Raw genomic sequence first — 72,089 nt, 5'->3', positions numbered from 1 at the left:
CTTGATAGAATGTGTAGCGGAAGAAGGGAGAGAGTGAGAGAGAAAGATGGAGAGGAAACACAGGTGAGAACCTGCTCTTAATATCATCACCAAAAGGAATACATGTCCTGAGCAAGAGGGGAGAACCTCGTAAGTGAGGGACTGCAACTAGACAAGCTAGGCAAGCAATGAAATATGAGGGAGGCATGCCGGCTATATACACCTCTACATGAAGGTAGCCAACTGGTGATAAACATCTCCACGACTGGGAAAAATACCCAGGACCATAAATGGGGAATAAATATGGGTAAAATACATGTTAGGGGTGACCAGCCCCTCAGACTAACATGGTCAGCCCTAGAGGCTAAAATAGGACACCAAATAGGAAGCCAGCAAGTAGGGGATGATACCTAACACCCCTCCTCAGCACCCGAATGCTGAGCAAACTCCAAGAAGCCAGAGACACCGTCCTCAATCAAAGATGAAAGACTGTAGAAACAAGTACCAAGAAAGCTCCACAAGCAATCTCCTCAGTAACTCAGCTACAAAAGCAACAGAACAAGCTGCCAGGTACACCGCTCCTCTGGAAGAAAACAACCATGTAGGTTGCGATGTGCTACTCCAAATAATGGTTCCAAACCCAAGTGTAAGAACACTCCCAAAGTCGAATGTCGTGTATCTAGCCTGGAGAAGGTATGAAAAACCTCATAACCAACCAAGATCAGAGCCTGTAAATAATCAATCCTGGGAGAAGCAAACTGCTCTTCACTGGAACCCTCAAAAGAAATAGAGTCAATCTGCTCCAACTATGTACCAAGAGTAGCCAAATGCTGTATAAAATCATCCTCTGAAAAGGTTGGCATCGCAAGATGGAAAGACTCTGTAGAAAAGATGGGGTCCATCTGCTCAAACTCCATAACATGAGTTGCCCAATGCTATACATAAGTACATGCCACTGAGGTGGGCATCGCAAGATGAAAGGACTCCACATCCCCCTCTAAAAAAAGATATCGTCGGACTGATGTAAGTCCAACCTGATTCTAATCCAAATCCAAAAAGCTCTAGAAGTACCACTATGCCCAAGGCACAATTAGCAACCACAGATCCAAAGCATCCCATCGAGTCCAAAAAACCATCCTCCAAAATAACAAGCCAGTAAAAATTGGCAAGGGGAGGGGCATCCTTAGAAGCATCACAAAGAGATGAAGAGATAGCCTCCTCATAGTGAGGAAAGGAAGCAGGAATATAAACTATAGTGGCAATAAACTCCTCAAAAGCTTCACAGATAGTAGAAGACTGTTCCAAAAGTAGAACCACATCCCAAGAATCAGCAAAACAGATAAAAGATCCATGTGAAAGGATCACACCGCAAAAGGGAAAAACATCCTCCTTGTTCTGCAAATACTGCAAAGAACACAAGCTCGGACAAAATAAACTCTGCTCATGATCTCTAAAAAGATCATTGCTCTCCTCCAAATAATTGTAAACTCCTGTCAAAGAAGAAAGTCCACAGATATAACACAGCTCCCGAAACTAATCCTCAAGTGAAGTAGCTGGAGAAGGGCCCCCTTTGAGTGTAGGAAACTCCTGTGGTGGGAAGCAAAACGCAGCCAAAACACTGTTATCTAGCAAAAAAAGACTCCACCGCCAACAAAAGGCAAGGAACATGTAGAAACCGGGAAACCGTGTAGGCTAGGAACAAAACACAGGTAGAGATGCTCTAAAATTAGCAAAACGCTGACTAAAATCGAAAATTCAGAATCCTCCTCAAGTACCAAACTGGCTCCAAAGCCACAATCCAAACAAGAAACCCCCTCTGCAAGTGATATGTGTCCACTGGAGAAGAAAACACAGCCAAACAAGGGCTACAAACCTAAAAATTCAGGCCAACCAATGTCCACACCTCCTATGAGGAAAAACGCTGAAGAGAAGGTACCTTTGGGTCCAACAGATGAAGCCCAAGTGAAGGTAGAGCTACCAGTAAAATCGGTTCAGAAAAACGTAGCAACCATGGTCGCAAATTTGAAAACGTAGAGGTATAAGGGGCTGAATATGGAAACGTTGAAGCCTCAGATCAAGAACTGCTGCAGAGAACAATCAGGGGGTGGGAGGGACAGTTAAGAATAAGTATCCTATTGCCATAATTGATGAGCTTCTGGACAGCTAAATGGAGCCCAGATCTTCACAAAGATAGATCTCAAATCAAGGTATTACCAGATCAGGATTAATGATCAAGATATCCCAAAGACAGCCATCAATACTCGCTATGGGCACTATGAATTTACTGTCATGCCGTTTAGATTGACAAATGCCCCAGCTACATTCAATCGCCTAATGTAGGACATTCTCAAAGAATACTTGGATGATTTTGTTCTTGTTTTCTTTGATGATATTCTAATTTACTCAAAGAATGCAGCTGACCATGAAGCTCACTTCCGTAAAGTTCTTGAGATTCTAAGGAAGCACCAACTCTTGGCAAAGAAGAGAAAATGCACTTTCTCTGTCGATCATGTTGAATACTTGGGCTTTCTGCTATCTAAAGACGAAATTTCTCCAGATTTCGTAAAATTCCAAGCAGTCATAGATTGGCTTGAACCAAAGACAGTGAAAGAAGTCAGGGGATTCTTGGGATTAACTGGTTGGTATATAATTTTTATACCTAAGTATGCTCTCATAGCTTCCCCCCTGACTAATCTTCTCAAGAAGAATACCCCGCTTCAATGGTTTGCCAGGTGTCAGAGTGCTTTTGATAAGCTGAAGACCGCCTTGGTAACCAATCCCGTTCTGAAGTTGCCAAATTTCTCTCTACCCTTTGAGGTAGTAAACTGATGTCAGTGCTTTTGCCCTGGGAGGTGCGCTCATGCAAGAAGGTCATGCAGTGGTCTATGCATCCCGAAAACTCAGAATGCATGAGAGAAATTATGTTGTCCATGACCTGGAGCTACTTTCAGTAGTCTATGCCCTAAAGTTGTGGAGACATTACCTACTGGGTCAAAGATTCACTTTGATGTGACAGATCATTAGAGCTTAAAGTGGATCTTCACTCAGAAGGATCTCAACATGCGCCAAAGAAGGTGGATGCAGACCCTGCAGGAATTTGATTTTGAAATCAAGTACCGCCCAAGCAAAGAAAATGTGGTAGCAGATGCCCTCAGCAAAAAAACCTCCTTGCTTGCAATCACAGTGGTGTCAAATCCATTGATTAATGAAGCAAGAGAGAAGATCATGTAGGATAGATTCTTTGGCCCTATTGCTACCCTACTTATGTAGGAAAGCAAAACTTCTCAAGAGTTGAACCGAGTTCAAGGTACAGCCTGGATGAAGGAATTATGTATTATAATAGCAAGCTATGCATTCCCAATGATGAGGGAACTAAGGGTCAGATTCTGAATGAAGCCCATGATAGCCTTATAGCAAGACATCCAGGTTTCATTAAGACCTACATGTCTATAAAGAAAAGCTTCTTTTTTAGCCTAGCCTAAAAAAGGATGTACTTAATCATGTACGTCAATGCCTGATATGTCAAAAAGTCAAAGCCGAGAGAGTAAAAATGCTTGGGAAGTTACATCCATTAGACATCCCCCAGATGAAGTGGGAATGTATCAATATGGATTTTATTACTGGACTACCTTTAGTGCAATCAGGTTACAACTCCATCTTCGTGGTAGTTGACAGACTAACCAAAGTTGCCCATCTGATTCCAATAAAAGAAACCTACATTGCAGTGGATGTGGCCAGAGTGTTCCTCAAGGAAATCTTCAGATTGCATGGTCTACCCTAGGAGAATAGTAAGTGATCGGAGATCCCAAATTCACGTCAAGATTCTAGACTGCATTCTTCGAAGCAGTAGGAACTTTCTTGGATCTGCCGAGACTGATGGTCAAGCAGAAAGGATGAACTAAGTAATCGAAGATATACTTCGCTCATGCTATGGCAGGGAACCCAAGAAGTGGCTAAGCTATCTGCACCTCTAGTCGAATTCGCCTACAATGCTTCTTATCACCGAAGTATTGAGATGAGCCCTTTCAAAGCCCTGTATGGACAAGACTGCCTAACACCATTAACTTGGTCCGACCCATTGATGATTAGGGTCGAGATGTCCAGACAGATGCTTGACGACATGGAGCAGCAGCTGCAGTCAATCCGCAAGGATATAAAAGCTACCGAGGATAGACAGAAGCAGTATGCAGATAAGAAGAGGTCAGACAGAAAATTCGAAGAAGCAGATATGGTCTTTATTCAAGTACACCCCAAAAGAAGTTCTCTATCTCTTGGAAAGTACAAGAAGTTATCCCCTAGACACTGTGGGCCATATCTGATTACAAAGAAAGTAGGTGACTTAGCCTATGAACTTCTTTTGCCTCCTCATCTCAAAGTACATAATGTATTTCATGTCAGCCTACTTAAGAAGTATGTACCGAGCACGAATCATGTAGTTAAATGATGATGAACTCTTAACTTCTTCAACCCAAGGGCGGATGAAACTCCAATCTGAAGGAATCCTTGATGTTCGAGAGAAGGTTCTCAGGAACAGAATTCTGAGATAATTATTAGTCAAATGGAAGTTCTATCCTTTTTGAAGACGCCACCTGGGAGAAAGAAGCCGAACTGATGCGGGATTACCCCCAGTTATGAGGACATCTCACGTTTTTCAAGTGGGAGAGAATGTAAGATTCCTCCCCAGCCCCTCAAGATGTCCTGTTTCTTCCCCTATAATCAATCCCCTTTTCAGAATAATAAAAGATCTTGTTTCTACCTGTTTTGGCCTAGAGAGAGAAAATATTCTAGAGAGAGATAATCCAATTTTTAGATATCTTTGGATGGAAAAATATCCCTTCTTATTAAAATAAATTCTCCCGAAGCAGAAGTTTAAAAAGAAATTCCTAAGGTGCATTAGAAATAAATTATAATGTGCACAAAAGACCTTAGCCTAAGGGTCAAGATTTTCTAAAAGTTTTGGATTAAGGTTCCTATGGACCAATAAGATTAATCCAAATGTAGGGAGGAGATAAATTGAAGAATAAAAGAAAAACCCCCAAAAAATGAGTAAATGCTCACATAAGATGAAGAGTGGACTAAGGATCAAAGAAAACAATTAAAAAACTGAATTTTGACACCTGAGAGTGGGGATCTCCCCTCATGAAGTAGGCGCCTTTTTTCTCATCATTGTCCCCAATTTTTATTCAATAAAATAAGATATTTTTATCTCTCCTCTCTCCTGTTTCAAAACTAGATCCAAAAAGTAAGCTGAACTAACCCAAAAATGGTCAAAAATTGACCAAATTGATCTAGAAAATTCTAGAATTAGTTTGCTTGGTTTGAGGCTCACTTTTTCCTATAAATAGAAACCTCCCCCTTTGTAAAAGCTTAATGGTGTTTATGCACTATTACTCTAATCCTGTCCTGAGCCATCTACATTGAATCTTTTAATAATTCAATTGTTTTTGGCCTAATTCTCTCCAAAGTGAATTGGTGGCCACTCTTGCTTCAAACAAGAGTAGAACCCTCAATCCCTCAAGCCAAAGGAGAGCTTACAAGCTCCATGTAAGCTAATTTTCTTACTTGTTTAATGAAAAATCTATGGTTTTCTTAAATTTTATGTTTTGTAAATGTTTGAATTAAATTCAAATGCTATGCCTTTGATAAAAAGGCCACCCCCTTCTCTTCATTACATTCCAATCTTTCTCAATCCTAGAAAGATTAACTAAGGGATTAATCAAACTCTTCTTATTGTTTACTCTCTTGAATTTAGAAAATTGTGTAGATTAGAGTTCTATAAACTAATTTGGGTTAATTTAAGTTAAATAAAGAATGATAAAAATGAGAAATGGTCAGCCGTACAAAGGAGGTTATGGCAAAATTTTCCAAAATTTTGTGGAAAAGAAAGTTTGTTTTTATGTTATTCCAAAAGAGTAATTCCCACCATTTTTGCATCTAAAAGAAATATTTTAATTATTCCATGTACATATTCACCTATGAATATGCATGGATATCACTGAAATTAGAATTCTCTTAAATTCTATGTTTAAATTCTATGAGTAATTGAAAATGAATAATTAAATACTCTAAGAGAGAAATTTCTATCGTTTTATATTCACACGGATTGTAAAAAGAAAATTCAGGAAATCTATCGAGATCAAAATATTCAAATAAATGATTAATTTATTCCTCATTGAAATTCGTAACTAATTTAGAAATCAATTAAGTGAATATTCAAAGAAAGAAATTCAGTAAAATAGTAACTGAATTATCAAACCCTTTCGAGAAAGATAGTTCAGGAAAAATCTTATCCGACACTCGAACCTTGAATCAGACTATGACCAAGATAAAACTCTTTCGTCAATTTTCGAGGAAAGAAGGTGTGACTAGTTTAGAATTCCGATCAAGAAGTTTTGGGGATATGATTCAAGAAATACTCCTTGTATTCAAAAGAAAATCAAACTGAAAACTTGCATAGAAACCTTGTTTTCTTAAAGAACTGTCTTTAGCCAAAATGCTGGAGAGAGCATTTGGTATATGTTTTTCTAAGGGAAGTTTGGTTTGCAAACAACTGGAGGGGGAGTGTTCTAAGGACAGCCCACGCGGCAAAGCATGCCCAGGCCTTGACCAGCCTCGGTATGGTTGAAAAATGGTGTGCTTCCGATACGATGGATGAGGGCCGACGAAGTGGTCCCTGAGTGAAGTGCCAGGACACCTAAGGAGGATCCTGGAGGGTTCTGACCAGGCGATGCACGGGCTCGCGGTGCCTAGGACACCCATGCATATGTCATGGAAGATATGTATGATGGACGAAATGATTATTGTAATCTGTTAATTGGATCTCGTTCTACTGACCAGTTGGTCTCAACGGAGAGTCCAGAGTGATACTGTTTTTTGAGAAACAAGAGTTTGGAGGGAATTTTTGAGTTATGACATCGTAACAAATAACTGTTTGTCAATGGATTATTTTATATGTTAAAGTTTTAAAGAGGAGTGTGTGCGTATCTGTATTCGAAAGCAAAAATTAAGAAAGGCATTCAATTATGGGTGGGTGAGTAATTGTCTAGTTCTATTGATTCCAGTGGTTAGGTGGTGGCTAATCCATGGGCCGGCTGGGGTTAGGCTAGAATCAATGGAGTTTTAATAATTAAATTGAAATAATAAGAATATGCTTAGAACTCGAGTAGTTAAATAAAAACCTGAAGAAGGCGGCTGTGCTTGATTTCGGTTAGGAAAAAAGTGTTGATTTCTTCAAGCTAAGTCAGTGATAGTTTTCCTTCTATCTGGTTTAATCAGGTAAAGGATAGTCTAATCTCTTAAAACCGTTAGAGAAAATTCATTAAAAAAATCAAAAAAGTGGAATCGTCCCTGTTTTTCGGGCAAAGAAAATTTTCCCGATTTCGGTTTGAGAATGACCACCAGATTAGTCTCGTGTTCGGACATTCGAGGGCGAGGCCCCGAGTGGGAAACCCTGCTCCGCGCATGAGGAAGCTACTTTCGCTGCTAGCAACCAAGAATCCCGATGCACGGAGGGGGCAGAGGGGTTACACACCGACTCTCATCCTGACATTCATAGCCTTAGAGTTTCACACCCATTCCCATCTGTAGACCACTCACACATCACGTTCACCTCACATGTATGACACACGAGCCTCCACCTAGACATCCAGATCCACAGCCATACCTCGAGATTCACTTTGACCATTCTCTGGACGATCTTTACAACCTCCATTTATCTCAGCTCATCACCACCAACCACCTCGATTCCCTACACTCCACACAGGAGAGATGGGATTTCGTCCAAGAGTCCGTGCTCACAGCAGCCCACGATTCCTTCCCAGTCACCACCCACTCTTCCCGTCCCTCGCCTAGAGGCAAGGTCCCATGCAATAGTTGGTACGACGACGAATGTAGGGCCATGCGTCAGCACCTACATTTTGAGGAGAAGACCTTTGCACCTTGCCTAGCACAGACCAAGCAGGACTACAAGCGATACACGAGACGCAAGAAACGTGTTAAATTTGCAGCAATGTGATGAGCTATGGTGGATCAAATTCTAGAATCAACATCATTATTAAAGAGATTAGATGATAATTAAGATGTGATTAGTGAGCAATTAACTGATAGCTTAATGTAGGCATAGATAATCAAAAACCAGCAAATTCTCATTAGGTCGATGCCTCAAATTATAGAGTTTACATCCAAGCATCCAATCCCACTGATTTCTCCTTGATTCACTCCAGCTCTTTTGCTTGATTCTCTCCACCTCTTCCCAGAATATCTCCACACCTCCTAAATCTCCTCATGCCACCCTTTACTCTCCTAGTAGATACTTCTCACCTTTTCACAGGTTCTCTCACATTTACAGATTCTCTTTTTACAGCCTCTTGCTAAGGGCTTATTCCCACACACACCCTATTCACTTGTATATTTCAACACCTCCCCTCAAGTGAATACTCCTAGCACACTTGGACCCTATATCAAGTTTCCCTCTTACTTGATAGTCCGCGATCAGTGCCTCAAGTCCCTAAACTCATAGTCCTTGACACTCTCTCTCTCCATGTGTCCAAGGCTACTACAAGTGCCCGTGACCTTGACTAAAGTGCTCACGCATACATCTACCACATGGCCTACATCATCAGTGGCTCAGAGGTGGTTTTACTCTGTTGGGGCAGGTTACATTGGGTTGTGGGGTTTCTCTCTCTCTCTCTCTCTCTCTCTCTCTCTCTCTCTCTCTCTCTCTCTCTCTCTCTCTCTCTCTCTCAGAGAAAAGATGATCTGACTCCACTTCCTTTAGGAGCCTCCATGAAGTTTGCTGATGTCGTTCCTTCTGCACTAGGTTTGTTGTAGTAGTCTCTTGCCATGTGTCCTGGCTTTCCACAGTTGTGGCAAGTGAAGGTCCTTCCTCCTACTGTGCCTCTTCCTCGTCCTCATCCTCGAGAGAATCCTCCTCGGGTGAAGAATGCTTTTTCTTCTTTTGTTGTTAAGTCTAGCCATTTCGTCTCTTTGTCTCTGGTCTCTTGCTCTAGTAGAGCTCCTTCTATCTCATGTATAGCTTCAATTCAGGTACATTCTTTAGTGTTGCTACAATGTTTTCATATTCACCTTTGTCCACACTCTTCAGAAGCACTACTAGTGCCTCATCATCTTCTACCTTTTTGCCAATAACTGCCAGTTGTTGCTTAATGCTTTTATATCTATTCAAGTGTGTGATTAAAGGTTCACTTTCCTTCATATCCAATTTATAGAATTGCATTAACAGATTTATCTTTGAATTTTTAGCTTGCGTGCCAAATAATTTATTGAGTTCATCCCATGCATCTTTTGCCCATTGTATCCCTGTGATGTGATGAATGATTTCATCATTTAAACTGATTGCGATAAGTCCCAATGCTTTTTCATTCCTGCTCTTCCACTCATTTTTCCCTCTCACCTCTGGGCATTCATCTCTTCCCTCAACTAGCCCCCACAGATTTTTCCTCATGAGCAGATACATGGTTTTTGTCTGCCATGTGTAAAACTGCTCCCCATTAAATTTGGTTATCTCTCGTGCCGTACTCATGATGATATGAAGGGGGTCTTATCTCTTGATCCAATTTCAAGATTCAAGGACAGTGTCTACCCTTTTACAACTCAATTTGGTGTTTAGGTGATGATTACAACAGATTTATTAACATAATTTTACCAAAAATTACATTAAACCAAAGGTAACAAATCTGTACAGAATGGTTGGAGTATCAAACCATCTCCGAATTACAATCTGAAGTTATAGGGATCTGTATCAGATACCTAATGGTTAATTTGAACCCTCAATTGCACCAAAATATAGTGATTAGTAATGATTAATCATTGATTAGAAAATTAATCCTCTATTTTGTGTGCAGAAAACAGAGTATGCGGGGAGTCCAGATCTAAGGCCTTAGAGTTCAAATGAGCTCAAATCCTTTCAAGGCCATCAATAGCAATTAGTCTAGTAGAGGATTAAGCTAAGAAACACAAGATTTGACCAAACATTGAATGTTTAATCTCTGTTTTACCAACGTTGCCTGCAGATTTGATGAAGAGCTTGGATCTCACTGTAGACTTGATCAAATCAAAAACTATCTTGACCAGCTTGTAGAGCACCCTTGAAAACCCCTAGGGCCACGAGGAATTAGAGCCATTGCATTTGATGAAGCAGAAATCTCATTTTTCCCTCAGAAAAATGGCACTGCAAAATTAGCAAAAATCGGGAGCTTGCGCTGGCGGTTTGAGGTATTTCTTGAATGGCAATGGGTATGGCTAGCTATGGCTGAAAGCTTTTGAGCTAATGTTGAGCCTAGAGGGAGAGGGAGCTCCTCCACCAACTGGGGGTGCAGAGGTTAGTTGAAAATAGACTTAAAAATGTATTAACTCCTAATTATAATTAGTAGAGTAATTAGCAAGGTAATTAGGCTCAAAAAACAAATGAATCCTAAGCTTGTTATGTTGTCTCTCAGTTAAAGAACGGGAGAGCTAAGGACCATGATGGGTTACAAGCGGAGTTTGTAACCCATGGGATTGATGCCTTAGCCCCAACCCTCTCCCGCCTCTTTAACGAGTCAGTCTGTACAATCCACATGGCTCACTAACACTATAGTACCCATACACAAGTCAGAGGACCCCATGAACACAGCAAACTACAAGACCCCATGGACACAGCAAACTACAAGACCATTATGATTGGCCACGTCATGGCCAAGATTTTTGCATCCATTCTAGAGATCTAGATGAATGAGCAGGCAGAAGGGACAGGACTTAGAGCACGGGGACAAGTAGGATTCCGTAGGGACTACTGCACACTGGATCACATTTTTACTCTCAGGGCCATGGTGGAGGAGGCGAGATCATGGAGCCAACGGCTCTACTGCTGCTTCGTAGACTTCAAGAGAGCATTTGATACTGTTCCTAGACACCGTCTCTTGCACCGGATCTAGCAATTGGGATACAGCACGCAGATTCATTGGGCTATAGTAGCACTATATGAGCATGTCACAGGAAGAGTCAGGACTAGGACCAGCTCTCCGATGAGATCCATAGCACGATAGGGGTGAAATAGGGATGTTCTCTTTCACCTACACTATTCGGGTTATACATCGACGAGCTAGAGACTTTCCTGCAGACCTTGGGGGGGAGGGATCATTGTCGGCAGGAGCTCTTATTCCAATTCTTCTTTATGCCGATGACATGGTCTTGATCTCATCCACTACACAAGGACTTCAGATGCACCTGGATGCTCGTCATAGGTTCTACCAGGAGAGGGAGTTGAATGTGAACCTTGGGAAGACCAAGGTAATGATCTTCAACATCTCTTATTCAGCATTCCAGAGACATGAGGGATTCGTGTTTGGAGGAGAGCAGGTGGAGCTGGTGTCAGATGTTACACGTACCTGGGGGTGGTCTTCACAGGGCCTTCCTTCACTATGATACCAGCGGCTCGAGACAGGATGCGGAGAGGATATGCTTCACTGGCGCATCTCGAGAGATAGTGTCATCAGTATCATTTCCAGCACCCAGACACGAAGTCCCTCTTGTTTGACACATTAGTGTGACCTGCCACCATGTATGGGAGTCCTTTTTGGGCTTGCGACCTCAGATTGGATGACTGGAGAGCAATCGAGAGGGTATAGGTTTTACTATTTTCCAGGCTCATCAGAGCCAAGCCTTCGGTACCCCACCACATTTTATTGGCAGAGTTTGGAGCCTCACCATTGTTCCTCGATGCAGCCTTCCAAACTATCATATACCTCCAACGGATCTTGAGATTTGGAGACACAGTAGAGGGTCGCACCCGGCTTCTATGGCTTGCTTTGACTTCATCCCAGGCTCTGGCAGATGCAGGTACTCAGAGATGCTGGTGCCATAGACTCCATACATGGTTTCAATCGCTTGGCCTAGATCTAGATAGGCTTCCACCATTCAAATACAGTCTCGATGCTCCTCACTTATACTTATCACTAAACCAGATCAGTCAGGTCATTCGTGCGGACCTGCTCCAGCTCTACACATTTTGTACATGGATCCTCCCCACGTTTGCCTATGAAGATGGCTGCATACCACAATCATTTTCTCAGGATCTCGGACGAGGGTTTCATTGAGCCTCCAGGGTACATGGGGATACATCTCTCGCATGCACTCAGGATCTCTCTTGGACAGCTTAGAGTTTCATCCCACAGATTAGAGATTGAGGCAGGTAGGATGAGATGGACGAGGAGAGGCAGGAGAGTCAGTAGACAGGACTGGACATGCTCCACATGTGACATGGGCAAGTTTGAGATAGAGGAGCACTTCTTATGCAGATGCCTAACGTACTATGAGATTCGGGGGAGGTTTCACTATCTCTTTAGAGATGGCTTTGGCCCTATTTCCAGGGTCATTGACTATGAGGATCAGAGATTCCTAGCTCTATTCCTCGGAGAGGCTTTCACTTTCAGAGACAAGAGACTTAGACAGATGCACGGCCACCAGACTCATGATGCATGAGAGACCTAGGAGCCGGATAGCCCACCAGACCACCACACTGAGACTCACAGGGAGGATCCACAGATTCCGCACTCGACATGGTTGCAGAGACCACTGTTGTACCCACGAGGATGCACATATGAGATGATTGAGCAGAGACGCATAGAGCACCTACATAGAGGTCAATATAGGAGACTGGTCTCACGATGCTAGAGGACATTATGGGCATTCAGATAGAGACACCTCGGGGGGGACCCTCCATTGTCGCCTATGGATCGTGGACTCTCGAGGGACCAGATTATCCACTTGATCCAGGGAGGAGAGGTGGAGGGGCACAACTTCTTCTACTATTATGGTGCACCTGACGAGGGGGCCCAGCCCTCATGAGTACCTATATGGCATGACATGCTTCTCATGATGTACACTTATAGCATGCTGCATAGCTTTTTGATTTTCATTTCAGTTTCAATTCTAGTTTCACACATTTTAGTTTCATTATGCTTTCCGATGAGGCTCCCGAGCGCATCAACTTATGTATTCATGTATGTTCGACATGTGTCTCATGGACCCGTTATTATGGTCCTTCAAAGACAATAATAAAATTTCATTTCATTTCATTTCTCCAAACTCCAATATGGAGCTTCAACCTCCTTAGGGTAGCAGAGCAGTGACCCTTCCAAGGTGTACATCCAAAGGTCTCATGCTTTGATAATAGCCACTGTATAAGTGGAGAGGAATGTGTACCCTATATATACTCTATCTCACTAAAGATGAAACATGAATTGAGCATTCAATCTCCAACTCCACATGGCCGAAGATGTGAAAAATGAAAAAAAAAATCTTCCAAGGCTCAGTGTAAATAAGGAAGCCTCTAACTATACTGATGAAAAACAGGTAGAGGGAGAGGAGACACACACACAGGAGCAAACCCTAATGTATTAAGCGAACCCTAACCATAGAGGGAAGCCATATCCCTTCTCTCATAATGCATAAAGCCATAGTCCATAATCTACAACACACTACTTGTGTTGTGTCCACACAGATAACCCTAGCTAATGTCCACACACTATGACCAGTTGGACGCGGTCATTTATGTCTCACACATGTTACTACCTAACATGCCGGCACATAGTGCAACTGGCACAAGCTGACATCGAGCTTGAATCTCAACAGCCCCTCTCAAGCTCATGATGTACTACCATAGATGAAGATGTAGATGAGCTTGGGCTATCAAAGCTCTCAACACTCCCCCTCAAGCTCATCCCATGTACTCCCAACATAGTACGGAAGTACTCAAACTTCTCCCTGCTAAGTGGCTTTGTAAAGATGTCGACCACCTGCTCTTCAGTGTTCACATACTACAAATCCATTGTACCATCCAACACTTTCTCTCTGACAAAATGATAGTGGACCTCTATATGTTTGGTCTGCGCATGAAAAACTAGATTCTTGGCCAACTGTATGCTGCTCATGTTGTCACAATGAATGACAACCTTGCCATCAATAGGCTCACCCAAATCAGCCAAGAGACTCTTTAACCATACTCCTTCACATGTAGCAATGGTGGCTACACCCCTGTATTCAGCCTCTGTACTAGATAAAGCAATAGTAGGTTGCTTCTTACTGCTCCAACTCACCACTGCACTGCCAATTGTAAAGGCATAACCACTAGTAGACCTCCTGTCATACGAGCTACCTGCCCAATCTGTGTCTGTGTAGCCGTGTACATCCAAGCCTTTTACCATGATCATAAAGAAGACCATAATGTGCAGTGGTCTTTACATAGCGCATAATGCATCTCACTGCATCCAAATGAGGTTTTCTGGGGCTTTGCATAAATTGGCTTACTAGCCCCACAGCATAACTGAGATACGATCATGTGATAGTCATGTAAATAAGACTGCCAACCTCTTTCTATACATAGATGGATCATCCAACTATTTACTAAAATCAGCCCGCAGCTTCACATTCTGCTCTAAACGTATACTCATTGGCTTACACCCTGTCATCCCATATTTTGCCAACATATCCAATGCATATTTGTGTTGCACTAACCATGTCCCTGCATGGTCTTTGATCACTTCAATCCCAAGAAAATATCTCAATTCACCCAAGTCTTTCATATCAAACTGCCCACTCAATGCCTTCTTGACATGCATAACATCTGTAGCATGATCTCCTGTGACAATCAAGTCATCTACATAGATGACAAGCAAGACAATCCCATGATCTGTTTTCTTCACATAGAGTGAAGAATCTGCTGAAGAAACTTGAAATCCAAGGGAGATAAGATATCGGCTTATCTTATCACTCCAAGCACGAGGTGCTTGCTTCAAACCATATAATGCATTCTTTAATCTGCATACATGAGTGGGGTACCTTAGGTGTATATATCCTTCTGTGCCATATAAACTTCCTCTTGTAAATCACCATTTAGAAATGCATTTTTCACATCCATTTGATGCATCTCCCAACCATTTGCTGCAGCCATAGCAATGACTGCTCTCACTGTTCCCCATCTTTGCAACTGGACTAAATGTTTCGTCATCTTCTTTCTTGCCTTTGGCAATGACTCTACGTCCATTTTTAAAATCCTCAACAAAGCAACTGTTGAGATATCGAGCTCATCTAGTGAGGCAGTGGACACTGATGACCCGCCTGGGGGATAGGCCCCACACTTATACCACTAGCATGGTTGGTGAGATCATGGGTGATATGCGGCCAGTGGGATGACAGGCTGTGTGTGACAGCCATTCTAGAGACTGGAATAGTTATAGCGCTAGCTCATTTAGTTAGGTTCACACTATAGAGAACCCCAGTATGTATTTGGTTGAGTACCTTTTCATATGGTGTGTACTCTTATCTTTGTATATGGTGTGTTGAGTGTTGTGTGAAGAAGAAGAAGATTTTCAGCCTCTCACCTTGTGTGTTCTCTTTTAGGGTTTTGTGAGTGTGTGTGTGCTTGCAAGAGCTCAAGCTCTCTTCTCCCCTGCATCTTTTCATGGTATCAGAGCTTGGTTCATGCTAAGGGCTAAGCTGCAAGCAAGAGAAGCATAGGAAGCGGTATGAGGGTAAGAGCTTCAACTACTCTTCCCTATTTGTGTTGACGATTACACCCTTGTCGGGAGCTTTACGGGAGGCATCGGCAAACGATCTCTGATTGAGGAGCTTTCTTCGCGGGAGTAAAACTATAGGGCAACTATGTTGGCCTATCAGACAATATTTTTGGTGCCGAAAACGTGTTTCAGACGTGTTAGGACCTCTGTTTTTCAGAAAGCAAGCGATTTTGAGCACTGCGGGTAAGTCATTGATTCTATGCAGAACTCTGTTTTAAGAACTATAGGAAGACAGATTGGTTGTGCAGACATTGTGTGTGCTGCAAGGAGGTCAAAAGTTGCCATTGGGTGTATGTATGCACATTGAGGTCACTGGTTGTGACATTTGAGTGTAGTACAGTACCGCTGCAGAAAAGCCAAAACAGGGTAAAACATGATCTTTCTTTTATTTCAGAGAGGGGAATAATTATGAGATCAGAAGGGGAGGTTCTTACACCTGCACACCTCAAAAGCCGGAGGGAGGAATCTTATATCCTACCCCACTTAAAAAATGCGAGATGTCCTCATCTCGCAAAATTAGAGGAGAACTCTTTTCCTTAGATCCAACTGATTCTGGGGTTCCTTATAGTCTGGTGAACCCAACAAAATCCTGGGATAAAGATCCCTTATATAAAACTCATCATCAGATAATAATTCACTCAGATCGTAACATTCAATTCTTATCACAATAATGGTCCATTAGATCGAAATTTCTATCTGAACAGTCCGTCATGGAAATTTTCAATTATATAGATTTTTAATTTGACATCCCTTAACTTGATCCACTGGGTCGTGTTAACAACAGCAATCTGCCAGCACAATCCACTAATCTCATAGTGATTTGCTAAAGTCATTAATGTCATTCCAGCTACGAACATTATCACAGGGACTCGTCCCATTCATCCTCATTGTGGTTTTGCTTAGTTTATTACATTTCAACCAAAATTCAGGAATCTTCATTTTTCAATCAGAATCCAAATCAACTCATCAGTTCTCAATCAGAATTTAAAATCATATCAACCACATTCAATGCTTATAATTTCAAGTCTTAGATTTACTCGTATATACTGCCAGTAAAGAGCTGCAGTTATACCCTCGGTATATACGGGTAGTCACGGTCCTTGAAGCTGCAGTTATACCCTCGGTATATACGGGTAGTCACGGTCCTTGGAACTATAAGGTAAATACCATCATGTCTAGGCCTCAAGCACGTCAGGGATTCCATACAATTGCGGTACTTCCATCTGAAGACCCAATTACCAATTTACGAATTTCAATTTGAATATCAATTTGTATGAATTTTATCACACAATTACAATCTTTTACTGCTTCTTCATAAATTTTTGACATTTTATTTGTATGAATTTTATCACACAATTACAACCTTTTACTGCTTCTTCATAAATTTTTGACATTTTTGGCTTCTCGGTTGGTCCACTATAGCCAATTTGCTCTAATACCAGCTGTAAGATCCCTAACCCCATTGCGCAACGAATTTGGGGGTGCTAGCAACGAAAGTAGCACTTCTTGTGCGGGGCTCTTGCGCGGGGCAGGGTCCCATACTCGGGGCCTCACCCACCATAGATATCCAGACAAGAGACTAATCCATCGATTCTTCCAAAACCAAACTCAGAAAAACTTCCCTTGCCTGGAAAGCACGGGCGATTCCTCCAGGATAACTTTTCTCTAACGTAGTCAAAATCTTGAACTAACTAAACTGATCTCACCGAACCCGTAAGTCCCATAGTCAGATCAGGAAAAAGATTGTACGTGGATCATAGAGACTACCGCTTTTTTCCTCATTGAGAGGCACAGCCGTTGATTCTTTTCCATAGAACAATTTTTATCCAGGATTTACCTCGTCTATCGTACTATACAGAAATTGAGTCTCGTTTTACGGATCCATCAGTCCAGCCTAACCCCATCCAGTCCCATAGGTTAGCCAACTGCCCAACCACTGTAGTGATGGGATCCAATTAGAAATTTGGTTGGGTTTTTCTTGGGTACCAGGGAAAAGGGGTCCCAGGCCCCCTAACCGGATATTCATGCAAACATAAAACTAGTCACACCACTTACACACCCAATATGAACTTGTCTTTTTCACATATTCAACAATCATTTAATGAAACCATAGTGTTACTGATCATAATCTTCTAATTATCTAGTTGAATCCTAATTTCCAATTTATTCCTTCATTGGTGTACTTAGGGCATCATTGGCAACCAGAACGCTCACCACCTGTTCACTCAGGGACCTTTTCAATAGTTCCTAGCTCATAGTACCCAGCAATATGATCACATAAAAATATCCATATCATTGAAGATCAGCAAGATCAACCAACAAATCCATATAAAAGAGCCATAGACTCATCCGTTGAGGACCAGCAAGGTCAATCAACCAGATCCATGCCCGAATTCAGAAAACAACTCTTACTCCTTGTTCTGATATCTTCCCTGACGTACTTGTGGGTATCTTCGGCGACCCACCATATGGTCAGCACCCTCTAGAATCCTTCGCAGGTCACCTAGTGCTTCACTCATAGGCCGCTTCCTTGGTCCCTCATCCAATGTACCGGAAGCTCACCATTTAAATCAAACCGAGGCTGGTCAAGCTCGGCCGACCTTGCTACGTGAGACGTCCTCCGATGACTCTCCGTCTCAGCAGCAGTTGCAACTTTAACAAATAGGTCTCCACGACCTCATTCACAAGACGATCAAAATGCTTCCCCAGCATTCTTGACTTAAAATAGTCATTTAAAACAGATTTACAAATACAGTTCCAACAATATTTCCATCTTTTGTCATTACTCCACATCCTTTCACATTAGTCCCCATCTTTTCTCATCTTCTCACAATTTTATTTTCTTCATCGATCCCTATCACATCACATCATTCTCACATCAAATCACATCCAACCGCATCATCTACGCATCAGTCCACATCATCCATACGTCCATCCACATCATCCACATGAATTCACATCATCCATACATCCATCCACATCAATTCACATCATCCATACATCCATCTACACCAATCCACATTATCCACACATCAATCCACATCATTCATACATCCATCTACACTAATCCACATTATCCACACATCAATCCACATCATCCATACATCCATCTACATCATCCACATTATCCACACATCAATCCACATCATCCATACATCCATCTACATCAATCCACATTATCCACACATCAATCCACATTAATCCACATCATCCATACATCCATCTACATCAATCCACATTATCCACACATCAATCCACATCATCCATACATCCATCTACATCAATCCACATCAATCCACATCATCCATACATCCATCTACATCAATCCACATTATCCACACATCAATCCACATTATCCATACATCCATCTATATCAATCCACATCATTCATACATCCATCTACACTAATCCACATTATCCACACATCAATCCACATCATCCATACATCCATCTACATCAATCCACATTATCCACACATCAATCCACATCATCCATACATCCATCTACATCAATCTGCATCAATCCACATCATCCATACATCCATCTACATTAATCCACATTATCCACACATCAATCCACATCATCCATACATCCATCTACATCAATCCACATCATTCATACATCCATCTACACTAATCCACATTATCCACACATCAATCCACATCATCCACAACAATCCACATCATCCATACATCCATCTACATCAATCCACATTATCCACACATCAGTCCACATTAATCCACATCATCCATACATCCATCTACATCAATCCACATCAGTCCTCCACATTAATCATCTACATCCATACATCAATCCATATTATCCACACATCAATCCACATCATTTCATAAGTATTTCCATTCTCTTCTAATCACATCTTTTTCTATCTCATCACTTATTTCCTCATTTATCCTCATCAGATCTCATCCACTTGCATCTGCCTATATATCTCATCACTTCACATACATTAACATCTATCCATTTTACATCACATCTATTCCCATTCATTTCCCATCACATCTCATTCATTCACATCCTGATTCACATGCTAACACATTCATTCACGTTCCTTATCGTTCATTCACATCCCGATTCACATCACATCCATTCACATCCCTTATCATTCATTCACGTCCCTTATCGTTCATTCACATCTCGATTCACATCACATCACATCCATTCACATCCCTTATCATTCATTCACATCTCCTTATTCATATGCTATCACATTCATTCATATCCTATATCATTCATTCACATCCCTTATCATTCATTCACATCCCGATTCACATGCTATCACATTCATTCACATGCTATCACATTCATTCACATCATATATCATTCATTCACATCCCTTATCATTCAGTCACATTTATCTGATTTGCCCCCCATCTCATCACACCTATTTACCTCTCATTCTCATCACTTCTATTCCCATCACATCCATTCTCTATTCATTCTCACCTATCTGATTCATATCACATATCATCACATCTATCTACCTCTCATTCTCATTATTGATATAAATATTCTTTACACATCTATTTATGCATAAGAACAACTTCAGTGGGAAATAACACTTATAAAAATCCGTTTATGGATCTATTTATGCATAAATTCAATTTTAAGGAGAATCACACTTTCGAAATAAAAATAAACCTTTTATGCATCTTTTTATGCATAAATTCAACTTTAATGAGAATAACTGTTTTGAAATAAAAAATAAATTTCTTTTTACATCTTTCTATGCAAAAAATCAAAATTGATGAGAATAACTCTTTTGAAAAAATAAATTTCTTTATGCATCTTTCTATGCATAAAATCAAAATTGATGAGAATAACTCTTTTGAAATAAAAATAAATTTCTTTATGCATCTTTCTATGCAAAAAATCAAAATTGATGAGAATAACTCTTTTGAAATAAAAACAAATTTCTTTATGCATCTTTCTATGCAAAAAATCAAAATTGATGAGAATAACTCTTTTGAAATAAAAACAAATTTCTTTATGCATCTTTCTATGCATAAAATCAAAAATTGGTGAGAGTAACTCTTTTGAAATGAAAATAAATTTCTTTATGCATCTTTCTATGCATAAAATCAAAATTGATGAGAATAACTCTTTTGAAATAAAAATAAATTTCTTTATGTATCTTTCTATGCATAAAATAAAAATTTGATGAAAGTAACGCTTTTATAATTTAAAAAATTTATTTATGCATAAATTCAATTTTAATGAAAGTAACACTTTTATAATAATAAAAAATCTTTTATGTATAAAAATCAATTTTGATGAAAGTAACACTTTTATGATCAAAATATTCACAATATGCATCTTTCTATGCATAGAAATTAATTCTAATGAAAATAACACTTTTATAATAAAAATATTTCTAATATGCATTTTTCTATGCATAGAATAAAAATAACACTTTTAGAATACACAAGAAGCGGTGGGATTACTCTTTTTGAATAATAAAAGATAAAACTTATTTCACAAAATTTAAGAAAATTTTGCCATAACCTCCTTTGTATGGCTGACCATTTTTCAATTTTTTCTACCCTTAAGTTACTTAAAAATTATCCCCAAATGGTTTAAAGCATTCTAAACTAATCAAATTCCACTTTCAAAGGAGAAATAATATGAAAATTTTAATTCCAACAATTAGATTACTTATCTAGGATAAAGACAGGCTGAATCTAAGAAGAAGAGAGGGGGAAAGCCTTTCCAGAAGGCATAGCATCATTTTACAGTTTAAAACAAAACAAAAATCAGAAAACCATTAAAAGGAATAAGAAAAAGTAAGATTTCTAACTTACATTAATTTCTGGGAGCTTTCCTTTGGCTTGATGGTTTGAGGGATGTACTCTTGTTTGCAACAAGAGTGGCCACCAATTCTTTAGAAGAGGGAATGGTCAAAAACTAATGAATTATTAATAAATTCATAGTTTTTGGCTCTGGGGAGGAGTAGAGTAACAGTGCATAAAACACTATTAACCATTTACAAAGGGGGAGGCTTCATTTATAGGAAAAAGTGAGCCTCTAACCAAGCAAACTGATTCTAGAACTTTCTAGATCAGTTTGGTCAAATTTTTACCATTTTTAGGTCAGTTTAGCTTACTTTTTGGATCTAGTTGAAGAAGGAGAGAGGAGAGATGAAAATATCTCATTATTTGTGAGTTTAAAACTCACCCACACATGTGAAATAGGCGCCTCCTTCATGAGGGGAATTTCCCCACACTGAGGTGTCAAAAATGCATCATTTCTCTAAATATCTCTTCTTTTTTAACTAATATCCTTTTCCTTATTCAACTCTTCATCTTATGTGAGTATTTACTCATTTTTAGGAGGATTTTCTTTATTTCTTCAATTTATCTCCTCCTTACATTTGGATGAATCTGATTGGCCCCTCAGAACCTTAATTTAATTTTTTTTTGAAAATCTCGACCCTTAGGATAAGGCCTTATGAACAGATTATAATTGATTTCTAATGCACCTTCTGAAAATCTTTTTGAACTTTTGTTTCGGGGGAATTTATTTTAATAAGAAGAGATATTTTTCCATCCAAAAATATCTAAAAATTGAATAACCTCTCTCTATAATATTTTCTCTCTCTAGGCCAAGACAAGGTAAAACAGGATCTTTCTTTTATTTCAAAGAAGGGAATAATTATAAGATCAGAAGGGGAGGTTCTTACACCTGCACACCTCAAAAGCCGGAGGGAGGAATCTTATATCCTAACCCACTTAAAAAACACGAGATGTCCTCATCTCGCAAAATTAGAGAACTCTTTTCCTTAGATCCAACTGATTCTGGGGTTCCTGATAGTTTGGTGAACCCAACAGAATCCTAGGATAAAGATCCCTTATATAAAACTCATCATCAAATAATAATTCACTCAGATCATAACATTCAACCCTTATCACAATAATGGTCCATTAGACCGGAATTTCTATCTAAATAGTCCGCCATGGAAATTTTCAATTATATAGATTTTTAATTTGACATCCCTTAACTTGATCCACTGGGTCAAGTGTTCACACCAGTAATCTGCCAGCACAATTCACTGGGTCAAGTGTTAACAGCAGCAATCAGCACAATCCACTAATCTCATAGTGATTTGCTGAAGTCAGTAACGTCATTCTAGCTGCGAACATTATCACATGGACTCGTCCCATTCATCCTCATTGTGGTTTTGCTTAGTTTATTACGTTTCAACCAAAATTCAGGAATCTTCATTTTTCAATCAGAATCCAAATCAACTCATCAGTTCTCAATCAGAATTTAAAATCATATCAACCACATTCGAATTCATCATCTAGATAGTATTAATGCTTATAATTTTAAGTCTTAGATTTACTCGTATATATTGCCAGTAAAGAGCTGCAGTTATACCCTAAGTATATACGGGTAGTCACAATCCTTGGAACTATAAGGTAAATACCATCATGTCTAGGCCTCAAGCAAGTCACGGATTCCATACAATTGCGGTACTTCCATCTAAAGACCCAATTACCAATTTACGAATTTCAGTTTGAATATCAATTCGTATGAATTTTATCACACAATTATAACCTTTTATTGGTTCTTCATAAATTTTTGACATTTTTGGCTTCTTGGTTGGTCCACTATAGCCAATTTGCTCTAATACCAGCTGTAAGATCCCTAACCCCACTGCACAATGAATTTGGGGGTGCTAGCAGCGGAAGTAGCACTTCTTGCGCGGAGCAGGGTCCCACACTCAGGGCCTCACCTACCACGGATATCCAGACAAGAGACTAATCCATCGGTTCTTCCAAAACCAAACTCAGAAAAACTTCCCTTGCCCGGAAAGCACGAGCGATTCCTCCAGGATAACTTTTATGTAACGTAGTCAAAAGCCTGAAGAACTAACTGAACTGATCTGACCGAACTCGTAAGTCCCATAGTCAGATTAGGGAAAAGATTGTACTTGGATCATAGAGACCAACGCTTTTTTCCTCATTGAGAGGCACAGCCATTGATTCTTTTCCATAGAACAATTTTTATCCAAGATTTATCGTACTATACAGAAATTGAGTCTCGTTTTACGGATCCATCAGTCCAGCCTAACCCCATCCAGTCCCATGGGTTAGCCAACCATCCAACCACTGTAGTGATGGGATCCAATTAGAAATTTGGTTAGGTTTTTCGCGGGTACCAGAGAAAAGAGTTCCCAGGCCCCCTAGCCGGATATTCATGCAAACATAAAACTAGTCACACCACTTACACACCCAATATGAACTTGTCTTTTTTACAGATTCAATAATCATTTAATGAAACCATAGTGTTACTGATCATAATCCTCTAATTATCCAGTTAAATCCTAATTTCCAATTCATTCCTTCATCGGTGTACTTAGGGCATCATTGGCAACCAGAACGCTCACCACCTGTTTACTCAGGGGCCTTTTTAATAGTTCCTAGCTCATAGTACCCAGCAATATAATCACATAAAAGTATCCAAATGGAATCTCCATTGAAGATCAGCAAGATCAACCAACAGATCCATATAAAAGAGCCATGGACTCATCCGTTGAGGACCAGCAAGGTCAATCAACCAGATCCATGCCCGAATTCAGAAAACAACTCTTACTCCTTGTTCCAATATCTTTCCCGACGTACTTGTGGGTATCTTCGGCGACCCAGAGCCCGAGTACCGTATAGTCAGCACCCTCTAGGATCCTTCACAGGTCACCTAGTGCTTCACTCATAGGCCACTTTCTTAGTCCCTCATCCACTGTATCGGAAGCTCACCATTTAAATCAAGCCGAGGCTGGTCAAGACCTCGGCCGGACCTTGCTACCCGAGACGTCCTCCGATGACTCTCCCTCAGCAGTTGCAACTTTAACAGATAGGTCTCCACGACCTCATTCACAAGACGGTCAAATTGCTTCCCCAGCATTCTTCACATAAAACAGTCATTTAAAACAGATTTCACGTACAAATACAATTCCAACAATATTTCCATCTTTTCTTATTACTCCACATCCTTTCACATTAGTCCCCATCTTTTCTCATCTTCCCACAATTTTATTTTCTTCATCGATCCCTATCACATCACATCATTCCCACATCAAATCACATCCAACCGCATCATCCACGCATCAGTCCACATCATCCATACATCCATCCACATCATCCCCACATCAATCACATCCAACCGCATCATCCATGCATCAGTCCACATCATCCATACATCCATCCACATCATCCACATCAATTCACATCATCCATACATCCATCCACATCAATCCACATTAATTCACATCAGCCATACATCCATCTACACCAATCCACATTATCCACACATCAATCCACATCATTCAATACATCCATCTACATCAATTCACATTATCCACACATCAATCCACATCAATCCACATCATCCATACATCCATCTACATCAATCAACATTATCCACACATCAATTCACATCATCCATACATCCATCTACATCATTCCACATCATCCACATCAATCCACACATCAATCCACATCATCCATACATCCATCTACATTAATCCACTCATTCATACATCAATCCACATTATCCACACATCAATCCACATTAATCCACATCATCCATACATCCATCTACATCAATCCACATCATCCACACATCAATCCACATCATCCATACATCCATCTACATCAATCCACATCATCCATACATCCATCTACATCAATCCACATTATCCACACATCAATCCACATCATTCATACATTCATCTACACTAATCCTTATTATCCACACATCAATCCACATCATCCATACATCCATCTCAATCCACATAATCCCCACATCAATCCACATTAATCCACATCATCCATACATCCATCTACATCAATCCACATTATCCAAACATCAATCCACATCATTTCATAAGTATTCCCATTCTCTTTTAATCACATCTTTTTCTAGCTCATCACTTATTTCCTCATTTATCCTCATCAGATCTCATCCACTTGCATCTGCCCATATATCTCATCCACTTGCATCCACTTGCATCTGCCCATATATCTCATCACTTCACATACATTAATATCTATCTAGTTTACATTGTATCTATTCACATTCATTTCACATCACATCTCATTCATTCACATCCCGATTCACATGCTAACACATTCATTCACATCCCTTATCGTTCATTCACATCCCGATTCACATCACATCACATCCATTCACATCCCTTATCATTCATTCACATCCTGATTCATATGCTATCACATTCATTCACATCCTATATCATTCATTCACATCCCTTATTTTTCATTCACATCCCGATTCACATGCTATCACATTCATTCACATCCTATATCATTTATTCACATCCCTTATCATTCATTCACATTTATCTGATTTGCCTCCCATCTCATCAAACCTATTTACCTGTCATTCTCATCAATTCTATTCCCATCACATCCATTCTCTATTCATTCTCATCTATCTGATTCATATCACATATCATCACATCTATCTACCTCTCATTCTCATTATTGATATAAAGATTCTTTACACATCTATTTATGCAGCATAAGAACAACTTCAGTGGGAAATAACACTTTTATAAAAATCCGTTTATGCATAAATTCAATTTTAAGGAGAATAACACTTTCGAAATAAAAATAAACCTTTTATGCATCTTTCTATGTATAAATTCAACTTTAATGAGAATAACTCTTTTGAAATAAAAAAATAAATTTCTTTATGCATCTTTCTATGCATAAAATCAAAATTGATGAGAATAACTCTTTTGAAATAAACATAAATTTCTTTATGCATTTTTCTATGCAAAAAATCAAAATTGATGAGAATAACTCTTTTGAAATAAAAAAATAAATTTCTTTATGCATCTTTCTATGCATAAAATCAAAATTGATGAGAATAACTCTTTTGAAATAAAAAAATAAATTTCTTTATGCATCTTTCTATGCATAAAATCAAAATTGATGAGAATAACTCTTTTGAAATGAAAATGAATTTCTTTATGCATCTTTCTATGCATAAAATCAAAATTGATGAGAATAACTCTTTTGAAATAAAAATAAATTTCTTTATGCATCTTTCTATACATAAAATCAAAATTGATGAGAATAGCTCTTTTGAAATAAAAATAAATTTCTTTATGTATCTTTCTATGCATAAAATCAAAATTTGATGAAAGTAACGCTTTTATAATTTAAAAAATTCTTTTATGCATCTATTTATGCATAAAAATTATTTTTGAAGAAAGCAACACTTTTATAATCAAAATATTTCCAATATGCACCTTTCTATGCATAGAAATTAATTCTAATGAAAATAACACTTTTATAATAAAAATATTTCTAATATGCATTTTTCTATGCATAGAATAAAAATAACACTTTTAGAATACACAAGCGGTGGGGATTACTCTTTTTGAATACTAAAAGATAAAACTTACCATAACCTCCTTTGTATGTCTGACCATTTTTAAAATTTTTCTACCCTTAAGTTACTTAAAAATTATCCCCAAATGGTTTAAAGAATTCTAAATCAAAATTCACTTTCAAAGGAGAAATAATATGAAAAGTTTAATTCCAACAATTAGATTACTTATCGAGGATAAAGAAAGGCTAAATTTAAGAAGAAGAGAGGGGGAAAGCCTTTCTAGGAAGGCATAGCATCATTTTACATTTAAAACAATACAAAAATCAGAAAACTATTTAAAGGAATAAGAAAAAGTAAGATTTCTAACTTACATGAATTTCTGGGAGCTTTCCTTTGGCTTGATGGTTTGAGGGATCTACTCTTGTTTGCAACCAATTCTTTAGAAGAGGGAATGGTCGAAAACTAATGAATTATTAATAAATTCATAGTTTTTGGCTCTGGGGAGGAGTAGAGTAATAGTGCATAAAACACTATTAACCATTTACAAAGGGGGAGGCTTCATTTATAGGAAAAAGTGAGCCTCTAACCAAGCAAACTGATTCTAGAATTTTCCAGATCAATTTGGTCAATTTTTTTACCATTTTTAGGTCAGTTTAGCTTACTTTTTGGATCTAGTTGAAGAAGGAGAGAGGAGAGATGAAAATATCTCATTATTTGTGAGTTTAAAACTCACCCACGCATGTGAAATAGGCGCCTCCTTCATGAGGGAAATTCCCCCACATTGAGGTGTCAAAAATGCATCATTTCTCTAAATATCTCTTCTTTTTTAACTAATATCCTTTTCCTTATTCAACTCTTCATCTTATGTGAGTATTTACTCATTTTTAGGGGGATTTTCTTTATTTCTTCAATTTATCTCCTCCTTACATTTGGATGAATCTGATTGGCCCCTCAGAACCTTAATTTAATTTTTTTTTGAAAATCTCGACCCTTAGGATAAGGCCTTATGAACAGATTATAATTGATTTCTAATGCACCTTCTGAAAATCTTTTTGAACTTTTGTTTCGGGGGAATTTATTTTAATAAGAAGAGATATTTTTCCATCCAAAAATATCTAAAAATTGAATAACCTCTCTCTATAATATTTTCTCTCTCTAGGCCAAGACAAGGTAAAACAGGATCTTTCTTTTATTTCAAAGAAGGGAATAATTATAAGATCAAAAGGGGAGGTTCTTACACCTGCACACCTCAAAAGTCGGAGGGAGGAATCTTACAGTGGCCGAACAGGTAATCAGAATTATGGCCAACAGAAGCAAACAACAACAACATTCCCAGAATTCACAACAACACGCACGTGGAAGAGGCCAATTCAGAGGCAGGGGGAGTCAAAGAGGTTGTGAAAATTGGCAAAGGCAGTATAATGATACACGTGGATGCTTTTACTGTGGTAAGCCTGGACATGTGTAGGCAGATTGTTATAAGAAGTAGGCTGACATGCAAAATGAGAAATTGCAGCAAAACAACTATGCATCCTCGAGCAAAAACAATGAGGATAATGAAAGGTTATTTGTTATGCAGCATGTCGTTAATGCCATGTCTAAAAATGTTGAAGCAGCACATAAAGATGATGTATGGTACGTTGATTCAGGTGCTTCGAAAACCACATGACAAGTCATGGGGAGTGGTTCAAGGAAATGAAAAACCTTGAAAGACTAGTTTTTGTGGAAACAGGGGACGACACTGCTCATCCAATTGCCCATGTTGGAGATGTACCATTATCTATGCAGGATGGCAAAGTGAAGTACCTTGTAGATGTACTTCATGTTCCGAACATAACCAAAGAATCTAGTTTCAGTTGGCCAGATGATTGAGCAGGGTTTGCAGGTTTGGTTTAACCCTGATGGTTGTTATGTTGAAGACTTTAAAGACCAGTACAGGTTAGTTGCAAAAGGCAACAGAGTGGGCAGAATTTTTACATTGAATGTAAACATGCCTGAAGTGAGTGCTGCGATGTTTACAAATGGTTCAGGAATTGTTGCAGACACAGACATTTGGCATAAAAGAATCGGACATGTGAATGTGTAGAGAATGAAGTCTGTGCAGATTAAAGGAATTGTGACAAGGCTGCCAAAGTTTAAAGTTGAAGGTATGCAGAAAATATGTGAAGCATGCCAATTTGGAAAACAAACAAAGCATGTATTTCCATGTAACAGAAATATGAGTAGAAATGCAAGAGATGTTGTGCATTCAGATGTATGGGGTCCTACGAAGACCATGTCTACGAGAGACTGCAGGTATTATGTGACATTTATTGATGACCACACAAGGAAAGTGTGGGTATACTTCATGAAGGAGAAGAGTGAGGTGTTCACTCATTTTCAGAATTTCAGAGTTATGGTTGAAAAGCAAACAGGGAAACATATAAAGTACCTAAGATTAGACGGAGGGGGAGAGTACTTCTCCAATGAGTTCTCTGAATTTTTGAAGAAGAATGGTATTCAAGGACAGTTTACATGCAGATACACTCCGCAACAAAATGGAGTTGTTGAGCGAAAAAATAGGCACATTGCTAAAATTGTGCGAGCATTGATGGGAGAGAAGAATATACCGCATAGCTATTGGACTGAGGCTATTTTTACAGCAGTTTACATCATGAATAGGACTCCAATTGCAGCCATACATGATGTATCTCCAGAGGAGAGGTTTACTAGCAAAAAACCTGATTTGTATCATTTGAAAGTCTTTGGATGCATTGCATATGTGCATGTGCCAGATGAGCTGAGAACTAAGCTGGATCTAAAAGCTGAAAAATGTGTGTTTATTGGGTATTTCCTTGAGCAAAAGGGATACAGGTGTTATAACCCTACTACACGTGAGTTGAGGGTAAGCAGGGATGTTGTTTTTGATGAGATGAGCAGCTGGTATGCTGCTGAAAAAGAAGCTGTTGGGGCTGATGTGAGTGGAAATGTGGTTGCATAGAATACAAGTCAGTAGTCACAATCTTTGAGTGGACCAGGAGAGTCCTCATCTAGTGGTTCAGTTGTTGATAGACCATGGAGTGGCAGGCTACGTCATAATACCAGTCCTACAAATGTGATTAGTACATCACATAAAGGCAAAGAGAAAGTGGTTGAGCCCCTTAGTATGCCTGACATTTCTGTAGGGCATTCTCATGTTATTGATGGAGAGTCTAGTGGCTCAGAGATGAGCCTTGATGAGGATCTTGGGATACCAGCTATGAGAATACCTAGTGTAAAGAAGGCTATGGAAGCCATGAATGCAAAGCTGCGAAGATCTGGGAGAGTGAAGAATCCTGTGCAGAGGTTTACCTATGATGGTTATGTGGCACGTCACTATGCATACATGGCAAAAGTTGTGCAGGTTGTAGAGCCCACATGCATTGATGAGGCTGTTGGAAATGTGTGTTGGGAGAAAGCTATGGATGAGGAGATGGATGCACTATATGGAAATGAGACTTGGGATTTAGTGCAATTGCCTGAAGGCAAGAAAGCCATTGGATGCAAGTGGGTGTACAAAGTAAAACATAACAGTGATGGAAGAATAAGCAGGTACAAGGCTAGATTGGTAGCCAAAGGATATGCGCAGACATATGGCATTGATTATGAGGAAACTTTCAACCTAGTTGCCAAGATGGCAACAGTGAGAGTTGTGATAGCAATGGCTGCGTCAAAGCAATGGTCTTTACATCAGATGGATGTAAAGAATACATTCTTGTATGGGGATTTGCAGGAAGAGGTGTATATGTTGTAGCCACCTGGTTATGAGGATGTGAGTCACCCCGAGCATGTTTGCAAGTTGAAGAAAGCCTTGTATGGCTTAAAACAAGCACCAAGAGCATGGTCTGACAAGATTTTTGAATATCTTGTCACTATTAGCTTTCATGTAGCCAATGCAGATTTCTCACTGTATGTGAGACACAGTGATAGAGGGGTTGTGCTTGTTGTCATCTATGTAGATGACCTAATCATTATGGGGGACCATTATGCAGAGATCTTTGATATAAAGATCTTGCTTAGACAGAAGTTTGAGATGAAGGATCTGGGGGAGCTCAGATCTTTCTTGGGCATTGAGGTGATTAGGTCACCACATGGTATTGGATTACTACAGAGACAGTATGGCTTGGACATATTGTCCAAGTATGGTATGATAGGATGTAAGCCTATCTCAGTGCCATTGGATCAAAATGGCAAGCTGAGTGCAGATTCAAGAGAGATTTTGGAGGATCCTACTATGTATAGGCATATAGTAGGAAGCTTGATCTACATGACGATCACCAGGCCAAATTTGAGCTATGCTACTGGGTTGGTGAGTCAATTTATGTAGGTTCCTCAAAAGCCGCATTTGGATGCATTGAGACACATACTGAGGTATGTGAGGTCTACTTTGCATTGTGGACTATTTTATGAAACTGGGGCAGAGATATGTGTACATGGGTACACAGATGCTAATTGAGCTGGTAGTATCTCAGATAGAAGATCTACTAGTGGCTTCATGTTTTCTTTGGGGAGTGCTACTATGACTTAGAGCAGCAAGAAGCAGCCTACGGTTGCTCTATCCAGTACAGCGGTGCTACTATGGCAGCATGTGAGGTAGCTTGGTTGAGAAAGCTACTTGCAGATTTGGGTCTATCAATGGATAGACAAGTTGTCATTTTCTGTGACAACATTAGCAGTATACAGTTGGCTAGGAACCCAGTTTTTCATGCTCACACGAAGCATATAGAGGTCCACTACCATTTTGTCAGAGAGAAGGTTTTGGCAGGAGACGTTGACCTCGTTTATGTCAGCACACAGGATCAAGTCGCTAACATCTTCACCAAAGCATTGGGTACAGAGAAGCTCCATAGATTCAAGGCTTTGTACATGAGATGGAGTTGAGCTCGAGGGGGAGTGTTGAGATATTGAGCTCATCTCTAGTGAGGCGGTGGACACTGATGACCCACAACGCTTGGGGGATAGGCCCCACACTTACACCACTGGCACGGTTGGTGAGATCATGGGTGATATGCGGCCAATGGGATGACAGGCTGTGTGACAGCCATTCTAGAGACTGGCATAGTTATAGCACCAGCTCATTTAGTTGGGTTCACACTATAGAGAACCCTAGTATGTATTTGGTTAAGTACCTTTTCATATGGTGTGTACTCTTATCTTTGTATATGGTGTGTTGAGTGTTGTGTGAAGAAGAAGATTTTCAGCCTCTCACCTTGTGTGTCCTCTTTTAGGGTTTTGTGAGTGTGTGTGTGCTTGTTACAAGAGCTCAAGCTCTCTTCTCCGTTGCATCTTTTCAGCAACCATGCTCGTTGAAACAAACCTGTAAACCTTGTTCAACCATTTGACCAACAGAGGCACATACAAACTTTTTGTAATAGAAGGCACATACAAGACATCTACCATAGACTTTGTTTCACCATTTTGCATCGCCAATGGTACACTTCCAACATGAGTGATAGCATGTTAGGAATCATCACCTGTTTCCACATGGCCTTTCACATCCATTGGCTTCATATGTTCAAACCATGTGCTATGATAAGTCATATGGTTTGATGCTCCAGAGTCCATATACCAAGTGTCATCACTGTCACCATTTGTCATCATAGATCCCACGACATGTTTCATGGCAAACAAGTGATTTGTGCTGCCATCATTACTACTTGATGCAAAATTTCCACCATTTGCATAATTTCCACCATGTTGTGCATAATGTCCACCATGTTGTGCTCTACCCCCTCTCAAATCATTTTGTTTGCGGTAACAATCACGTGCCATATGACCAAGATTTCCACAGTAATGGCATTCCACATTTTGCATAGATGCTTATTGGCCTTGCCAATGTCCTCTTCCACGAGGATTACCTCTGCCTCTCTGAGGTGTATATCCACGACCACTTCTAGCACCATATGTAGGCTGAAAATTTTGTTGTGGTGACCTATCCTGCCATCCACAACCATTACCACGACCTCGTGATGCAAGTCTCCCCCTGCGTCTAAATCCCTTTTGTGAATAGAAAGCCTGATTCTTGCCATTATCATCATGGCTAGTAGATGCGTCATGAAAAGAGTCACTGAGTTTGATTTCCTCAACAAGCAAGAGTGAAACCAACTCATCAAAATCTGGTAAACCTGTACTTCGAAGAGAGATAGATGTATCAAATGACTTGTACTCCTTGCCAAGACCACGCAAGGTAATGTCTACCAAATCATCAGGCATAGGGACATTGATAGTTGCCAATGCATCTACATACTTCTTTATCTCGTGTACATAATCATGAATACTCCTTCCTTTCCGCTTCACATTATGAATCTGTTGTCTCAACTGAGACTTACGAGCAACTAGTATCTGTAGTATCAAACAACTTTACCAATGTATCCCATCATGCATCCTTGGGATTCTCAGCATCATGCATCATGTATATGTATGAGTATAGCATCTGAGATACATATAGATAGGTAATGCAAAACTTTGTATGCTCTCTCTGACCACTGTTTATGAGCTACAACTTGTTGTTGTGTAGCTTGTCGGGATAGTTCTAGCTTTGGCTCCGCACCTATAATGTTATGATCCATGTTAAATAAATACCTTTTGACATTCAAAAACCATCCTCAAGAAGATGCAAAATTTCTCGGCATCCATTTTGCATCTTCTTGAGGATGGTTTTTGAATGTCAAAAGGTAATGTTATGAGAATATATTTTAAGTCCTCTTTAAGAATATTATTTTCCCTCTTGAGTAATTTGGGGACGCCTAGGTTACTCTTGCGTCATGCTGGCTAGGTTAATATCGTGGGTGACACCACTATAAATATTAATATGTGCAGTATATGACGTATGCTTGGGGCCATCTATGATTATTTTAGTTAGGTTTGTATTGGCAGGGTGATCCCTGGAAGTACTTACGCCTGGTACTCATGAGTTGGTTATGGTTTGTGCCTGTTTAATATTTGTGGGATTAATTTAATTATTAATTGGGCTTATATTTTCAGGTCAAGAAGATTACGAGGATTGATAAATAATGTCGAGGAGAATGTTTCTTATGTGCATCACATTTATTTTTACAAGCGTAGTTTATAACCTTAGTAGTTGATTTTTTCATTTTGAACTTTAGGAAAGATACATTTATAATGTGGAATTTATTAAAGCCTATGGCTTTACCCTAGTCCCAATATTTGACACTCTATTTTTGTAAAAGAAGAGTGTCGTGCTCTCTAAAAAGCACATTTTGTATATTTTGGGGCTATGGCCTATTTTTGGTGGAAAGAAAGCTAATAAAGAAATACTCTTGTGTGGGAAAAGCTTTGATTAAGCTTTAATAAAGCTTTATAAAACTAGCATAATTTAAATTTATTCTTGTTACTGTAATATAGGTTTAACAAAGCTTTATAAAGATAAAGCTTTATAATAATTTTAAAAAAATTATTAATTTTAAAAAAAGCTTCATATTATTACTATTATTATTTTTCATTTCCCTTCTCTATTCATGTGCTGAGCACACCCTAGTAGAAGGAAAATTATTTTACTATATATATATATATAAGCTTTTGATTAAGCTTTAAAAGATTTCAAATAAGCTTAAATGAGATCAGTAAAATGTTTTACAAAAGAAAATATTTTTTTTTTACTATTCCCATCATATTTTATGGAAAACATGTACATATAGTTAGTTTGGATTTCTTCTACAGATTTTTAGAACTTACCTCAAGAGAAATTTTGAGAGTTGTCAAATTCTTGTGAATAATGTTATTTTCTAAATCCTCATGAAGTCCAAATAATATAAACAGCTTGTTAGTGAAGATATCATTAAAATATTGCTTTAACCTCCTATGGCTAGTTTTCTAATTTTAAAGAGTACATGGATTATTTCTTGAAAAATTATGCATTTGTGTATTGAGCTAACTTGGCAGGACTCACATCTAGCTCGACATTCCATATGAGATAAGAAACCCTATCTTTCCTCTTGTTTTGAATTTTTCCTATTCCTTTTAATTGTCAGGAAATGGGTGAATATCCGCAGCACCATCGTACTATTCAGGAACAGCTTGATTCTCTCTATATTCTTTTGAATCAAGAACGAGAGCATCGGGACAACTTTCAAAGAAAGATTGAACGACATCTGTCTAGAATAAACAAATATATTAAGAAGAAAGTTAAAACTGTAGAAGCATCTGACATGCATAGCCCGACCAATGACATCTTATCCAAGCTGCCTATTGTCAAGTGTTTCAGGTGTAAGATGTTGGGACATTATGCTAAATCTTGCCCAACTAGAAAGAAGAACCAAATTGTAGCAAAGGACATGCTTGACACCGAAAAAGTTAACGCACTCGACACATTAACCAAAGGTGGAGGTATGTGTAAAAAAAATATTTATTGTATACAATTTCTTGTTTGCTTTTGTATCTGTTTTCTGAATATTCTTTTCTTCTAGACCTAGTTAGAAAACTTTAGCTCCTGAAAAGAATTTTAGATACCGTGACCTAACTAGAAAGATCGAGACAAGATTAGCAAAAGTTATCTTCAAGATCTAGTTGCCCAAATTCAAGTAAAAATGATTGTTAGACATTTCATAGAAGATTAAGACCAATTTGAAGATTCAAGAACCAAGCAAGTTTCTCCAGTCTTTGATTTAAGTTATCAATTGCTTCACCATCGAATTTAGTGATGATGAGAAAAGTAAAGAAATAGCTCTCAAGTGATTAGAAACCAAGCTTAAGTTGTATGCCAATCACAATTACGAAGTTTATAACAATTCAAGTCAAGTTTTATCTAAATTTTCAAGTGTTCTAGTTTAAGATCTATCTAAGTACAAGATTCTTTCAAGTAAAGTTTTGTCTAAATTTTCTAGTATTCTAGTTTAAGGTCTATCCAAGTACAAGATTCTTTCTAGACCAAGAATTGCTCTAAGACAAAGATATATTCAACCACAAGATTTAAACCCCTTAAGAATAAGATTTATTCAAGAATTACAATTATGATTAATTAAAGACTAATCTCTCAAATTTTTCGTCCATTCAAGTATTTTTAATCTAAGCCAACATTCATTACTAGTATATCAAGTTCTTGCTATCAACTAGGACGTAAGATATCTATTTTTCTTCAAGTTCTGATTTCAAGTTTAAGATTAAGCTTAAGATCAAGATCCCCTTTAGATTTCATTGTTTACAACTAAGATTCACAAATTCAAGAATTATAAACTTATTCAAAGATTATAATTTTTTGAATTTAGCTGGATAATTACAAGATTAAGATTAAGATCAAAAACAAATCTCGAGAATTCATCAAGATTAAGATCAAAAACAAATCTCAAGAATTTAGTTAGACAATTACAAGATTAAGATCAAGAACAAATCCCCGGAATTCATCAAGTTATTGACAGTAATGTAAGTGATTATTTTTTAATCTTAAGTTGATAAGAATTTCCATTTCCACCTAATTTATTTTTGGAATAAGACTTGTAGTCTAATTTTGAGGATAGAGAAAAGTTATGTCAGAATGAAAGTTTCAGAGGGAATTAGCTACACCAAACGTATCTATGTCTTCTATCTTTCACCAGCGAGTGTTTGTATGTGGAAGGTACCTCTATGGTATGGGACACTTAGATACATTTCACATACGTTCACTTGTTTGGTTTTATTTTCAGAAATTGTTTGATCTGATGATCTTGTCCTCCACTTGTGCCATGAAGCCATCCACTCATTGATTGTGCAACTGAGGACAGTTGATTCCCAACAGGGGGGACTGTTATGATCCATGTTAAATAAATACCTTTTGACATTCAAAAACCATCCTCAAGAAGATGCAAAATGGATGCTGAGTAATTTTTCCGAGTTTATCCTGAGATCCTTCGTTCTTTTCAAACCCAGCAAACCTACAATTGAGGACAATTGCAAACTCAAGCAAGAGGGATGTTATGAGAATATATTTTAAGTTCTCTTTAAGAATATTATTTTTTCCCTCTTGAGTAATTTGGGGACGCCTGAGTACTCTTGCGTCATGCCGGCTAGGTTAATATCGTGGGTGACACCACACTAAAAATATTAATACGTGCAGTATATGACGTATGCTTGGGGCCGTCTATGATTATTTCAGTTAGATTTGTATTGGTAGGGTGATCCCTGGAAGTACTTACGCCTGGTAGTCATGAGTTGGTTATGGTTTGTGCCTGTTTAATATCTGTGGGATTAATTTAATTATTAATTGGGCTTATATTTTCAGGTCAAGAAGATTACAAGGATTGATGATTAATGTTGAGGAGAATGTTTCTTATGTGCATCATATTTATTTTTACAAGCATAGCCTTAGCAAATGATTTTTCCATTTTGAACTTTAGGAAAGATACATTTATAACGTGGAATTTATTAAAGCCTATGGCTTTACCCTAGCCCCAATTTTTGGGACACTCTATTTTTATTGTGGAAGAGTGTCGTGCTCTCTAAAAGCACACTTTGTATATTTTTGGGGGCTATGGCCTATTTTTGCAAGAAACCTAATAAAAATACTCTTGTGTGGGGGAAGGCCACGTACAAGGGGGGGGAAGATTGCACCCAGCATGGTGTTGATGGTGATGTTTTTCTTTCTCTTACCTTATGTTTTGTCATATGCTTTAATGTTCAATTTAATTCAAGTAGTTGTTTTGATATTTGATATATTTCATGAGTTTTTGATCATTCTCTTCAAGAAAATTAAATGGTCCCGTTTCATGTAACAAGGTTCCAAAATCCTTTTCCTTTCATTAAGCTTTTAATCATGTACTTCCATGCATGGAAGTTCTTTCTATCCAACTTCTCACCCACAATCTGTACTGGGTTGTCTGACATATTTGCTCAATGGAAAATGCACCTTCTGCACTCGTCCAATTCTATAAATGAGCCTTCCTTAGCTCAACCACACTCTAATAAGTGTTTCAGATACTCCAAAGTACTCAACGAACTTCACTGTTGATGTAGAAAATCACTCTAATTGCATTCAAATTGAACTGGCATACGCAGTCCAAAGTACCCTATTTTGGCACGCTTTCCAAGGCTTCAAATTGCAATATGTAGTGGTTCAATCAAGTGTGGATAACTTGTATTGAAACCTAAACAAGCTCAATGTTGCATATTAACACCAACCAAGTGCGTACATACCAAAAATATCAAATCCTCTTCTCTGTTTTGAGAAAAACCAATATGAAAAGTGCTCTAATTCCTTTGATTCTTGTCCAAATTGAGAGACCAGGCATTCATTAGCTTAGAAATGATGTCTACTAACTCCATGTAAAAGGAATTAGACCAATTGTAAAAGTTGAGAGAGTAATTAGCCAATTAATGACCCTCTGTCTCACTAATCAGCCTATTTAATCAGCTCATAATCAGCTCCAAAATGCATAACTGCTCCAACCAACCACATAGCAACCTTCTCATATGTGTGTATCACAATATTGCTAAGCAAACTGTGAAGTTAATCAAGCACCAAGTTTGAATTTTGTCCTCCACTTTGTAAAAGTTTAAAAATTTTGCTCTCTTTCTGCCTTCAGGCTGCGCCATCTACTGTAGGAGGGATTTGGGTGGTTTGATGTGGCTATTGATTGCATGTGTAGGTTCCCAACACTCCTAGGTATGCACCCAAGCCACCAATGTGTTGATTTTTGCAAAATACCTGGCTCCAATTTCATCAACAATGGACCTCTATTCTCTGTTTTTGTGAGGGCTTCAAAATAGTGAAGTTCCAATCACTCAAATGCATCAAACTTGCTCCAAATTCGTTGTAGGGCTTGCACATGAGTTGCCAATACATTCCCATTTTCTAGATACATGATTCTTTGTCAGATTTGCATCCATTTGCCTTATACATTCACCACACTCAAGCTTCAATGGAGAGCTTGCAAAACATAATTTTTCTTTACTTTGGGCAACTCAAATCTGATGTTGTTTGTGTTTTTGCACTTGCAATCTGCTCAAGGATGTTTAGTAGTCCTTACCCTGTAGGCCAAGCTCTCAGATTTGGTGAAAAACGGTGTGCTCCAAGCTTCACAGCTCCAATGGCAAGCTTCACAGCTTCTTCTCCCTCTTCTCTCACTCACTCATAAACCCTAATAGAGAGCACCAAGCTCTGATACATGATGAAAAACAAGTAGAGGGAGAGGAGACACACACACAAGAGAAAACCCTAATGTATTAAGCAAACCCTAACCATAGAGGGAAGACATATCCCTTCTCTGACAATGCATAAAGCCATAATCCATAATCTACAACACACTACTTGTGTTGTGTCCACACACAACTAACCCTAGCTAATGTCCACACACTATGACTAGCTGGACGCCGTCATTTATGTCTCACACATGTTACTACCTAACATGCCAACACATAGTGCAACTGGCACAAGCTGACATCGAGCTTGAATCTCAACAACTACTAACTTGCAAATCAATTTTGTGCATTATATATTGGGGTCTACAAAATTCAGCCCCCCTTCATGTTTGGGGCTATATAACAGTCTCCCAATTAGCTCAACTAGTGTGGATATTTGTGACACACTAGGATGTCACCTCTACACTTTTGAGAAAAAAAATGATACCATTTCGACACAATTTATCACGATCTATGATATTCAATCCCCGTTCATGTGTCTGGGGCCAAGTAGCTTAACTAGTGCCGAGTCGCTTAACTAGTGCAAATATTCGTGACACACCATGATAGCAGCTCCACACTTACAATAGGCCATGCCCAACTTTCGAGAAAAATTGGACAACATTTTGGCACTATTTTGGGTAATTTTCAAATTTTCAAGAGGACCTACCAATGTCCATCAACATTCACAACAGGCATTGAATTTATATCGATAACAGAAGCGTAAGTAATTCAAACGATCACAATACCCTAGTAGGTAACCATGCCACAATAAGTGCAAAGTCCCTTTAGTGCAAAAACTCTCCATGTAATGGAACCACTGAGGCAAATATACCAAAACCAAAGGTCCCCAAGGAGCCAGATGTATCATCCCCACCACAACACGAGTAACCGATAAAAGAGAAAATAGAAGAAGTTGTGAAGAAAGAGGATACCCCCCACTATGTGTATGCACACAGATATTGATGCAATATGACCTTCCAGGAAGCAAAGAAGAGATGATGATGCGGAAGAGCAGTGTCCAAGAAAAATGCAAAGAAGGTTTCCATTAAAGGATGTCATTTTAAGGATTCCAACACCATCTTTCCTCACAGATCTCTCACTCTTATCTCCACACCACACAAAAGAATATTTCATAAGATACATGGCTATTTGCTCCATCATTGGTTTGGCACTCTATAGGGAAATCCCTTTCTTTTACTTCCTTTGAGTCTTTATTTCCCTTCTATCTTCAGGTCCCTAGTATCCACTTTCTTCTTTTGCCCTCAAATGATATTGAGATAGAGATACTCTAGTTCCTTTCTTGAGTGTTGCATCTCCTCTGGATAAAACTTCTTGTTGGATCCATGGTAGGATTTATTTTGGTGTCCTTCTCCACTTTTCTTTTTACTTTGTCACATTGACGGGACTGATCATTGATGCCTTTAGTTCTTCATGAATCTTCTGAATAATTTCTTCTTTTTTGTCAACCGAGCAAGATGGCACTTGTAACTTCTTCCTCCATATGAGTTTATGTGTCCTGTCTGTGGTCATTTTCCCTATGCTAGGCTTTCTTTCTTCTTGCTTCTTCTTGACCTTTGGTGTTCTTGAATTCTTGACCTTTACTTATGGATCTTGGAACCTTTTAGGTATCCACATCTTTTTGGCTCCCTTCTTGTAGTACCCTTATGTTGTTATGAACCCAACATCTTTGGCTTTTTTTTGCTGGTTCCCTTTTCCATTGTGGTCGCTAGTGTCATTGACTATTCTGACTTTGAGCTAGGCATATCTTCTCTTTTTATTCAGGTATCCAAACCTCTTTATTCCCTTCATAATAGCCTTTTGTATGTATGAATTTTCCATTGCTTTCTAGATGGCTTGCTTGAAGGGTAATGATTCCTTGGAGCAATTGGAGAGGTTACCATGATTGGGCTTTTCTCACAGACCTCATGGTTTCCTTGATCATTCTTTGAGTTTAACCCTTGTTCAATGTTTGTATAGGAATGTATGTATAGGAGATGAATATTTCTCAATATAGAGACCAAAGTGGTACAGTTATTCTGCCTCCCTTTGTCTACATTTGGATGGTTGATTCTCCCCATTGACTAGAGAAATTGATTACACCAATCAAATGCTCTTTCCAAAAATACCTACTCTTCATCACTAACACCTGCAGACATGACATATACCTTTCTAGCCACATGGTTATTGTTGACAAGGATTTGAACTTTTAAATTGCCTTCAACTTTTACCATACTAGAATGGATACTATGAGTACTTGAATTTGTTGTTCCAAGTCTAGCTTCCCTAGAGATTCCCATGTTTTATAGGACATCAAGTTGTGTCTCTATCATATGTCAATTAGAGCTATGATTGTGTTATTGTTCTCAGCCATAGAAACTTTAACGTTGAATCTTGTAGGCTCAATAATATCCAATAATTCATCCTACATGGATGATAGCATAGCGATATTGGTTTTTACAATGGCAAAGTTCACACTCACCATGGTAAGAAGAGGGTTTAGCTGATCAACCACCACCACTATGACTTTGGTCCTCCAGTGAGGTTAGGGGAAGTGGCCTGGGTAGTGTATTGGGCTTGCTAGTGATGAGAGGCCTCTAGTAAAGCGATGACCCCTAAGTGTCGAGATCCTCCTTGGGGCTGGGTCAACCCCATATATCCCAAGTGATGTCATGGAGTAAAAATAAGATTAAGGGGAGTGTGGTAGCCAATGTAGTTTATGGTTGGGTGGACTAGATGAGCTAGTACTTTCCTTTCACAAAGAAATAAAGTTTGTAGACAATATTGCATGAGCATGGTGTGTAAAAATATAGCATACTTACATTGTTGGTTTAGTTTTTCTATTTTATTGTATTTCTCTTGATGAGATGAAGGAATGATATTAATGGTTCTTTTTAAATTGTTTCTTGTGCTATGAGTTACCCCCTTGGGCGGCTCAGTTAGCAAAATTCTAGGACCCAAGAGGATGCAATACATGCTTGCATGCTGAGTGGTTGAGGGCCCAAGGATGGGTTGTTCGAGGCCTCACATCACACAAGATGCCTCTCAAGAATAAGTGCGTAATGCTAGTGGTGTTGACAAAATTTAAGCCGAACAACACCAAGTACTTCATGGATTCTTCACTCAATGCTTCCAAAACCATAACCAGAGCCACATGTATCTCCACTTACATACTGCCTTTGCCCATCATATGACTATCTCTATCAGACCCTCAATAATGCCGTTGTACTGACCAATTCTTCCCATAAGTAGTGGACACTAATGACCCCATCATCTCCCCAACCATCTCCCAAGACAACATCACCCTCATCAACCATGTCATTGAATCTTCCAAAGAGGCACATGATCCATCAACAAGAGCAACTCAAGTGTCGTTAAGCTCATCTAAGAGGAGATCACCAAGCATAACCTCTCCCACTGGTAAATTTCATCATAAAGCCCAAAAGAAAGTGGTTTTGTTAGAACCCAAGCTCAAAAAAGCCAAAGAAGAAGCTTGCAAGCTTGAGCATGAGCTCATTTTGGTTGAGGCTACACACAGGAAGAACTCACCAACACTCATAAGAATGCCATAGAGGTCCTCTAACTTTTGAATAATTAATTGAATGAGGCCACGAGCACGTAAGGTCATGCAACAATAGAACTGGAAAGCCTCAAAGCTGAGCTCATAGAGGCCAATGATGAGAAATCAAGAGCATTAGAGGCTACAAATAAATTTTCCAAGGATGCTGACACTACCATGTGCACTAGCCAATTGTTGATGGCTCATTAGCCTAACCCGCCCATAATGTGTACATGCTAGGGCATAGGGGGTGTGTCCACTTACTTGCACCCCTTCAGAGCACCCCATCACCTTCACCATCATACAATGTAGCTGATTATTCATTCCTGCAATATAACTAGAACAATGTAGCTAGCTGATTATTCATTCATGCAATATAACTACAACAATGGTGTGCTCTCTTGCAACTATGTAATTTCCGTGTTTAGGTTTCCCTTAAACATGTTGACGGTGTAGTTTCCGGTCTCGACTATGCATGGGATGGCGAACGACTCGTCCACACGCTACTAGCGCAAGGTGGATAAGGCAAATTTTGAAGGAGATGCAATGTCGGAATGTGGATGATGCAGATGCAAAATGTGTGATTTGATTGGGGAGATCACGCTTTTTTTTTTTTTAGAGGAAGCGGAAGGTTGGAACTCCAGCCGGAAGTTGTCGACTCTGAGACCAAGAATCAAAGGTTCTTTTTGCTATTCATAATTAACATAATAATCATTACTCATTTCCCACAATTGGGGAGAGGAGAAACAATAATCATTACTCATTTCCCACAATTGGGGAGAGGAGAAATAATTGAATAACAATGCTTGCTATCATGTCTTTTTTCTTACCTCCATATTTGATATTGAGTTGTATGGGCAGCCCAGTTTTGTGAATTGCATGGACCTCGGTATAGCACTAAGCTCTCCTTGTAGTGTGCGAGCTTGGTCTTGTGTCGACGTGGTGCATCGTTCGTAGTAAGAGCCCACACTCCTCATCGTCGTAATGGGGAAGAAGAAGAAAAAGAAAAAGAAGTGTGGAATTTGTCTCAAGAAGGATCATAAAACTAAAACATGTCAATACTTGTGTGAACCTTGTCGTAAGGGAGATGGATGCAAATATTATTACATGGTAGATTTAGCAAAGGAATTGTATGCAATCATTAAAGCATTGAAGAAATCATCATCATCTAAAAAATTGGAGAAATCCAAGAGCAAACTTTGTGATTTTTCAGATACTCTAGAGGATGCATATGATTATCGTGAGAGGGGTAGACATAAGTCTTGTTCAAGTTTGAGGAGGATATAAATATTGCAATCAGCCATAGAGGAGCTAGAGGAGACCTATGAGAGTGATTCAGAGTTAGATAGTGATGTTGAGAGTGATATTAATAGCCAGGATATTGGGATGGATATGGTGGAAGTTGAGAGTGCATGGGAGAACCATGAAGGCCATGGAAGTTGAGAGTGCATGGGAGAACCATGAAGGCCAGAAGTGCCAAGAGGAGTTCTCGACTTCACATCGGATATTTCCCAGGGTTTGGCTGATGGTCAAGATGATAATGATTCACTAGAGTACACATACTCTATTAGTGATGGTCGACTACACAAAGCTCTCGAGCTGAAAGAGAAATCCATGGCAAAAGAGGCTTTGGTGTTGATTCTGATTACATATCACCTCGTAGTCTAGAGGTGTGGTTTTCCATGATACTTGAGGTGGTTGTGTCTGCGATGTTGTTAGCTTTCCATACGCGACATCCGATAGCTTCTATTGTTCATGTGTCTTACCGACATCCTTATGATCGGAGTGGCCTTGGTTTTTCAAAGGAGAATGACTTGCTCATAGCTTTTACTCCAATTGCAGATATGCAGATTCTTGATCATGTTTTCAGTGATGATGTAGTCGATGATACTCTCTCATTGATTCTTGATAATGATCCAGAGGAGTTAGCTTTGGCTAGTATTGATATTGATGCAGATATGATGAGTATCTTTCACTCTATTTATGGTGATCCAGTCTTTCATGTGAGTATGGAGACTCACATTGAGTCTACTAGTAACTACACATGATCCAAATTTGGAGGGTCCATTGATTGAGCCTATTATGTGTGATGGTGATGATCACATTGATATGATCTTATTTGATGATTCTCCAGATTCACATGATATTGATCTTTATGCCGATGATGTTGATGATGCTATGATTATGCAGTTTTTACTTTCTCTTGATCATCATGTGATGATGATGTTTCCATGATGATGTTGTTTCTCATGATATTATTTTTTATGATGCTATGGTGATCCATGATGATATTCATAATATTTCTATGCATTATGGGATCCATGTTGATGGATTTTTCCATGTGATAGAGGGTTTATTTCATTGTTTTATGAGGCATGATGGGGTTGATTTGCCTATCCATGCAAAAGTGGGTTTACATATATTCATAGGAGATATATTCATTTTGTTGCCTATGATGGGTAACAAGGCATGCGATTATTCATGGTGGAGATTTTTCTATGCTCTTTCATATGATGGTTATTCAAACATATTATTATGGATTATATATTGCAACAGGAGAGTATGTATTTTCATATGCTATTGGCATGCAGATATCATACATTTATGATTCTATGTGTTCATTTTCTCTGATGAGGATATTCACATGCTTGGAGCACATATATTTCTTGAAGAGCAGATTTTTCTTCTCATCTTGATTGGTGAAACATATGTTCTTCATGAGGATATTTATGTGGATCATGTTCATGATGATCATTCTTTTGATGATGATGATATCTATTATGATGTTGTATCTGAGTTAGAGTATTATGATGCTCTAGATGATATTCTAGTGGAGGATCATACTCTTGATCTAGTACCTTTGGTGGATTATTCAGATTTGATGATTTCTTTGGAGGATGATCCGACCATTCATGCTTTCTTGATGCAAATGCGTAGATCGTATTTGGCATGGTTTTATGGTGATGATCTTTTACCATGTGCTTCATCGACTTATTATTTTGATGTTGTGCCATCTTGGGCACATGTTCCAGCTGGAGGATCGATATGTTTTTATGTTCCATATGCTGGCGATTCTTCATCAACATATCTTTATGGGTGATAGGCTATTTTTGGCCTATGATGAAGATGTTGGAGCTTCATGCAAATTCGTTTGTGGCAGTTTTATATGGTCCACTCCATGCTCTTGGAGTGTGGACATCATTATTGATGCATGGTTCCATATATTCATATTGTATGATATAGCATGGTATTGCATATACCTCATGGGATTTCATTTCTAGCATATCACTATCATATATGTGGGTTCAATCTTCGGATTGGAAATCCAACCCACCGGGTGTGCCAGGTGTTGATGGCTCATTAGCCTAACCCACCCATAATGTGTACATGCTAGGGCATAGGGGTGTGTCCACTTACTTGCACCCCTTCTTCAGAGCACCCCGTCACCTTCACCATCATACAATGTAACTAATTATTCATTCCTACAATATAATTACAACAATTGTGTTCTCTCTTGCAACTATGTAATTTCCATGTTTAGGTTCCCCCCCTAAACACCAACCAATATCTCAAGAGAACTCGAAGCTTACCTCACCACCAAACCACCACAAGTGGAAGAATGAGCAGCATGCTTGTCAAGACCTCTTGTAACAAAAAGACCACACCATTTCAAATGCCTATGAGCAAATCCAAAGGCGATAATCAGAAACTTTGGAGGATCCACCACCACTGGTGGATCCTCCACAGTTGTCCACCACCATTGGTGGACAACTGTGACCAAAGGACGCTAGACCTCCTCCTCTCTTGTGCCTCTGACCTCAACACTTTCCCACTCGTTGTCGATCCTCAGTGGACACTATCACTTACATATTGCAGTTTGCAGATAACAACACTAATTATTCTGCCACAAAGAAAGTCCCTTTTGAAATCATTTATAGTAAAACTCTTCCCACTCCTATCACTCATCTATCCCATAATATAGAGGTTGCAGATGAGCTCACTATAGACTTTCAATGCATACATGAACAAGTTAGGCAAGCTATACAAAAGGCACAAGAAAATACACAAAATAAGCAAACAAAAATCGTAAAAAGATGATTTTTCATGTTGGGGATTTTGTTTTGTTCAGAATTGAAAAAAGAAGACTAAAAAGTGTCGAAAGGAACCTTGTTATGAAATTAGCTCCTAGATTTTATGGTCCATTTAAAGTCTTTGAAAAGGTTAATGATCTAGCATATAGGCTAGACTTACCTTCTCATTGAAGAATTCATAATTCCTTTCATATTAGTTTATTAAGGCCATTTTGAGGACCAATCCCTACTCATCATGCACCCCAATTCTTTGATAATAAAGAATAGCTAGTACCTGATGCAATTGTGGATCACCAACACACACCACTACACGCACTGGTGGCAACACTTATAACAAGTACCTTTTGACCTTTAAGAACCATCCAAGAGGAGATTCTTGATGGATCCCTCAGCAATTCTTTCCCAGTTACCCAAATCTTATCCATTTATGTAACCAAATAAGCAACTAAGGACAGTTGCCAATCTGAGCAAGAGGGATGTTAGCTACATAGCTCTATGGTTGACTAGGGAGGCTTGTGACACCATTATACTACCTACAATATGAATCCCTCAGCGATTCTTTCCCAGTTACCCAGATCTTATCCGTTTATGTAACCAAATAAGCAACTAAGGACAGTTGCCAATCTGAGCAAGAGGGATGTTAGCTACATACCTCTATGGTTGACTAGGGAGGCTTGTGACACCATTATACTACCTACAATATGTGGGTGATTCCTCACATGGGTGATTTTCACTTATTCTGCATGGATAGTATATGCATGATTGGTACTAGCTTGTATTATTGGGCCTAAATATTTACATTTATGTTGCAGGATTATTTGCATGTATCATAACTAACATTATTGTTTATTGTGATGAGTAGGTGTATGAGTGGCGAGTATTCGCATGGTTGTAGTATGTCTCCCATCGATGCTAGCACACAGTTGAAGTGTTTCTTCCATGGATGATGATCTATGCACAGTCGAGTTAGTCTCCTGGCATTTATGGTATATACATGTGTCGCATGACTCTATTTATTAAGCATCTATTTTGAGTGGTTCATGCCATAATTTTGATTATTTTGGATTATGGCCTTGTGCCCAATATTTTTTATACATGTTCTAGAATTGTACATACCAGCTAGCCATTATTTTTGGGTTCACACATTAGTTTATTTGTTGTACTAAGGTTTATGGTGGTTAGTCCATCCATTTTTGTGTAAACAAGCCCACTTTTGGAAAAGGTACACTATTAATGGCTCTGTGGGCTACTTTTGCCAATACATGATTAAAATACTCTCATAAAAGGAAGGAGGAGTCACTTATGTGCAGAGGGGGAGATTCAACCCAATACTCATCAATGATGATGTCTACTTTGATTTATATCTTTATGCTATGCTTGAACCTGTCAATTTGTTTTACGTTAAAGGCTTATTAATATGTTGTTGTTGTGAGGGATTAATTCTTCAAGTTGTACAAAGATCATGACACCCTATGTTAGAGAAGGAGTGTATGAAACAAGTCCAAGAGTGTAGGCTAAATTAGAGCGTGTCCTTGAGCAAGTGGTTGCGTACATGCCCCTGCCGCATAACTCCAAATTTATTTTTGTCCCATGGGCCTCACTCTTAATATTTCCCCCATAATGAGCATGTAAAGGGTACTAAAGGTATACATTCTTTTCAAATGAATATTTTACACCCCTATTGTCCCATGGGTCTCACTCTTAAGATTTCCCCCCATAATGAGCATGTAAAGGGTACTAAAGGTATACATTCTTTTTCAAATGAATATTTTACACCCCTATTGTCCCATGGGCCTCACTCTTATGATTTCCCCCCATAATGAGCATGTAAAGGAGGGTACTAAAGGTATACATTCTTTTCAAATGAATATTTTACACCCCTATTGTAAGTCAAATACACTGACAACTAATATTATAAATGTGAAATCATAAATGAAGTAATCTAAAAAATTTCCCTTGTTGAGCTCAAGTGATATCATAAATTTCTTTTTCCCTCTTGGGTTTTTGTCTATTGGTAGTGAATCTACTTGCTCTACCAGTGAGTAGCTATGTTACTGCTCTCAGCACTATCAAGCTAGGAATGGAGTGTCTTGTTTTCTCTCTCTCTCTCTCTCTCTCTCTCTCTCTCTCTCTCTCTCTCTCTCTCTCTCTCTCTCTCTCTCTCTCTCTCTCTCTTCTTTGGAATAATATGAAGACATAGGAGTTTGGAATGAAATGAAGTAAGGTGAATGTTTAACATATCCTTTTCTATAGATGTAATGCACCACATCTAACTAGTAATGGAAAAAACTCAATCCAATCACATTAAAGTAGCCATCATTTGAAACATGTCTCAACACTCTCTTTTTGAAGGAGCCTATAAATGTTAGGACTTTTAATAAAGAACCACTTATATTATATCAACTATAACATCTCCACAACCATGCAAACCCTCACTTCTTAACATGCTTAAAGCTTTGGATAGAATTCAATGAAAAGTTGATGTTACATTAATGGCCACCCAATGATCAACCTCGATGAACTTTGGTTAGCGATGTGGAGTTGATGGTGATGGTATAAAACTAGAGTGAAAACTTCAAAATAAATGCAAAGAAATTAATAATGAATTCTACTTGAATAATGCACTAGCTTATTTGCCATGCCTCAATGGACCATAGCAAGTGCATAACATGCTTTATATTAACTATAAAAGCACCTTTAGCTCTTGGTTTTTTTTTAATAAATATAACAAAGGTGGAGCCCTGTTTTCTCTAAAATTTGCAAGAGGATTTCTTCTTCTAAGGTTTTGTATATGTTTATGGATAGATTTGTTGCTCCCTTGATCATATAGCCTCTTGCCCTCTGCCAAATACTAAAGGAGAGAAGCAAGCATCCTTGCCTTACTCTCCACTTCTGCTCATAGATTTGTGCACACTCTTCAACTTGGTCACTTTTACCCCCTCTAGCATGGACTACCCCTTCATTTTTCAAAATGGCAAAAGGTGACCTTGCCTTTTATGAAAATGTCAAATTATATATATGTCTTCCATTTGCAAAGTGAAAACAAGAACTTACGTTAATTGTTCTTGTTTTATTATATTATGTTTTCTATTAAAGGATGAAATGGAACAAAAGGTCGATGAAAAGACAAAGGGCATGGATGATGAGGCCAAACAAAAGATCATAAAAGAGGTGGAGGCGTTGTATAGAGGAAAATCATGGAAGTATGTGAGGCTTGCAGATCCTCTCAATGGTGAGTGTTACTAGTGTGATGTCCTTTCTTTGCCTTGGCATGAGCCAAGCAAACACATTGCCACTTAGGAAATTGAACATGATTGTTGCTGCTTGCATTAAAGATGAAGACAAATCCTTTCTTGTGGGGATGCTTGACAATTCCCAATCGCTTATATGCACTAGTGACAAGAGGAAGATACGAGATTGGTTCACATGTTTGTTTATTAGCTTCAAAATTCCAAATTGGTTATTGCATGACGTACATAATCTAGATAGAGTGAGGCTTCCTAATGACAATGTGTACACAGAGTATGTCATGACCAATTGAAGAAAGTACTTTAAAAAGGCTTTCAAGACTCATCAAGGAAGCATTAGATTCACAATGACATCGAGCATCAACCCAGTCTCACAAGGCTACACAACGTGTTATTTACAGGTGAACTGCTTCCTATATACTCCTTGACCTCTTAAATTAATCTCATTAATAACACCTATTGAAATCAGCTTATGTAATAAGCAGGTAGCTTCTTAAGCTTGTGAGTGTGGGTTCACTTGAGAGCATACCTCCACTAGCAACCATATGGGCTTACAATGATACACCATCATATATGTATGAAGACTTGCAATTGGGAAGAGTTCTTGTAATACAATAGTCAACTGTAACTTTTCCTTATTCTTGTTACACCTATACATATGCTATTTCTAGTATTGAGAGAGATCATTGTCCATGGTGGTTGGAAAAAAATATAGCACCAGATGAGAGATGGATCTATATCAACAACATAAGTCTGTATTACTTCTACAAGCACAGCCTGAGATTACAGATGAGAGATGGATCTATATCAACAACATAAGTCTGTATTACTTCTACAAGCACAGCCTGAGATTACAGATGAGGTAAGTGAGAATCGTTTGTCTTTCATGTGTTATAATATAATTGCATGATGTAACATGTGTTTTGCATGTGTGTTGTATGTTTGGAATACTCCCATTACATCCCATGCCCAATCTAGTGCACACATTACTCACTCCACCTGTGAACCTAGGAAGACAACTTATAGAACAGGCCTTCTAGGCAAGCAAGAGGCACATAATACAAGTAGGGAGTAGTAGCATTGGTGGAGAGGAAACTACGAACGTTCGAGATCCACTAATAAACATTTTGGAACCAAAAGCTGAATTGAGTCTCCATACATACATCACAATGAAGATCCCTACTTGGCCTAGCCATGCTAACATTTAAAATTGTGACAGGAATTATATTTGCCTTTAATGCAAGCATTGTAGATCTTGCTTTGGATGTTCAGAATTGGAAGCAACCCTCCATCATCATGAGTGGAATTATGGAAGCGTTAAATAGAATTTTGTACTAAAGGCAAGGTGAAAGGGAAGATGGTGGATCATTGTGTTGAGATAATATTTGGTGACTTCCCATCTAACATTGTTGTGTATAGGGTTGTTTCATAAATAAGATTCCATCTAGGATTAGGATTGATGATAATCTATATACCTCGGCCTTTAAATTTGCCAACTTTTGTCTCTATGATAATGGCTTCTTTGCATGCCTATACACAATGGAAGAGGCTACAAAGGTGGAGCATTGTGCCTCAATTCAAGGTTTTGTAGTGGTGCATCGCCACGTTGTGAAGTGTAATGGCACCGGTAGGAAGAAAAAAGTGACTAATGGCAACAAAGGTAACCTTTCTACATAGAAGTCTACATAGAAGCTAATTTCATATAATACTTTATTTTCATTATCTTAATAAATGTGTAACACAAATGACATGCCTTATCTTATCTGCATTTGTACGCTCTTCTTCACTAAAAAATTCATAGTGATCGAGTTAAAGACTTGAACCTTGGAGAGGAACTTGATGTGGAGCATGAATTCATTCATGATATGTATGTATTTAGTTTCAATTATCTTTGTTTCTGTCAATAATTTGTTTAATTTTGAATTTATTTCAACATGTATGTACTTAGTTATCATTATCTTTATGTTCATCATGTAGTTTGATTTTGAATGATAATTTATTGAATCACTAGAGTTCCTCCTAAAGATTTGGTCAAAATAAAGGGCTCTTCTTGAAGAGGTGGTTTCTAGAGAGGCCAGAAGTTCTACAAGTATATCATTTCATTGTTCAGCAAGCCTAGGGATATTGTTGTGGATTTGTTCTCTGGAACTAGGACACTTGGTCTTACAGCAGCATATATGAATTACAATGTGATATTATTAGAGAAGGATGGGTGCATTTACGAGCACCTGCTAGAACCCTACTCTGCTAAGGTCATAAGTATTTCCAAGCTTAAGTAAAGTTATTCCCCCACTAATGTGCATTGAAATATAATTTCCTCTAACTAACATACATATTTCTTTTACATATTTAGAACAAAGCCAAACAACCTAGAATACCATTGATGCCTTCTTGTTTGGAACCTCGTTTCATGTTTTAATTCTTGTGTTTGTTTATTTAGATTCAGAAGCTCCTCTTACACTTAGAGCTTCAAATATTATGGATATTATCTCAGTTTCACTATTGTAGACATTTGTTATGATCAATCTAGGTTTCTTGCCTTTGCTTATTATGACTAAGAAGCTCCTTTTACTATCACAGCTTCAAACATTATGGACATTTGCTATGATTTAAGTAGATTTACGATCTTAAATATTGCTTATTTGTGAAGGTATTGTCAATATTATTACATTTTATAACTTCATTTAATTTTATCACATTGATGAGAGCAAAAAGCGGTACGTGGTTTGTGAATTAATTTTTGAATTCACTAGTAACTTTGGAATGTTGCTTAATACTTCTATTGGCATTCTCTTCTAGGCACTTCATGAAAGAGTGTAATCAATCACAAAACTCAAATATGCTCGCTCAATCATGCTCACAGACCTAAACCATTTAAAAAAAGGAAATATGCTCGCTCAATTGTGCTCGCTTTTTGGCCATCCCCCATTCATGATCATAACTCTTCTCTTTCCCCTCTACATTCATGATCATAACTCTTCTCTTTTCCCTCTACATTAATGATCATAACTCTCATACTCCCATCTCGCACTCCCCCTTACCTTGCCCTCTGTTGAAATTACAGCAATGTGATGAGCTATGGTGGATCAAATACTAGAATCAACATCATTAACAAAGTGATTAGATGATAATTAAGATGTGATTAGTGAGTAATTAACTAATAGCTTAATGTAGTCATGGATAATCAAAAACCAACAAATTCTCATTAGGCCAATGCCTCAATTTATAGAGTTTACATCCAAGCATCAAATCCCACTGATTTCTCCTTGATTCACTCCACCTCTTTTGCTTGATTCTCCACCTCTCCCAGAATATCTCCACACTTCCTAAATCTTCTCATGCTACCCTTTATTCTCTCCCAGTAGATTCTTCTCACCTTTTCACAGGTTCTCTCACATTTACACATTCTCTTTTATAGCCTCTAACCAAGGGCTTGTTCTCGTACACACCCTATTCACATGTATATTTCAACACCTCCCCTCAAGTGAATACTCCTAGAACACTCAGACCCTATACCAAGTTTCCCTCTTACTTGATAGTCCGCCGACTAGTGTCTAGCACACCTCCCCTCAAGTTAACTTAGCACACCGCCCCTCAAGTTAACTTAGCACACCTGGACCCTGTACCAAGTTTCTCTCTTACTTGATAGCCCGCCACCAGTGCCTCAAGTCCCTAAACTCATAGTCCTTGACACTCTCTCTCTCTATGTGTCCAAGGCTACTACAAGTGCCCGCGACCTTGACTAAAGTGCTCACACATACATCTACCACGTGGCCTACATCATCAGTGGCTCAGAGGTGGTTTTACTTTGTGGGGGCAGGTTACATTGGGTTGTGGGGTCTCTCTCTCTCTCTCTCTCTCTCTCTCTCTCTCTCTCTCTCTCTCTCTGAGATTTTCACATGGCTCCTCACTGTTTGGAGCCTCACATCTTCTCTTGTCTTGAGTCTTTTTGTCGTGGCAGCTTCTCTTCAGACGTCCATGTCTTCCTCTTCTTTCAGTCTTCTTGTGGGTGGCAGCTTCTCTTCTCATGTCCATGTCTTCCTTTAATGCTTCCTTTAGATCTTCTTCTTCTCGATGTGGATCCTCCGCATGGAAAGAGATGTTCTTCTTCTTTCATGGCTGGGGCCATGAGCTTGTCGTCGGTTCTTCTTTCATGGCTGGGGCCATGAGCTTGTCCGTCAGTTCTTTTTGCTCCATGTGAGCAACATGTTTCAATGTTTTGTTGACAGTTCCTTTGGGTTTTTAATGTTTATCGTGTGTTATTATGCAATGCAACCCCAAATCAATGCGGGAGGTCTTACCTCTTGCCTTATTCTGGACAAGGGTAGTGTCCGATCCCATTTTTACACTGATGTAATGTGCCCAATACATAATGCGTATAGCATTCATTCTTATGCACATTTCCAAATGCAACTCTGGCTATGAATAATCTTGAATTTGAGTGTGATTTATAGGCATTAACCAAGGGTTAAATGCAAAATGATGATTACCACAAATTTATCAGCATAATTTTACCAAAAATTACATTAAATCAAGGGTAACCAATTTGTACGGAATGGTTGGAGTATCAAACCAACTCCGAATTGCAACCTGAAGTTATAAGAATCTGTATCAGATACCTAATGGTTAATTTGAACCCTCAATTGCACCAAAATATAGTGATTAGCATTGATTAATCTCACTGATTAATTAGCAAATTAATCCTCTATTTTGTGTGCAGAAAACAGAGTATGCGGGGAGCCCAGATCTCTGAGGCCTTAGAGTTCAAATGAGCTCAAATCATTTCAAGGCCATCAATAGCAATTAGTCTAGTAGAGGATTAAGCCAAGAAACACAAGATTTGACCAAATATTGAATGCTTAATCTTTGTTTTACCAAAGTCACCTACAGATTTGATGAAGAGATTGGATCTCACTGTAGACTTGATCAAATCAATTTTTGACTTCACCAGCTTGTAGAGCATGCTTGAAAACCCCCCCGGCTAAGAGGAATTAGGCTGATTTGATTTGATGAAGTAGAACTCTTTGATTTGTAGAAAAACGGCGCCCACTAATCAGCGAAAATCGGGAGCTTCCGCCAGTGGTTCGACGTTTCGTCTTGATGGGCTGAATCGTGGCGATGATGGCTGTTTATGGCTAGAAGTAATGGGCCTAATTTGATGTGTGCAAGGAGGTAAAGCTCCTCCACTGGCTGGGGGTGCAGAGAATAGTTGAAAAAGAGGGAAAAATATTGATTTTCTACTAATCCTAATTAGCAAAGTTATTAGCAAGATAATGGGCTCACAAATTGATGGATTCTAGGCTTGGCTCTGATACCATGTTGAAAGTACAGCAATGTGATGAGCTATGGTGGATCAAATACTAGAATCAACATCATTAACAAAGTGATTAGATGATAATTAAGATGTGATTAGTGAGTAATTAACTAATAGCTTAATGTAGGCATGGATAATCAAAAACCAGTAAATTCTCATTAGGCCAATGCCTCAATTTATAGAGTTTACATCCAAGCATCAAATCCCACTGATTTCTCCTTGATTCACTCCACCTCTTTTGCTTGATTCTCTCCACCTCTCCCAGAATATCTCCACACTTCCTAAATCTTCTCATGCTACCCTTTATTCTCGCCCAGTAGATTCTTCTCACCTTTTTGCTTGATTCTCTCCACCTCTTTTGCTTGATTCTCTCCACCTCTCCCAGAATATCTCCACACTTCCTAAATCTTCTCATGCTACCCTTTATTCTCTCCCAGTAGATTCTTCTCACCTTTTCACATGTTCTCTCACATTTACACATTCTCTTTTATAGACTCTAACCAAGGGCTTGTTCCCGCACACACCCTATTCACTTGTATATTTCAACACCCTCTACATCCATGATCGTACCTCTCCTACTCTCATATCCCACTCCCCCTTACCACACCCTTGGAATCCCAACAAATCCACATACACTCACCTTGCTTAAACCCTAGCCCCCCCCCACACCTTTCCCTCCTCTATCATATGCCTTTTCCATAGTACGCACTCTTTGCCTCCAAATTGTGCCTTGCACATGCACATATGCTTGCATGCCTTGCACATGCACATATGCTTGCATGCACACGTGTGTGCATGTATGCATGTGAGGGTATCTACTCTCATCTTTCACTCCCCCTTTCCATACCCTTGGAATCCCAACAAATCCACATACACTCACCTTGCTTAAACCCTAGCCCCCCACCTCTCACTCCTCTATCGCATGCCTTTTTCGTAGTACGCACTCTTTACCTCCAAACTATGCCTTGCACATACACATATGTTTGCATGCACACGTGTGTACATGTATGCATGTGAGGGTATCTATATGTATATATGTTCTCCCTGCCTCCCTGCCTAGCCCTATAGGGCACATGCACACACACGAACATACTGTATATACACATGTGTGTGTATCTATATGTATGTATACCCATACATATGCATGTGAGTGTGTGTATGTATACCCATACATATGCATGTGAGCGTGTGTATGTATACCCATATATATGTGTGTGTATCTACACACACGCGCATGCATGCGCATGCACACGCGCGTGCACACACACACTTTTATATATATATATATATATATATATATATATATATATATATATATATATATAGAGAGAGAGAGAGAGAGAGAGAGAGAGAGAGAGAGAGAGAGAGAGAGAGATGCCCCTCTCACACAACCATAAATGTGGAGTATGGGGTTAAACATATGGCTTTATAGAAGAGAATAGGCGAGGTGGAGCAAGGGGTTAAAAACATATGGCTTTACAGAAGAGAATCGGAGAGGAAGAAGTTTTTTTGGGAGAAGATAAAGGTGGAGCAAGGGGTTGAACATATTGCTTTGCAAAAGAGAATAGGAGAGGAGGATGTTTTTTTTGGGAGAAGAGAATGGTTGAGGCGGAGTTTTCTTGTTACATATGGCAAGGATGGGACAAAGAGAAGATGCCATGTGAAAGGAAATCACATGTTAAGGACAATTGTGAAAAATTGTTGGGAGAAGAGAATGGTGGAGGCGGAGTTTTCTTATTGCATGTGGCAAGGACGGGACAAACAAAAGATGCCATGTGAAAGGAAATCACATGCTAAGGACAATTGTGAACAACTCACCTTGTCAAAATCATGCCATTAGTTTCACTTGTGGAAAATACATATGTTTACTTTTACAACATAAATGTTTTAATCACAATGTAGTTGTAAGTTCCCCACCCTAGCTGAATCAAGGGGATCCTTTTAATAGGTAGCTAAGTCTCCTTGTCTCCGATTGACGAACACCTCGATCTCTCGGAAATACGAGGATACGAGAATACGGAGGCACCTAACTCTAGGGGAAACGTAGTCATTCTAACAAAAATCTATTCTTGTGAATCGAACGGCACTCGATGTGCATGATCGAGGATGGAACAAGTATACAAGTGGTTCATAGAATGTCTTTTTTCCTCTTTTCTTTACAAGGCAAGGCCATTGGCTCATTCCCCTAAAACGAAACTTGTTCGGGCCCTATTCTTACCATGGATCGTAATAAATATATCTATTGGAAAATTACCCGACTCATCGAGTCCACCCATCCATAGGATGCCACCATCAGGGCATCCATCCACCCACTCACCTATTCATTTTTATTATCTAATTAGATCCTACCACACTGTGAAACATATAAAAACAGGTTCTTTAACTAAAGAAGTTCCACAATGTTCCTTAAAATGGCCTTTGAAAACAATAATATTTACATCAAATAGTTCTTACTGCAAAATGTTCTTAAAAGAGAACCTAAAATCGGGTCACAGCAGGCTAGATCTAGGTTTCCATATCCATGTTCATAGACATATCCAAACTAAAACAAAACCACCGATGATCTAGAATTAAGTCTTTCAGCCTCAACCAACTGGGCATAGGGGGCATTACCTTGGGCTGATTCCCGAGCTTGCTATTGTCTCTGCCTGTTGTGCTGTCGACTGGTTGCTTTGCATGACAATTCGTTTATGGAAGGGGCAAAGTCATTCGCATGGATGCATACTTTCTCATTTCCACCTTGAATTTCCACCTTAAATGTCATGCGGTTCTTCAATTCAACGGTGTTTCGGTGCCATAGTAAGGCCCTTATTTGTAAAGAATAGAAAGAGAGGGGTGGATATGAAGTGCTAGAGATCACTAGGAAAGAGAGAGAGAGAGAGAGAGAGAGAGAGAGAGAGAGAGAGGATTCTAACGAATCAAATGGATTTGGAAACAAACACCATTTTGGCTTCCAAAAGCTTGCCTGAAATCTTGAAGAGAACAAGGCTTAAGCTCACCTTGGGGGGTGGCTTTGGGAGAGAGTGTCCTTAGCCAGAGGGCTCATGAGAGAGAGTGAGTCTTGGGTACGCCTAGCCTTGGTTGGGAGACACTAAAAGGGTGACTTTAAGTCTATTCACACGAGGGGAGAAGAGTAGGACACGTCCTAGAGCTAAAGCCTAGCCTCTACGTGACTGATACCTCCTAGAGGGGGAGGAGAGGAGGTTTATATAGGTGCGGGGAGGGGGTGTCTACGTCGTACGGAAGGAGTGCCAACAGGGAGGGCAAGTGCGTCCGAGTGGGGGAGCCATTTGGGCTAGCTACATGGACGGTACATGCGTCAGAGAGAGAGCACCACCTATCCAGGAGGGGTCTAAAAGGGGTGGACATAGGGGGGAAAGGTGGTAGGGGGAGGGGAGGGGGTATGTGCACCACCTGAAGGGTCTAAAGGGAGGGTGAAGGTGGCAAGGGTACGTGTAGGGAGGCGTGCCCTAGGGGAGGATGGCAAACATTGTTCAAGGGGGTTGGTGGGCGGCGCTCGTGGATCCGGGGTGGTAGTGAGAGGTGCATCTGGATACGTGAGTGCATAATTTGGTGAGAAATGAGCTCTCGGGTGTTCAAGAAAGGCATTCATAGGTGTCATATGTCACTTAGGCGGGGGTCATGGGGCAGAGCCCATCACGTGCACGCCCGGGGCATCTATCAAGCCGATGAGAATTTTTTGGGAAAATTGTTTGGGATTGCCTCGAGATCCCATGGGCAATTTTCGTTCGTCATTTGGATGTCCGGAACGCTGCTAATTTTGGTCTGAAGTTGCCAAATTTTAAAACTTCATAGGTCGATTTAGGCCACTTTGTTACTCGTTTTCAATCCAGAAAAAAGCCCTACTTATGATATTATCGTGCTTAAGATTTCAAATTTGAATTTAATTTTCTCATTTCCCAAGTAGAAAGTGCTTAATTTGCAATCGCCTCAAAATAGCATCTTCTCAAGGATTAAAAAAATAACAACCAAATGCAACCATAATAAACTACCTAAGCGATACTTGCAATGGATATGCCATATTGTGCTTAATGTGCTATGTTTACAATGGGTATGTTACATCCTTCTCTCCTTTAAAAAAAATCGAGATGTCCTCATCTTGACATAAACTCTGGGTAATCTTTTAAGAGGGTTGATGTTGCACAGCTGCATGGAGGGTGGCTTGCTCTTCTTCTTCCCTTTCTAAGGTCGGTTCACCAATCATGACACAAGTGCGAGCAACTAGTCCACGGCCTTTGCCACATCCATCACCACCATTTCATCCAGCTTGCCAGATGGGGGCCCCACAGCCCTAGTTTGCTTGGCCACCTTGTGGAATAGCACCATGATTAAATGAGGGTCTTACAAGACTGGGGTATTTGACTCTAAAGTGGCTAGCTTCATTACAATAAAAACACATTTGGTTAGAGCTCCATGGTAGAAATAGCATAAGTGTGCGGGACAAAGTTATTGGGGCACTGATCATCAGGAGTGTTATTATGAGAATTTGGTTGGAAATTCCTTTGGAAGCATTCCCTTAGGTTAGACTCAGGATGGAATCTCTTTTTGACTTGATCACTCTTTCCTTCTTTTACCAATGTCTTAGCTCGGGTAAGGGCGTCTTGCAAAGTGGTTGGTCTCATTTTGCTTCAAGGCGAGAGTCTAGGGGCTCCTTCAACCCTTGGCAAAAATTGGCCACCTTTTGGGTGGTTATCGTAGGCGGAGCATACTTGCGAAGTGTGACAAATTTTGAGTAGTATTCCTCTAGAGTTAAGCTGAGCTCCTTAAGGTTGAAGAACTCATTCATTAATGGATTCATGAGATGGGGAGAGGTAGCAGTCCTTCATAGCTTGCTTAATGTCACTTCAGGTCTGGGAACCTTCGGTGACCCCCTTGTCTTGACACCATTATTTCCACTAGAGTTTAGCATCTCTAGTGAGATGAAACCTTGCAAGCATGGATTGATTTCCAACTCCTATGCCGGCAGAGTTGAGAAATGATTTTCCATAGCCTCAATCCAACTTCTACATCCCTTTCAATCTCTGAGCTTTCCCCATTGAATGAGGGAGGTTGCATTTGTTTGAGTAGGAGCTTCTTCTCCTGTGTATCTGTGTATAATGCATTGGGAGAACCAAGCTGATTACCCTAGTTATCAATGGGAGATTAAGTTTAGAATTATAACACTTAGGCTACCTAGTATTATAACAATCATAAGAACACTAAGTGCAAGAATTTCAAATCCTTTACTTCGAGGCCGACACCCAGGCTTGCTATTGCCTCCGCCTACCGATTGGTTATCGTTTACATGATTCGTTTACCGAAGGGGCAAAGCCATTTGCATGGATGCATACTTCCTCATTTCCACCTTGAATGTCGCGTGATTCTTCAATTTGGTGGCGTTTCAGTGCCATAGTAAGGCCCTTATTTGCAGAGAACAAAAGAAAGTGGGGTGGATATGAAATGCTAGAGATTACTAGGAGAAAGAGAGGGGATTCTAACGTATCAAACGGATTTGGAAACATACACCGTTTGGGCTTCCAAAAGCTTGCCTGAAATCCTGAAGAGAACAAGATAGAGTGAGGCTTGGGTACGTCTATAGAGCCTTAACTAGAAGAGGCTAAGGGGGTGACTTAAAGTCTATTCACATGGGGGGAGAAGAGTGTAGGACATGTCCCAGAGCTAGAGCCTAGCCTCTACGTGAGTGATACCTCCCAAAGAGGGAGGAGAGGGGGTTTATATAGGTGCAGGGAGGGGGTACCTACATATGGAGGGAGTGCCAGTAGGGGGGCAAGTGCGTCCAGGTGGGGGCACCATCTGGGCTTGTTGCATGGATGGTAGGTGTGTCGGGGAGAGAGCACCACCTATCCAAGAGGGGTGTGGAAGGGGTGTACATAGGGGGGGAGGTGACAAGGGGAGGGGATACGTGCACCACTTGAAGGGTCTAAAGGGGGGGTGAAGGTGGCAAGGGTACATGTAAGGAGGCGTGCCACCCTGGGGGAGGATGGCAAACATTGTCCGGGGGGTTGGTGGGCAATGCCCGTGGATCTAGAATGACACTCGTGGATACGTGCGTGCATAATTTGGCAAGAAATGAGCTCTTGGGTGTTCAAGAAAGGTGTTCGTAGGCATTGTATGTCACTCAAGCGGGGGTTGTGTGGCAAAGCCCACCATGCGCACGCCTGAGGACATCTGTCCATCGAGCCAAGCAGATTTTTTAAGGGATATTGTTCGAGACTTCCTTGGGATCCCATGGGCACTTTCCATCCATCGCTTGAACGTCCGGAATGCTACTAATTTTGTTCTGAAGCTGCCAGATTTCAAAACTTTGTCTCAATCCTAGAAAAAACCCTACCTTAGATATTGTCGTGCGGCTTAAGATTTCAAATTTGAATTTAGTTTTCTCATTTACTAAGTAGAAAGTGTTTAATTTACAAAATAGCCTCAAAATAGCATCAATGATTAAAAAACAACAATTGAATGCAACCACAATGAACTGCCTAAGCTATACTTGTAATGGATATGCCATATTGTGCTATATTTGCAATGGGTATGTTACAACAGTAAGAGGTACAAAGGCTTAACTTCAATCACAATGTAGTAAGAGGTAGAAAGGCTAAACTTCAATCATAATGTAGTAAGAGGTACATAGGTTAAACTTCAATCACAATGTAGTATGAGGTATAGAGGCTAAGTTTCTCGTTTTGACCCTTAAACACTTCTTTAATCTAGTGTCAAAACATTTTCATAAATTAACAATATTTTGCTAGGAAAGTGACTCGCCTAAAGGTATTAGCAACACGACTAGCAACTCGATGAGTGCACCTTGGTGCATATTCAAATAATGCAATGACCCTTCCATCTTATACCTCCTCCTTGTCTTTGATGTTGATACTAGGGTCACTCTTGAAAGGTTCATTATTTTTATTATTATTATTTTTACTAGGGTCACTCTTGAAAGGTTCATTATTTTTATTATTATATTTCTTGATTCTATAAGCTCACATAGCAATTACAATCTCGTCATGTTTTGGTATAGCTAAAACACAATGTAGGAGTAATTTATTCCCTTTTATAGGTAGGTAGAGATTTATTATTATATTTCTTGATTCTATAAGCTCACATAGCAATTACAATCTCGTCATGTTTTGGTATAGCTAAAACACAATGTAGGAGTAATTTATTCCCTTTTATAAGTAGGTAGAGATTACCTTGTGTAGAATCTCTATCATATAGACTCATTGCCCATGGACGTAACTCAAGTAGTTCATTTTCAATGTCTTACCTTGAAACTTTTACTTTTCCCATAGATGATGATGGATCCATGATGAATATAAAAGAGGCCAAAAAGCAATCTCCTTTTAACTTATCAATAAAGTACAAGCATCGCTCTACCACACAATAGCTTATTGAGAAGATGAAAAAGGATACATGTGATATTGAGGAGTTGCTAAAGTGCTTCTTTAGGTTATAGAAGCACTTTAAATCCATGATCGTACCTCTCCTACTCTCATCCCCCACTCCCCCTTACCACACCCTTGGAATCCCAACAAATCCACATACACTCACCTTGCTTAAATCCTACCCCCCCACCTCTCCCTCCTCTATCACATGCCTTTTCCATAGTGGGCATCTACTCATCTCCAATCCTCCTTACCATGCACACGTGTGTATGTATGCATGTGAGGGCATCTACTCTCATCTCCCACTCCTCCTTACCACACCCTTGGAATCCCAACTCTCCTACTCTCATCTCCCACTCCCCCTTCCCGCACCCTTGGAATCCCAACAAATCCACATACACTCACCTTGCTTAAACCCTAGCCCCCCCCCCCCCCCCACACCTCTCCCTCCTCTATTCCCGCACCATTGGAATCCCAACAAATCCACATACACTCACCTTACTTAAACCCTAGCCCCCCCACCTCTCCCTCCTCTATTGCATGCATTTTCCATAGTACGCACTCTTTGCTTCCAAATTGTGCCTTTCACATGCATATATGCTTGCATGCACACGTGTGTGCATGTATGCATGTGAGGGTATCTACATGTATATATGTTCTCCCTACCTCCCTACCTAGCCCAGCACATGCACACACACGAACACACATACACACGTGTGTGCATGTAAGTGTGTGTATCTATATGTCTGTACATATGCATGTGAGTGTGTGTATCTATGTGTATGTATACCCATATATATGTGTGTATCTACACACGCGCGTGCATGCGCATTCACACACACACACACACGCACACACACACACACACACACACACACACACACACACACACATATATATATATATATATATATATATATATATATATATATATATATATATAGAGAGAGAGAGAGAGAGAGAGAGAGAGAGAGAGAGATGTCCCTCACACAAAGATCAAGGTGGAGTATGGGGTTAAATACATGGCTTTATAGAAGAGAATAGGCGAGGTGCAGCAAGGGGTTAAAAACATATGGCTTTAAAAAAGAGAATAGGAAAGGAAGAAGCTTTTTTGGTAGAAGATAAAGGTGGAGCAAGAGGTTGAACATATGGCTTTGCAAAAGAGAATAGGAGAGGAGGATGTTTTTTTTTTGGGAGAAGAGAATGGTGGAGAATAGGAGAGGAGGATTTTTTTTGGGAGAAGAGAATGGTGGAGGCGGAGTTTTCTTATTGCACTTGGCAAGGATGGGACAAAGAGAAGATTGTTGAAATTTGAGCATAATGATGAGCTAAGGTGGATCATACACTAGAATCAACATGATTAACAAAGTGATTAAGAAATGATTAAGACGTAATTAGTGAATAATTAGCAGATAGATTAATGTAGGCATGGATACTCAAAAACCAGCAAATTCTCATTAGGGCTATGCCTCAATTTATAGTGTTTACATCAAGCATCAAATCCCCTTGATTTCTCCATGATTCATTCCCTGAATTTCTCCACCTCTTGCCTGATTCTCTCCACCTCTTCTCTTTTCCCTGAATATCTCCCAGAATATCTCCACACTCCTAAATTCCCTCATGCTACCCATTATTCTCTCCCAGTAGATTCCTCTAACCTTTTCACAGGTTCTTTCACAATTACATCTCCTCTTTTACAGCCTCTATCCAAGAGCTTGTTCCCACACACACCCTATTCACTTGTATATTTCAACACCTCCCCTCAAGTGAATAATCCTAGAACACCTAGACCCTATACCAAGTTTGCCACCCATTACTTGGTAGTCCGCGACCAGTGTCTACTCCTCCCCTCAAGTTATCTCAGCACACCTGGACCCTGTATCAAGTTTCTCTCTTACTTGACAGTCCGCGACCAGTGCCTCAAGTCCCTAAACTCCATAGTCCTTGACACTCTCTCTCTCAATGTGTCCAAGGCTACTATAAGTGCCCGTGACCTTGACTAAAGTGCTCACACATACATCTACCACGTGGCCTACATCATCGGTGGCTCAGAGGTGGTTTTACTTTATTGGGGCAGGTTACATTGGGTTGTGGGCTCTCTCTCTCTCTCTCTCTCAGAGATTTTCACATGGCTCCTCACTCTTTGGAGCCTCACATCTTCTCTTTTCTTCAGTCTTCTTCTCGTGGCAGCATCTCTTCTTGTGGCAGCTTCTCTTCTCGTGTCCATGTCTTCCTTGAGGTCTTCTTCTTGGTGTGGATCCTCTTCTTGGGAAGAGATATTCTTCTTCTTTCATGGCTGGAGCCATGAGCTCGTCCGTCAGGTCATTTTGCTCCATGTGAGCAACATGTTTCAATGTTTTGCTGACAGTTCCTTTGGGCTTTTTATGTTTATTTTGTATCATTATGCAATGCAAACCCAAATTTATGCGGGAGGTCTTACCTCTTGCCTTAATCTGGACAAGGGCAGTGTCTGTTCCCATTTTTACACTGATAAAATGTGCCCAATACATAATGCGTATAGCATTCATTCTCATGCACATTCCAAATGCAATTCTGGCTGTGAATAATCTTGAATTTGAGTGAGATTTACAGGCATTAACCAAGGGTTAAATGCAAAATGATGATTTTCACAAATTTATCAGCACAATTTTCCAGAAATTACACTAAATTGAGAGTAACCAATTTGTACGGGATGGTTGGAGTATCAAACCAACTCCGATTTGAAATCTGAAGTTATAGGGATCTGTATCAGATACCTAATGGTTAATTTGAACCCTCAATTGCACCAAAGTACAGTGATTAGCACTGATTAATCACTGATTAGCAAATTAATGCTCTGGTTTGTGTGCAGAAAACAGAGTATGCGGGGAGCCCAGATCTGATGCCTTCCACTTCAAATGAGCTCAAATGCTTTCAAAGGCATCAATAGCAATGAGTCTAGTAGAGGATTAAGCCAAGAAACACAAGATTTGACCAAATAATGAAAGCTTAATCTCTGTTTTACCAAAGTCACCTGCAGATTTGATGAAGAGCTTGGATCTCACTGTAGACTTGATGAAATTGAATTCTGTCTTCACCAGCTTGTAGAGCATGCTTGATTACCCTTTGTGCTAAGAGGAATTGAAGACATTTGAACTGAGCAAAGAGCAATCTTCATTCTACTTCAGAAAAACGGCGCCGGTTCAAACGTTGATTTCTGCATCATTTCTGCGCGGTTTGCAGCGTGGAGTGGATGAGCTTGAAGCTAATGAGCTTAGCTAGCTTAAGCTAGAAGCTCATGACCTAATTTTAACTGTGCTGGATGCTAGAGACCCTCCACTGGCTGGGGGTGAAGGGGAAGAGTGAAAACTCACTAAAAACTGATTTTTTTGCTAATTATCTTACTAATCCTGATTAATTCACTAATGGGCTCATAAATCTAGTTGATTCTAGGCATGGCTCTGATACCATGTTGAAATTTGAGCATAATGATGAGCTAAGGTGGATCATACACTAGAATCAACATGATTAACAAAGTGATTAAGAAATGATTAAGACGTAATTAGTGAATAATTAGCAGATAGATTAATGTAGGCATGGATACTCAAAAACCAGCAAATTCTCATTAGGGCTATGCCTCAATTTATAGTGTTTACATCAAGCATCAAATCCCCTTGATTTCTCCATGATTCATTCCCTGAATTTCTCCACCTCTTGCCTGATTCTCTCCACCTCTTCTCTTTTCCCTGAATATCTCCCAGAATATCTCCACACTCCTAAATTCCCTCATGCTACCCATTATTCTCTCCCAGTAGATTCCTCTAACCTTTTCACAGGTTCTTTCACAATTACATCTCCTCTTTTACAGCCTCTATCCAAGAGCTTGTTCCCACACACACCCTATTCACTTGTATATTTCAACAAAGATCTCATGTGAAAGGAAACCACATGCTAAGGATAATTGTGAACAATTGTTGGGAGAAGAGAATGGTGGAGGTGGAGTTTTCTTGTTCAGGTGGCAAGGATGGGACAAAGAAAAGATGCCATATGAAAGGAAATCACATGCTAAGGACAATCAATGTGAAAAATTCACCTTGTTAAAACCATGCCATTAGTTTCACTTGTGGAATATACATATGTTTACTTTCGCAACATAAATGTTTTAATCATGATGTAGTTATAAGGTCCCCACCCTAGCTGGGTGAAGGGGATCCTTTTTATAGGCAGCTAAGTCTCCTTGTCTCTGATTGGCGAACACCTCGATCTCTTGGAAATACGAGGATACGAGAAAACGGAGGGACCTAACTCTATCTCACAGGGGAAACATAGTCATTCTAACAAAAATCTATTCCTGCGAATCGAACGACACTCAATGTACATGATCGAGGATGGAACAAGTATGCAATTGGTTCATAGAAGCCAATGCCTTTTTCCTCTTTTCTTTTACAAGGCAAGGCCATTGGCTCGTTCCCCTAAAACGAAACTTGTTCGGGCCCTATTCTTATGATGGATCGTAAATAAATATATCAATTGGAAAATTACCCGACTCATCGGGTCCACCCATCCCCATAGGATGCCACCATCAGGGCATCCATCAACCCACTTTCCACCCACTCACCTATTCATTTTATCTAATTAGATCCTACCACACTGTGAAACATATTAAAACATGTTCTTTGATTAAAGAAGTTCCACAATGTTCCTTGAAACGGCCTTTGAAAACAACAATATTTACATCAAATAGTTCTTGCCACAAAATGTTCATAAAAGAGACCCTAAAATCGGGTCACAGGCATGCTAGATCCAGGTTTCCATATCCATGTTCATAAACATATCCAAACCAAAACAAAACCACCGATGATCTAGAATTCCGTCTTTCAACCTCAACCAGTTGGGCATAGCCCATAGACCACACTCTCTTGTTGCACCCGATTAGTCTTGGTGAGGGCCAAGACACCCTGTCGCCCCCAGGCGCTGCCGCTTCTACCAACCCCTCCCACTCCTCAGAGGGCATGTCTACTCATGAGGTGAGGTAAGTCACACAGGGCGGAAATCCAATTCCAGTGGCGTGGGGGGGGATTACCTTGGGCTGACTTCTAGGCTTGCTATTATCTCCGCCTGCTATGCTGCCGAGACTGGTTGTCGTTTGCATGACGATTCGTTTACAGAAGGGGCAAAGTCACTTGCATGGATGCGTACTTCCTCATTTCCACCTTGACTTTTCACCTTGAATGTTGTGCGGTTCTTCAATTCTGCAGTGTTTTAGTGCCATATAGTAAGGCCCTTATTTGCAAAGAATAGAAAGAGAGTGGGGTGGACATGAAGTGCTAGAGATCACTAGGGGGAGAGAGAGAGAGAGAGAGAGAGAGGATTCTAATGGATCAAACGGATTTGGAAACATGCACCGTTTCGGCTTACGCTCACCTTGGGGGGGGTTGGGGGTGGCTTTGGGAGAGGGTGTCCTTAGCCAGACGGCCAAAAAGAATGTGAAGGCACACAAGATAGGCTTCCATAGATGGCATTAGGGTTCCCATTGATGATCAAATGCTATTAGGGAGAGTGAATGGCCAAGAAATCCACTGGTTCTAGGGTTTGAGTGAAGGAGAAGAAGAGGGAAGAAAGGAACCAAAAAATTTCAGAAAATCCCCTCAAAATTGATCCTCTACCTCTTCCTCATGAGTTGCACAGCAAAAACCCTAAGGATTTGAGCTCAAACGGGGCATGTATGGAGATTAAGGGCCATGGAAGCTCTAAGAAATAGGGTAATTAGTGAAAAACATGAGAATTAAGGAAAAGTTAATCAAGATTAGTTAACTTTCCCCCAATTTTGGTCCTGCAGTTCAAATGTTTGGTGCGGGCATCCCAAAATTCGGTCCCAGAGCCCAATTTTTGGCCAAAATTGATCAAAATGGGGCCTCTAGCACCCAAATCTCTCCTAATCCCTCAAGATAAATAGATTTAGAGCATGAGTAGGGAGCATTAATCAAGGAAGGACTAAGAAATTCAAGAAAATTTCCAAGAACATCAAGAAAATCAAGAAATACCAATCTCATGCACTAAAAACCTTGAAAATGGATCAAAATCAAGGCTCTAATACCAAATGGAATGGATCTAGAGTTAAAGATAAAATCAAATACATGAAAGATGATTTCTAGCATCCATTACACATGAAATTAGTATTTCCAAGCATCATAGCAAAAGATGAACAAGAGAGAGAATCCATGTGTATGTAGCATAGAGAAAGATACACAATGGCCTAAGTGTGTTAACCTCTCACCAAGGGGATGGCTTGAAAGCTAGCCATGAGCCTTGACCATAGATGGCCATCTCCATAGTAGGAGCCAAAGGTACAATGGAATGTCCAAGATTAGTAAAATGACAAAAGGTTCTACCCATGTGCCCAAGGCCCTATTTATAGTATTTTACCCATGGGCCCATTTACATGTATGCTATAGGTTCATGACAGAAAGTGACTCGCCTAAAGGTATCTATAACACAACTAGCAACTCGATGAGCGCACCTTGATGCATATTCAAATAATGCAATGACCCTTCCATCTTATACCTCCTCCTTGTCTTTGATGTCGATACTAGGGTCACTCTTGAAAGGTTTATTATTTTTATTATTATATTTCTTGATTCTATAAGCTCACATAGCAATTGCAATCTCGTCATGTTTTGGTATAGCTAAAACACAATGTAGGAGTAATTTATTCCCTTTTATAAGTAGGCAGAGATTACCTTGTGTAGAATTTCTATCATATAGACTCATTGCTCATGGACATAACTCAAGTAGTTCATTTTCAATGTCTTACCTTGAAACTTTTACTTTTCCCATAGATGATGATGGATTCATAATGAATATAAAAGAGGCCAAAAAGCAATCTCCTTGTAACTTATGAATAAAGTACAAGCATCGCTCTACCACACACATGTTATAGCTTATCTCGATAAAGGAAAAGCGATCACTCTACCACACACATGCTATAGCTTATTGAGAAGATGAAAAAGGATACATGTGATATTGAGGAGTTGTTAAAGTGCTTCTTTAGGTTACTTGACAATGTTGTAGGGACCTACCCTTTGCTAACTCAACGACAATATTATGCTTATAGACTACAGATTAGGGAAGATACAAATGCATGCCTTCTACGCGTGGTCGTCTTTTTGCAACAGTACATTGTTGTCTAAATGGTATCTTTTAATTAATAGCCACCATATTCAATTTCTCCTTTCATCCATGTTGAGTCATTCATTATTTTAACCAATGATTATTCAAATCGTGTTCTCTTAGTTCCAAATGCAACCATCATACTTATTTCTTTATCTTAAACGAATGCATATATTCATTGATTGATACCTAATATTATTTTTCATCATTGATACCTAATATTATTTTTCCTCTTAGCGTGCCCTGATATTAGTGTACCTTCTTTAGAAGCTGTAGCCTTTGAAGGCTAGACCTTAGCGACTTCCAACTTTTGACCTTTATTTTAGCATAATTGATGGGGGCAATGTACTCTTGATAATTGGACGCCCATGATGCCTAGTCACAAAGAAATGGAGGTTTGATATGAGCTTCAAATGAAATTTTTGGGTTGTTTCCCAAAGGTTGTACTATTGAATCTCTGCTTGTGGCTTGTATGCAGCTGTGGGCTGCCATGTTTCTTGGGAACACTCTTCTTTTGTTTGGGAGGATGAGAGATGGGATCAAATCTATAGCTTGCTAGAATAGTGATTGGGAATAGGTTGGATGGGGTTGATGTGAAAGGAGGTCTTTTGTAATTAACTCTTATAAATGAATGCTTTTAAGTTATAAATATAACTATCTTATGTTCCCCAAAAAAAAGGAAATTTTTGGGTTGTCCTGGGTGGATCAGTGCACTCTAAAAAAAAAAAATCTTCAACCGATCAAAATAAAAACAACTTTTAAATCTATCTAGTTTTTGTTTTCGAAATCTGTATGTTGATTTATTAGTTAAATATACGGAAAAACATTCCTTACAATAAGAGTTGTTGATAGTTTTTCTTAAATATGGGTACCAAATTCTCTTTCACATTAATTAATTAGTGAGAGGGTTTGAACTTTTGAATGGAAGCTTTAGTTTTTTTTAATAAATTAAACCTTATGGTGCTCTCAAAAGTTCGAAGAGCAAGATGAACGCTGATGAGAGGAACGGCAGAGAGAGGGATAAAAATTCTAAAAAATAAAAAAATGGAAGGGTTGGCTGGGTCGAAGAACCTTAATTAATTAATCGAGCTCGATTAATTAATTAATATGGGTAGTGACCCGAATATATATTGGCGCCGCACAGAACGATAAAATTTATATAAAAAAATCACTACGCTGGGTCGAAAGGTTAACAGCTGAGCTAAATTTGATTAATTAGCTAAATTTGATCAATTAGGGCGCTAATTAATCAAATTTGCAGTTGGCTGTCAGCAGATGATGATAGGAAAAGTAAGGTGCCAGCTTTGGAGCGATCGTAGGAATTGATAAATTAGGTGAAGTCGGTGAAAAGAAAAAACCAGCCATGGATGGTGCTGGTGTTTTTCGTGCTGACAAGTGTATCAATGGTGAATCGTGATTGGGTTACTCCATTTCACTGTCGAAACTTTATATATACACTATACTGTCTATTATGGCAGCCTCAACCCACCACTGTAGAGGCCGTTGCTGCTCTCCCTAGATCTGCAGAGAAAATCCCTAAACTTTTTGCTATTTTTTAATTGGCATTATCCATTTTCAAGAAAATATCTGCAATTGCTCTCATCGCCGCACATCTAATTATCAGCCATTATTTATTATCTTTAGAGCAGGTTTTTGCTCTCTCCATCTCTGTTTTCCCTCCGATTCCTTGCTTGCTTTATTCTTCCCCATAGCCCGATCGGCATTTTTCCTGCAGTTTTGCCTTTCTTTTCCACTTCCATTTGCTGCTTTTTTTTTTTTTGCAGAGAACTCTGCTGAGAGTCCTCCATATCTGGCTTTTTACCAAGCTTTTGTGCAGCACATTCTAATGAGAGTATATTGTCATAGCCAGCAGCGCCAAATCCTTCACTGGATCGTTTCAGAACATGGGGCGGCAGATAGCTCTGCCATCACCATCGCCCATTTCATCTTCGCCAATCCAAACTCCCATTTCGCATTCTTTAGCGCAGTCACTGGCCCAAAACTATGATGGGTCCTTTCAGCAATCGCTGAAGAAGCTTCGCCATTACAGCTTTGTAATAACAGACCCACGTCTGCCAGGGCACCCTATTGTGTATGCCAGCGATGGCTTTCTGCATATGACCGGCTACCTCTCAGAAGAGGTGATGGGCAGAAGCCCTAAATTTCTACAGGGGCCGGACACAGACAGGCGATCGGTTCTTCAGATCAGAGATGCAGTCTGTGAAGAAAGGCCCTGCCAGGTTACGCTTTTGAACTATACAAAGCAAGGGTG

General features: G+C 39.4%; 1 protein-coding gene across 2 annotated transcripts in view; it reads left to right on the top strand.

The window, feature by feature from the left end:
* Positions 1-71,296: 71,296 nt before the first annotated feature.
* LOC147620182 (protein TWIN LOV 1-like) overlaps positions 71,297-72,089 on the top strand; it is a 4,306-nt gene continuing 3,513 nt past the window's right edge. For both annotated transcript variants that reach the window (XM_086772379.1, XM_086772378.1), the window contains exon 1: positions 71,297-72,089. This exon is cut by the window's right edge and continues 272 nt beyond it. In XM_086772379.1, coding sequence (XP_086628505.1) covers positions 71,722-72,089 — 368 coding nt within the window. In that variant the 5' untranslated portion in view covers positions 71,297-71,721.

This window comes from Cibotium barometz, chromosome 32 (genome assembly GCF_041138505.1).
Source record: "Cibotium barometz isolate CiBa-2024 chromosome 32, ASM4113850v1, whole genome shotgun sequence".
NCBI classification, from domain to species: Eukaryota; Viridiplantae; Streptophyta; class Polypodiopsida; order Cyatheales; family Cibotiaceae; genus Cibotium; species Cibotium barometz.
This window is presented reverse-complemented; position numbering and strand designations above follow the sequence as displayed.